This window comes from Callithrix jacchus, chromosome 20, assembly GCF_049354715.1.
Source record: "Callithrix jacchus isolate 240 chromosome 20, calJac240_pri, whole genome shotgun sequence".
NCBI classification, from domain to species: Eukaryota; Metazoa; Chordata; class Mammalia; order Primates; family Cebidae; genus Callithrix; species Callithrix jacchus.
This window is the reverse complement of record NC_133521.1, coordinates 53,635,894-53,707,982: the sequence shown is the minus strand read 5'-3', so window position 1 is coordinate 53,707,982 and position 72,089 is coordinate 53,635,894.

Genomic DNA, 72,089 nt, shown 5'->3' with positions numbered 1-72,089 from the left:
TGTAAAAGCAAAATTGCTCTGAATATAATCTATCAGAAAAAATATAAAATGCCCTTTTCTACTCTGTTTTGGAGTATATACATTAACACAATATGCTCTCTCATGTAAAATACCGAAATTCTATACACACGCGAATCGAAAAAAATCTAAGTATTATCTAGGCACCACAAAGGAGAAAGAAAATGGATCTGAATAAAATCTGTCAGAAAAAATATACAGTTCCCTTTTCTACTCTGTTTTGGAGTATATACACCAACTCAATATGCTCTCACATGTAAAATACCGAAATGCTAAATTTACGTTAATCAAATGAAATCTAAATATTATCTAGGCACACCAATGGTAATAGCAAAATTGCTCTGAATATATTCTGTCAGAAAAATATAGAATGCCCTTTTCTACTCTGTTTTGGAGTATATACAACAACTCAATATGCTCTCTCAAGTAAAATACAGAAATTCTAATTTTACAGAAATCGATAAAAATCTAAATATTATCTATGAACCCCAATGTTAAAAGCAAAATTGCTCTGAATATAATATTTCAGAAATAATATACAATGCCCTTTTCTATTCTGTTTTGGAGTATATACGCCAACGCAATATGCTCCCTCATGTAAAATACTGAAATTCTATATTTACGTGAATTGAAAAAAATCTAAATAATATCTAGGCACCCCAATGTTAAAAGCAAAATTGCTCTGAATATAGTCTGTCACAGAAAATAGACAATGCCATTTTCTACTCCTTTTTGGAGTATATATTCCAACTCAATATGCTCTCTCATGTAAAATACCGAAATTCTAATTATACCTGAATTGAAAAAAAATCTAAATATTATCTAGGCACCCCAATGTTAAAAGCAAAATGGCTCTGAATATAATCTTTCAGAAAAAATACACAATGCCCCTGTCTACTCTTTTATAGAGTATATAAACCAACTCAGTATGATCTCATGTAAAATATCAAAATTCTAAATAAATACGAATCGAAAAAAATCTAAATATTATCTAGGCTCCCCAATGTTAAAAGCAAAATTGCTCTGAATATAATCTGTTAGAAATCATATACAATGCCCTATTTTACTCTGTTTTGGAGTATATAGACCAACTCAATATGCTCTCCATGTAAAATACCGAAATTCAAATTTTACACAAACCCAAAAAAGTCTAAATATTATCTAGGCACCCCGTTGTTAAAAGTAAAACTGCTCTGAATATAATCTGTCAGAAAAAATATACAATGCCCTGTTCTACTCTGTTTTTTAAAGTATGTACACCAACCCAATAAGCTCTCTTATGTAAAATAACGAAATTCTATATACACGCGAAGTGAAAATAATCTAAATATTATCTAGGCACCCTAATGTAAAAAGCAGAATTGTTCTGAATATAATCTGTCAGAAAAAATATACAATGTCCTTTTCTACTCAGTTTTGGAGTATATAAACCAACTCAATATGCTCTCTAGTGTGAAATACCGAAATTCTAAATTTATGCGAATCGAAAAATTCTAAATATTATCTAGGCAATCCAATGTTAAAAGAAAAATTGCTCTGAATATAATAAGTCAGAAAAAATATACAATGCTTTTTTCTACTCTGTTTTGGCCTATATACATCAACTTAATATGCTCTCTCATGTAAAATACCAAAATTCTAATTTGACGTGAATCAAAAAATATCTAAATATTATCTAGGCACCCTAATGTTAAAAGCAAAATTGCTCTTAATATAGTGTGTCAGAAAAAAATATACAGTGCCCTTTCTACTCAGTGTTGGTGTATATACACCAACTCAATAGGCACTCTCATGTAAAATACCGAAATTCTAAATATACGCAAATCGAAAAAAGTCTAAATATTATCTAGGCACCCCAAGATTAAAAGCAAAATTGCTCTGAATATAATCTGTCAGAGAATATACACAATGCTATTTTCTACTCTGTTTTGGACTATGTACACCTACTCAGTATGCTCTCCCAAGTAAAATACAGAAATTCATATTTTACACGAATCGAAAGAAATCTAAATATTATCTAGGCACCCCATTGTTAAAAGCAAAATTGCTCTGTATATAGTCTATCAGAAAAAATATACAATGCCCTTTTCTACTCTGTTTTGGAGTATATACACCAACCCAATATGCTCTCTCATGTAAAATACCGAAATTTTACATACACGCGAATCTAAAAAAATATAAATATTATCTAGGCACTTCTAAGTGGAAAGAAAATGGATCTGAATAAAATCTGTCAGAAAAAATATGCAGTTCCATTTTCTACTCTGTTTTTGAGTATATACACCAACTCAATATGCTCTCTTCTGTAAAATACCGAAATTCTAAATTTACGCTAATCAAATGAAATCTAAATATTATCTAGGCACCCCAATGGTAATAGCAAAATTTCTCTGAATATAATCTGTCAGAAAAAATATCAATGCTCTTTTCTACTCTGTTTTGGAGTATATAAACCAACTCAATATGCTCTCTCATGTAAAATACAGAAATACTAATTTTACGGAAATCGAAAAAAATCTAAATATTATCTATGAACCCCAATGTTAAAAGCAAAATTGCTCTGAATACAATCTTTCAGAAATAATACACAGTGCCCTTTTCTACTCTGTTTTGGAGTATATACACCAACACAATATGCTCCCTCATGTAAAATACCGAAATTCTATATTTACACGAATCGAAAGAAATCTAAATATTATCTAGGCACCCCAATGTTGAAAGCATAATTGCTCTGAATATAGTCTTTCACAGAAAATACACAATGCCGTTTTCTCCTCTTTTTTGGAGTATATACACCAAATCAATATGCTCACTCATGTAAAATACCAAAATTCTAAATATACCTGAATTGAAAAAAAATCTAAATGTTATATAGGCACACCAATGTTAAAAGCAAAATTGCTCTGAATATAATCTTTCAGAAAAAATACACAATGCCCTCTTCTATTTTTTATAAAGTACATAAACCAACTCAATAAACTCTCATGTAAAATATCAAAATTCTAAATTGATGCGAATCGAAAAAATTCTAAATATAATCTAGGCACCCCAATGTTAAAAGCAAAACTGCTCTGAATATAATCTGTTAGAAGTAATATACAATGCCCTATTCTACTCTCTTTTCGAGTATATACACCAACTCAATAAGCTCTCTTATGTAAAATACCGAAATTCTATATACACGCGAATCGAAAAAAATCTAAATATTATCTAGGCACCGCAATGTGGAAAGAAAATGGATCTGAATATAATCTGTCAGGGAAAATATACAATGCCCTTTTCTACTCTGTTTTGGAGTATATACACCAACTCAATATGCTCTCACATGTAAAATACCGAAATGCTAAATTTACGCTAATAAAATGAAATCTAAATATTATCTAGGCACCCCAATGATAATAGAAAAAGAGCTCTGAATATAATCTGTCAGAAAAAATATACAATGCCCTTTTATACTCTGTTTCAAAGTATATACACCAACTCAATATGCTCTCTTAGGTAAAATACCGAAACTCTAAATTTACTCAAATCGAAAAAAAATCTAAATATTATCTAGGCACCCAATGTTAAAAGCAAAATTGCTCTGAATATATTCTGTCAGAAATAATATACAATGCCATATTCTACTCTGTTTTGGAGTATATACACCAACTCAATATGCTCTCTTATGTAAAATACCGAAATTCCAATTTTATGCAAATCGAAAAAAATCTAAATATTATCTAGGCACTTGAATGACAGAATAAAATGGCTATGAATATAATCTGTTAGAAAAAAATATACAATGCCCTTTTCTACTTTATTTTGGAATATATACACCAACTCAATATGCTCTCTTATATAAAATACCGAAATTGTAATTTTACGCAAATTGAAATAAATCTAAATATTATCTAGGCACCCCAATGTTAAAAGAAAAATTGCTCTGAATATAATCTGTCAGAAAAAATATACAATGCCCTTTTCTACTCTGTTTTGTAGTATAAACACCTAATCAATATGCTCTCTCATGTAAAATACCGAAATACTAATTTACAGGAATCAAAAAAATCTAAATATTATTTAGGGAACCCAATGTTAAAAGCAAAATTTCTCTGAATATAATCTGTAAAGAAAAATATAAAATGCCCTTTTCTATTCTTTTTTGTAGTATATACACGAAATCAATATGCTCTCCCATGTAAAAAAACGAAATTCTAATTTTACGAGAATCGAAGAAAATCTAAATATTATATAGGCAATCCAATGATAAAATTGCTCTGAAAATAATCTGTCAGAAAATATATGCAATGTTCGTTTATACTCTGTTTTTCAGTATGTACTTCAACTCAATATGCTCTTTCATGTAAAATACCGAATTTCGAATTTTACACGAATCGAAAAAGTCTAAATATCATCTAGGCACCCCAATGTTAAAAGCAAAATTGCTCTAAATATTATCTGTCATAAAAAATATACACTGCTATTTTCTACTTTGTTTTGGAGTATATACACCAACTCAATATGCTCTCTCATGAAAATGCCGAAATTCTAATTTTACAAGAATCGAAAAAAATCTAAATATTATCTAGGCACCCCAATGTTAAAAGGAAAGTTGTGAATATGATCTGTCAGTAAAAATATACAATGCCTTTTTCTACTATTTTTTGGAGTATATACACCAACTCAATATGCTCTCCCATGTAAAATATTGAAATTCTACATTTACACGAATCGAAAAAAATCTAAATATTATCTAGGAACCCCAATTTTAAAAGCAAAATTGTTCTGAATATAACCTATTAGAAAAAATATACAATGCCCGTTTATATTTTGTTTTGGAGTATATACACCAACCCAATATGCTATCTCAGGTAAAATACCGAATATCTAACATTATGCAAATCGAAGCAAATTTAATATTATCTAGGCAACCCAATGTTAAAAGCAAAATTGCACTGAATACAATTTGTCAGAAAATTTGTACAATGCCCTTTTCTACTGTGTTTTGGAGTATATACATCAACTCAACACGCTCTCTCATGTAAAATACCAAAATTCTAATTTTACGCGAATCCAAATAAATGTAAATAATATCTAGGCACCCCAATGTTAAAAGAAAAATTGCTATGAATACAATTTGTCAGAAAAAATATACAATGCCATTTTCTACTCTGTTATGGAGTATATACACCAACTCAATATGCTCTCTCAGGTAAAATACCGAAATTCTAAAATTATGCGAATCGAAACAAATTTAATATTATCTAGGCACCCCAATTTTAAAAGCAAAATTGCTCTGAATACAAATTGTCAGAAAAAATACACAATGCTCTTTCCTACTCTTTTTTGGAGTATATACACCAACTAAATATGCTTCCTCATTTAAAATACCGAAATTCTAATTTTACGTGAATCGAAAAAAATTTAATATTATTTAGAAATCCCAATGTTTAAAGCAAAATTGCTCTTAACATAATCCGTAAAATAAAATATATAATGCCCTTTTCTACTCTGTTTTGGATTATATACACCAACTCAATATGCTCTCCCATGTAAAATACCGAAATTCTAATTTTACGTGAATCGAAAAATATGTAAATATTATCTAGGCACCCCAATGTTTAAAGCAAAATTTCTCTGAATATAATGTGTCAGAGAAAAAAATACCATGCCCTTTTCTACTTTTTTTTGGAGTATATACACCAACTCAATATGCTCTCTCATGTAAAATACGGATATTCTTAATTAACGTGAAACGAAAAAAATCTAAATATTATCTAGGCACCCCAATGTTAAAAGAAAATGGCTCTGAATATAATCTGTCATAAAAAATATACACCGCTATTTTCTATTTTTTTTGGAGTATATAAACCAACTCAATATGCTCTCTCATGTAAAATGGCAAAATTCTAATTTTACAGGAATCGAAATAAATCTAAATATTATCTAGGCACCCCAATGTTAAAAGGAAAATTGCTGTGTATAAAATCTGTCAGTAAAAATATACAATGCCCTTTTCTACTATGTTTTGGGGTATATACACCAACTCAATATGCTCTCTCATGTAAAATACGGATATTCTTAATTAACGCGAAACGAAAAAAATCTAAATATTATCTACGCACCCCAATGTTAAAAGCAAAATTGCTCTGAATAAAATCTGTCAAGAAAAATATACAATGATCTTTTCTACTCTTTTTTGTAGTATATACACCAAATCAATATGCTCTCTCATGCAAAATAACAAAATTCTAATTTTACGAGAATCAAAAAAAAATCAAAATATTATCTAGGCACCAAAATGTTAAAAGCAAAATTGCTCTTAACATAATATGTCAGAAAAAATATACAATGCCCTTTTCTACTCTGTTTTCATGTATGTACACCAACTCAATATGCTCTCCCATGTAAAATACCGAAATTCTAATTTTACGTGAATTGAAAAAAGTCTAAATATTATCTAGGCATCCCAATGTTAAAAGCAAAATTGCTCTGAATATTATCTGTCAGATAAAATATATAATGTCTCTTTCTACTCTGTTTTGGAGTATATACACCAACTCAATATGACCTCTCATGTAAAATACCGAAATTCTAATATTACGCGAATCGAAAAATATCTAAATATTATCTAGGCACCCCAATGTTAAAAGAAAATGGCTCTGAATATAATCTGTCATAAAAAATATACACCGCTATTTTCTATTCTTTTTTGGAGTATATAAACCAACTCAATATGCTCTCTCATGTAAAATGCCAAAATTCTAATTTTACAGAAATCGAAAAAAATCTAAATATTATCTAGGCACCCCAATGTTAAAAGGAAAATTGCTGTGTATAAAATCTGTCAGTAAAAATATACAATGCCCTTTTCTACTATGTTTTGGGGTATATACACCAACTCAATATGCTCTCTCATGTAAAATACCGAAATTCTAATTCTACACGAATCGAAAATTATCTCTATGTCATCTAGGGATCCCAATATTAAAAGCAAAATTTCTCTGAATACCATGTGTCCGAGAAAATAAACAATGCTTTTCTCTACTTTGTTTTGGAGTATATACACCAACTCAATATGCTCTCTCATTTAAAATATCGAAAGTATAATTTTACGAGAATGGAAAGAAATGTAAATATTACCTAGTAACCCCAACGTTAAAAGCAACATTTTTCTGAATATAATCTGTCAGAACAAAGATACAATGCTTTTCCCTACTCACTTCTGGAGTATATACCCCAACTCAGTATGATTTCTCATGTAAAATACGGAAATTCTAAATTTACATGAATCGAAAGAAATCTAAATATTATCTAGTCACCCCAATGTTAAAAGCAAATTTGCTCTGAGTATAATCTGTCAGAAAAATTACACAATGCCCTTTTCTACTTTGTTTTGGACTATATACACCAACTCAGTATGCTGTCCCATGTAAAATACCGGAATTCTAATTTTAAAGGAAGCGAAAAAATTCTAAATATTACGTAGGCAGCCCAATGTTAAAAGCAAAATATCTCTGAATATAATCTGTCAGAAAACATATACAATGCATTTTTGTACGCTGTTTTGGTGTATATACACCAACTCAATATGCTCTCTCATTTAAAATACCGAAATTCAAAATTTACGTGAATCTAAAAATATCTAAATATTACCTAGGCACGCCAATGTTAAAAGCAAAATTTCTCTGAATATAATCCGTTAGAAAAAATATACAATGCCCTTTCCCTACTCTGTTTTGGAGTATATACACCAACTCAATATGCTCTCCCATGTAAAATAACGGAATTCTAATTTTACGCGAATCGAAAATAATCTAAATATTATCTAGGCACTCCAATGTTAAAAGCAAAATTGCTCTGAATATAATCTGTCAGAATAAATATACAATGTTTTTTTTTACTCTGTTTTGCAGTATATACACCAACTCAATATGCTCTCTGAATTAAAATAACGAAATACTAATATGTGAATCAAAAAAAATCTACATATTATCTAGGCACCCAAATGTTAAAAGAAAATGGCTCTGAATACAATATGTCAGAAAGAATATACAATGCCTTTTTCTACTCTGTTTTGGAGTATATACACCAACTCAGTATGGTCTCTCATGTAAAATACAGAAATTCTAACTTTTCTCGAATCGAAAAAATCTAAATATTATCTAGGAACACCAATGTAAAAAGCAAAATTTCTCTGAACATAATCTGTCAGAGAAAATATACAATGCCATTTTCTACACTGTTTTGAAGTATATACACGAACTCAATATGCTCTCTAATGTAAAATACAGAAATTCTAATTTTACCTGAATCAAAAACAATGTAAATATTATCTAGGCACCCCAATGTTAAGAGCAAAATTGCTCTGAATGTAATCTATCAGAAAAAATATACAATGCCCTTTTCTACTTTGTCTTGGTGTATATACACACACTCAAAATGCTCTCTCATGTAAAATACCGAAATTCAAATTTGAAATGATTCGATAAATATTTAATATTATCTAGGCACCCCAACGTTAAAAGCAAAATTGCTCTTAATATAATCTGTCAGAAAAAATATACAATGCCCTTTTCTACTTTGTTTTGGAGTATATACACCAACTCCATATGCTCTCTCATGAAAAATACAGAAATTCTAATTTTACGTGAATCGAAAAAAAACCAAATATTATCTAGGCACCCCAATGTTAAAAACAAAATTGCTCTGAATATAATATTTCAGAATAAATATACAATGCCCTATTCTACTCTTTTTTGGAGTATATACACCAACTCCATATACTATCTCATGTAAAATACAGAAATTCTATATTTAAGTGATTCGAAAAAAATCTAAATATTATCTATGAACAACAATGTTAAAAACAAAATTGCTCTGAATATCATCTGTCAGATAAAATATACAATGACCTATTCTACTCTGTTTTGGAGTATATACATTAACTCCATATGCTCTTTCATGTAAAATACAGAAATTCCATATTGAAGCGAATCAAAAAAATCTAAATATTATCTAGGCACCCCAAAGATAATAGCAAAATTGCTCTGAATATAGTCTGTCAGAAAAAATATACAATGCCCTTTTTAACTCTGGTTTGGAGTATATACACCAACTCAATATGCTATGTCATGTAAAATACCAAGAATAATTTTACGTGAATCAAAAAAAATATAAATAGTATTTAGGCGCTTCACAGTTGAAAGAAAATGGCTCTGAATATAGTCTGTTAGAAAAAATATACAATGCCTTATTCTACTTTGTTTTGAAGTATATACAAAAACTCAGTTTGGTCACTCATGTAAATACTGAAATTCTAATTTTACGTGAATCGAAAATATCTAAATATAATCTAGGCATCCCAATGTTAATAAAAAAATTGCTCTGAATATAATCTCTCAGAAAAAATATACAATGCCTGATTCTTCTCTGTTTCGGAGTATATACATCAACACCATATGCTCTCTCATGTAAAATACAGAAATTCTATATTTAAAGGAATCGAAAAACGTCTAAATATTATCTAGGCACCACAATGTTAAAAGCAAAATTGCACTACATATAATCTGCCAGAAAAAATATACAATGCACTTTTCTTCTCTATTTTGTAGTATATACACCAACTATATATGCTCTCTCATGTAAAATACAAAAATTCTAATTTTACGCGAATCGAAAGAAATCTAAATAATATCTAGGCACCCCAAAGTTAAAAGAAAATGGCTCTGAATATAGTCTGTTAGAAAAAATATACAATGCCTTATTCTACTCTGTTTTGGAGTGTAAACATCAATTCACTATGTTCTTAAAAGTAAAATATAGAAATTTTAATTTTACCCGAATTGAAAAAATCTAAATATTATCTACCACCCCAATGTTAAAATCAAAATTGCTCTGAATATAATCTGTCAGAAAAAATATACAATGCCCTATTCTACTCTGTTTTGGAGTATATACACCAACTCTATATGCTCTCCCATGTAAAATACAGAAATTCTATATTTAGGGGAATCGAAAATAATCTAAATATTTTCTAGGCACCCCAATGTTAAAAGAAAAACTGCTCTGAATATAATCTGTCAGGAAAAACATACAATGCCCTATTCTACTCTGTTTTGGAGTATATACACCAACTCCATATGCTCTCCCATGTAAAATACTGAAATTCTATATTTAAGCGAATCGAAAAAAATCTAAATATTTTCTAGGCGCCCCAATGTTAAAAACAAAATTTCTCTGAATATAATCTGTCAAAAAAATATACAATGCTTTTTTCTACTCTGTTTTGTAGTATATACACCAACTCAATATGCTCTCTCATGTAAAATACAGAAATTCTAATTTTGCTCGAATCGAAAATATCTAAATATTATCTAGGCACCCCAATGATAACAACAAAATTACTCTTAATATAATCTGTCAGAAAAAATATACAATGCCCTATTCTACTCTGTTTTGGAGCATATACACCAACTCCATATGCTCTCTCATGTAAAATACAGAAATTCTATATTTAAGCGAATCGAAAAAAATCTAAATATTATCTAGACACCCCAATGTTAAAAGCAATATTTCTCTGAATATAATCTGGCAGAATACAATGCCCTTTTCTACTCTGTTTTGTAGTATATACACCAACTCAATATGCTCACTCACATAAAATACCCAAATTCAAATTTTACACGAATCGAAGGAAATCCAAATAATATCAAGGCGCCCCAAATTTAAAAGAAAATGGCTCTGAATATAGTATGTTAGAGAAAATATATAATGCCTTATTTTACTCTGTTTTGGAGTATATACACCAACTCAGTATGCTCTCTCATGTAAAATAGAGAAATTCTAATTTTACCCGAATTGAAAACATCTAAATATTATCTAGGCACCCCAATAATAAATACAAAATTGCTCTGAATATAATCTGTAAGAAAAATTATACAATACCTTATTCTTCTTTGTTTTTGAGCTTATACACCAACTCCATATGCTCTCTCATGTAAAATATAGAATTTCTATATTTAAGCGAATCAAAAAAATCTAAATATTATCTAGGCACCCCAATATTAAAAGAAAAATTGATCTGAATACAATCTGTCAGAAAAAATATACAATGACCTTTTATACTCTGTTTTGTAGTATATACACCAACTCAATATGCTCTCAGGTAAAATACAGAAATTGTATATTTAAGCAAATCGAAAGAATCTAAATATTATGTAGACTCACCAATGTTAAAAACAGAATTGCTCTGAATATAATCTGTCAGAAAAAATATACAATGCTTTTTTCTACTCTTTTTTGGAGTATATACACCAACTCAATATGCTCTCTCATGTCAAATACAGAAATTCCAATTTTACGAGAATCGAAATAAATCTAAATATTATCTAGGCACCCCAACGTAAAAAGCAAAATTGGTCTGAATATAATCTGTCATAAAAAATATGCAAAGCCCTTTACTACATTGTTTTGGAGGATATACACCAACTCAATATGCTCTCTCATATAAAATACCGAAATTGGTATTATATGCAAATTGAAAATAATCTAAATATTATCCAGGCACCTTAATGTTAAAAGCAAAATTGCTCTGAATATAATCTGTCAGAAAAAATATACAATGCCCTTTTCTACTTTGTTTTGGAGTATATAGACCAACTCAATATGCTCTCCCATGTAAAATACAAAAATTCTAAATTGACGTGAATCGAAAAAAATCTTAATATTATCTAGGCTCCCCAATGTTAAAAGCAATATTGCTCTGAATATAATCTGTCATCAAAAATATACAATGCCATTTTCTACTGTGTTTTGGGGAATATACACCAACTCAATATGCTCTCTCATGTAAAATATAGAAATTATAAATTTACGCAAATCGAATAAAATCTAAATATTATCTAGGTACCCCAATGTTAAAAGCAAAATTGCTCTGAATATAATTTGTCATAAAAAATATACAATGCCCTTTTCTACTTTGTTTTGGAGTATATACACCAACTCAATATGCTCTCTCATGTAAAATATCGAAATTCTAAATTTATGCTAATTGAACAAAATCTAAATATTATCTAGAAACCACAATGGTAGAAGAAAATGGCTCTGAATGTAATCTGGCTGAAAAAATATACAATGCCCTTTTCTACTCTGTTATGGAGTATATACACCAACTCAATATGCTCTCTCATGTAAAATACCGAAATTATAATTTTACGTGAATTTAAATAAATAGAATTATCTAGGCACCGCAATGTTAAAAGAAAAATGGATCTGAATATAATCCGTCAGAAAAAATATACAATGCCCATTTCTACTTTGTTTTGGAGTATATACACCAACTCAATATGCTCTCTCATGTAAAATACCGAAATTCTAAATTTACGGTAATAGAAGATAATCTAAATAATATCTAGTTACCCCAATGTTAATAGAAATATTGCTCTGAAAATAATCTGTCAAAAAAATATACAATGCCCTTTTCTACTTTGTTTTAAAGTATATACACCAACTCAATATGCTCTCTAATGTAAAATACCGAAATTCTAATTTTACACGAATAGAAATAAATCAGATTTTATCTACGCACCCCAATGTTAAAAAAAATGGCTCTGAATATAATCTGTCAGAAAAAATATACAATGCACTTTCTTACTCTGTTTTGAAGTATATACACCAACTGAATATGCTCTCTCATGTAAAATACCGAAATTCTAATTTTACACGAATCGTAAAAAATGAAAATATTAACTAGGCACCTCAATGTTAAAAGCAAAATTTCTCTAAATAAAATCTGTCAGAAAAAATACACAATTCCTTTTTCTACTGTTTTTGAAAGTATATACACCGACTCAATATGCTCTCTCATGAAAACTACGGAAATTCTAATATTACACGAATCAAATAAAATCTAAATATTATCTAGGTACCCCAATATTAAAAGCAAAATTTCTCTGAATATAATTTGTCAGAGAAAATATACAATGCCCTTTTCTACTTTGTTTTGGTGTATATAAATCAACTCAATATGCTCTACCATGTAAAATACCAAAATTCTAATTTTAAACGAATCGAAAAATATCTAAATATTATCAAGGCACCCCAATGTTAAAAGAAAAATTGCTCTGAATATAGTCTGGCAGAAAAAATATACAATGCTTTTTTCTTCTCTGTTTTGGAGTATATAAACCAAGTCAGTATGCTCTCTCATGTAAAATACCGAAATTCTAATTTTACGAAAATCGAAAAAAATGTAAATATTATCTAGGCACCCCAATGTTAAAAAGAAATGCCTCTGAATATAAACTGTCTGAGGAAATGTACAATGCTCTTTTCTACTCTGCTTTGGTGTATATACACAAACTCAATATGCTCTCTCATGTAAAATACAGAAATTCTAATTTTACGTGAATCGAAAAAATCTAAATATTATCTACGCATTCCAATGTTAAAATGAAAATTGCTCTGAATATAGTATGTAAGAAAAAAAAACAATGCTTTTTTCTACTCTGTTTAGGAGTATATACACCAACTCAATATGCTCTCTCTTGTAAAATAACGAAATTCTAAATTTACGCAAATTGAAACAAATCTAAATATTATCTAGGCACCCCAATGTTAAAAACAAAATTGCTCTGAATATAATCTGTCAGAGAAAATATACAATGCCCTTTTCTACTCTGTTTCAGAGTATATAAACCAACTCAATATGCTCTCTGATGTAAAATACAGAAGTTCTAATTTTACCCGAATCGAAAAAATCTAAATATTGTCTAGGCACTCCAATGTTAAAACCAAAATAACTCTGAATATAATCTGTCATAAAAAATATACAATGCCCTATTCTACTGTGTTTTTGAGTATATACACCAACTCAGTATGCTCTCTCATATAAAATACAGAAATTCTAAATTTACGTGAATCGAAAAAAATCTAAATATTATCTAGGGACCCCAATGTTAAAAGCAAATTGCTATGAATACAAACTGTCAGAAAAAATATACAATGCCCTTCTCTACTCTTTTTTAGAAAATATACACCAACTCAGTATTCTCTCTCATGTAAAATACTAAAATTATAATTTTACGCAAATCGAAAAAAATTTAAATACTATCTAGGCACCCCAACGTTAAAAGAAAATGGCTCTGAATACAGTTTGTTAGAAAAAATATACAATGCCTTATTCTACTCTGTTTTGGTGTATATACACCAACACGATTTGCTCTCTCATGTAAAATACAGAAATCCTATATTTAAGCGAATCGAAAAATATCTAAATATTATCTAGGCACCCCAGTGGTAAAAGCAAAATTGCTCTAAATATAATCTGTCAGAAAAAATATACAATGCCCTTTACTACTCTGTTTTGTAGTATATACACCAACTCAATATGCTCTCTCATGTAAAATACCGAAATTCAAATTTTACCTGAATCAAAATAAATCTAAATAATATCGAGGCACCGAAAAGTTAAAAGGAAATGTCTCTAAATATAGTCTTAGAGAAAAAATATACAATGTCCTATTCTACTCTGTTTTGCAGTATATACACCAACTTCATATGCTCTCTCATGTAAAATACAAAAATTCTATATTAAAGCAAATCGAAAAAAATCTAAATATTATTTAGGCACCCGAATGATAAAAGAAAAATTGCTCTGAATATAATCTGTCAGAAAAATACACAATGCCCTATTGTACTTTGTTTTGGAGTATATACACCAACTCCATTTGCTCCCTCATGTAAAATACAGAAATTCTATATTTAAGCAAATCGATAAAAATCTAAATATTATCTATGTACCCCAATGTTAAAAGCAAAATTGCTCTGAATATAATATGTCAGAAAAAATATACAATGCCCTTTACTTCTCTGTTTTGTATTATCTACAAGAACTAAATATGTTCTCTCATGTAAAATACAGAAATTATAATTTTACCAGAATAGGAAAAATCTAAATATTATCTAGGCAGCCCAATGTTAAAAACGAAATTGCTCTGAATATAATCTGTCAGTAAAAATATACAATGCCTTATTTTACTCGGTTTTGGAGTATATACACCAACTCAGTATGCTCTCTCATCTTAAATACCAAAATTCTAATTTTACATGAATCAAAAAAAAATCTAAATATTGTCTAGCCATCCCAATGTTAAAAGCAAAATTGCTCTGAATATAATCTGTCAGAAAAAATATAAAATGCCCTTTTCTACTCTGTTTTGAAGTATATACACGAACTCATTACGCTCTCTCATGTAAAATACCGAAATTCTAAATTTACGTGAATCGAAAAAAATCTAAAAATTATCTAAGCACCCCAATGTTAAAAAAAAAATTGCTCTGAATATAACCAGTCAGAATAAATGGACAATTCCCTTTTCTACTCTATTTTGGAGTATATACACCAACTCACTACGCTCTCTCATGAATAATAACGAAATTCTAATTTTACGCGAATCGAAAGAAATCTAAATAATATCTAGGTGCCCCAAAGTTCAAAGAAAATGCCTCTGAATATAGTCTGTCTGAAAAATATACAATGCCTTATTCTACTCTGTTTTGGAGTGTATACACCAAATCAGTATGCTCTGTCATGTAAAATACAGAAATTCTAATTTTACCCGAATCGAAAACATCTAAATATTATCTAAGCACACCAACGTTCAAAACAAAACTTCTCTGAATATAATGTGTCAGAAAAAATATACAATGCCCTTTTCTACTTTTTATCGGAGTATATACACCAACTCAAAGTGCTCTGTCATGTAAAATACCGAAATTCAAATTTTACGTGAATCGAAAAAAGTCTAAATAATATCTAGGCGCCCTAACATTAAAAGAAAATGGCTCTGAATATAGTGTGTTAGAAAAAATATACAATGCATTATTCTACTCTCTCTTAAAGTATATAAACAAACTCCGTATGCTCTCTCATGTGAAATACCAAAATTCTAATTTTAACAAAATTGAAAAAATCTAAATATTATCTAGGCACCTAAATGTTAAAAACAAAATTGCTCTGAATATAATCTTTCAGAAAAGATATACAATGCCCTATTCTACTCTTTTTTGGAGTATATACACCAACTCCATATGCTCTCTCATGCAAAATACAGAAATTCGTATTTTACCCGAATCGAAAATATCTAAATATTATGTAGGCACCACAATGTTAAAAACAAAACTGGTCTGAATATAATCTCTCAGATAAAATATACAATGCCCTATTCTCCTCTGTTTTGGAGTATATACACAAACTCCATATGCTCTCTCATGTAAAATACAGAAATTCTATATTTAAGTGAATCAAAAAATTCTAAATATTATCTAGGCTCTGCAAAGGTAAAAGAAAATGTCTCAGAATATAGTCTGTTAGAAAAAATATACAATGCCTTATTCTACTCTGATTTCAAGTATATACACCAACTCGGTATGCTCTCTCATGTAAAATACCGAAATTCTAATTTTACGCAAATCAACAAAAATCTAAATAATATCTAGGTGCCCCAAAGTTAAAAGAAATTGGCTCTAAATACAGTCTGTTAGAAAAAATATACAGTGCCTTATTCTACTCTGTTTTGCAGTATATACACCAACTCAGTATGCTCTCTCATATAAAATAACGAAATTCTAATTTTACGTGAATCGAAAAAAATCTAAATGTTATCTAGGAAACCCAATGTTAAAAGCAAAATTGCTCTGAATATAATCAATCAGAATAAATATACAATGTCCTTTCCTACTCTGTTTTGGAGTATATACACCAACTCAAAATGCTGTCTCATGTAAAATATTGAAATTCAAATTTTACGCGAATCGAAAAAAAATCTAAAGAATATCTAGGCACCCCAAAGTTAAAAGAAAATGGCTCTTAATATAGCCTGTTAGAAAAAATATACAATGCCTTATTCTACTCTGTTTTAAAGTATATTCACCAACTCACTATGCTCTCTCATGTAAAATATCAAATTCTAATTATACCCGAATCAAAAAAATTTAAATATTATCTAGGCACCCCAATGTTAAAAACAAAATTGCTCTGAATATAATCTGTCAGATAAAATATAGAATGCCCTATTCTACTCTGTTTTCGAGTATATACATGAAATCCATATGGTCTCTAATAGAAAATACATAAATTCTATATTTAAGCATATCGAAAAAAATCTAAATATAATCTAGGCATTTTTATGTTAAAAGCAAAATTGCCTAGAATATAATCTGTTATAAAAAATAAACGATGCCCTTTTCTACTCTGTTTTGGAGTATATACACCAACTCAATATGAACTCTAATGTAAAATACCGCAATTCTAATTTTACGTGACTCGAAAAAAAATCTACATTATATCCAGGGGGCCCAAAGTTAAAAGAAATTGACTCTGAATATACTCTGTTAGAAAAATTATACAATGCCTTATTCTACTTTGTTTTAGAGTATATACACCAAGTCAGTATGCTCTCTTAAGTAAAATACCGAAATTCTAAATTTACGTGAATCGAAAAAATTCTAAATAATATCTAGGCACCCGAATGTTAAAAGCAAAATTTCTCTGAATATAATCTTTCTAAAAAATATACAATGACCTAATCTAGTCTGTTTTGGAGTATATACACCAACTCAATATGTTCTCTCATGTAAAATACTGAAATTCTAATTTTACGCGGATCGAAAAAAATCTAAAGGATATCTAGGCGCCCCAAAGTTAAAAGAAAATGGCTCTGAATATAGTCTGTTAGAAAAAATATACAATGCCTTATTCTACTCTGTTTTGGAGTATATACACCAACTCAGTATGCTCTCTCATGTGAAATACAGAAATTCTAATTTTACCAGAATCGTAAAAATCTAAAAATTATCTAGGCACTGTAATCTTAAAAACAAAATTGCTCTGAATATAATCTGTCAGAAAAAATATACAATGCCCTATTCTACTTTGTTTTGGTGTATATAAAACAACTCAATATGCTCTCTCATATAATATACCAAAATTCTAATTTTACGAGAATAAAAATATCTAAATAATATCTAGGCGTCCCTAAGTTAAAAGAAAATGGCTCTGAATAAAGTCTGTTAGAAAAAATATACAATGCCTTATTCTACTGTGTTTTGGAGTATATACACCAACTCAGTTTGCGCTATCATGTAAAATACAGAAATTCTAATTTTACCCGAATCGAAAAAATCTAAATAATATCTAGGCACTCCAAAGTTAAAAGCAAAATTGCTCTGAATATAATCTGTCAGAAAAAATATACAATGCCATTTTCTACTCTGTTTTGTAGTAGGTACCCCCACTTAGTATGCTCTCTCATGTAAAATGAAAAAATTTTAATTTTAACCGAATTGAAATAATCTAAATATTATCTAGGCACCCCAATGTTAAAAGAAAAATTGCTCTGAATATAATCTGTCAGAAAAAATAACACAATGCCCTATTCTACTCTGTTTTGTAGTATATACACCAAATCCATATGCTCTCACATGTAAAAAACGAAATTCTATGTTTAAGCAAATCGAAAAAAATCTAAATATTATCTTGGCACCCTAAGGTTAAAGACAAAATTGCTCCGAATATCATCTGTCAGAAAAAATATACAATGACTTTTTGTACTTTGTTTTGGAATACATACACCAACTCAGTATGCTCTCTCATGTAAAATACCGAAATTCAAATTTTACCTGAATCGAAAAAATCTAAATATTGTCTAGGCACCCCAATGTTAACAAAAAATGGCTCTGAATATAATCTGCCAGAAAAACTATACAATGAACTATTCTACTCTGTTTTCGAGTATATACACCAACTCAATATGCTGGCTCATGTAATATACAGAAATTAAAATTTTAGCCGAATCGAAATAATCTAAATATAATCTAGGCAACAAAATGTTAAAAACAAAATTGCTCTGAGTATAATCTGTAAAATAATATATAAAATGCCCTATTCTACTATGTTTTGGTGTATATACACCAACTCAGTGTTCTCTCTCATGTAAAAGATCGAAATTCTAATTTTACGTGAATCGAAAAAAATCTAAATGTTATCTAGGCACCACAATGTTAAAATCAAAATTGCTATGAATATAATCTGTCATAAAAAATATAGAGTGCCCTTTCCTACTCTGTATTGGAGTATATACACCAACTCAATATGCACTCTCATGTAAAATACTCAAATTCTAATTTTACGAGAATCAAAAAAAATCTAAAAAATATCAATTCGCCCCAAAGTTAAAAGACATGGCTCTGAATATATTCTGTTAGAAGAAATATACAATGCCTTACTCTACTATGTTTTGGAGGATATACACGATCTCATTATGCTCTCTCGTGTAAAATACAGAAATTCTAATTTTACCCGAATTCAAAAAAGCTAAATATTATCTAGGCACCCCAATGTTAAAAACAAAATTGCTCTGAACATAATCTGTCAGAAAAAATAAACAATTCAGTTTCCTACTTTCTTTTGGAGTATATACACCAACTCCATATGCTCTCTCATGTAAAATACCGAAATTCTAAATTTACGCTAATCAAATGAAATATAAATATTATCTAGGCACCCCAAGGTTAAAAGCAAAATTGCTGTGAATAAAATCCGTAAGAAAAAATAAACAATTCCCTTTTCTACTCTGTTTGGGAGTATATACACCAACTCAGTATGCTCTCTCATGTAAAATACAGAAATTCTAATTTTACCCGAATCAAAAAAATCTAAATATTATCTAGGCACACCAATGTTAAAAACAAAATTGCTCTGAATATAATCTGTCAGAGAAAATATACAATGCCCTATTCTACTCTGTTTTGGAGTATATACACCAACTCAATATGCTCTCTCATGTAAAATAGAGAAATTCTATATTTAAGCAAATTGAAAAAAATCTAAATAATATCTAGACGCCCCAAAGTTAAAAGAAAATGGCTCTGAAATAGTCTGTTAGAAAAAATATACAATGCCTTATTCTACTCTGTTTTGGAGTATATACACCAACTCAGTATGCTCCCTCATGTAAAATGCAGAAATTCTAATTTTTCCTGAATCAAAAAAATCTAAACATTATATAGGCACCCGAATGTTAAAAACAAAATTGCTCTGAATATAATCAGTCATAAAAAATATACAATGCCCTATTCTACTCTGTTTTGGAGTATATACACCAACTCAATTTGCTCTCTCATGTAAAATACAGAAATTCTATATTTTAGCGAATCGAAAAAAATCTAAATATTATCTAGGCACGCCAATGTTAAAAGCAAAATTGCTCTGAATATAATCTGTGAGAAAAAATATACAATGCCCTTTTCTACTCTGTTTTGGATTATATAAACCAACTCAATATGCTCTCTTAGGTAAAATACCGAAATTCTAATTTTACATGAATCGAAAAAAATCTAAATAATATCTAGGAACCCCAAAGATAAAAGAAAATGGCTCTGAATATAGTCTGTTAGGAAAAATATACTGTGCTTTATTCTACTATGTTTTCGAGTATATACACCAACTCAGTATGCTCTCTCATGTAAAATACAGAAATTCCAATTTTACCCGAATCATAAAAATCTAAATATTATCTAGGCAACCCAATGTTAAAAACAAAATTGCTCTGAATTTAGTCTGTCATAAAAAATACACAACGCCCTTTTCTACTCTGTTTTGGAGTACATACAATAACTCAGTTTGCGCTCTCATGTAAAATACAGAAATTCTAATATTACCCGAATCGAAAAAATCTAAATATTCTGTAGGCACCCCAATGTTAAAAACAAAACTGCTCTGAATATCATCTGTCAGATAAAATATACAATGCCCTATTCTAATTTTTATGGAGTATATAAACCAACTCCATATGCTCTCTCATATAAAATACAGAAATTCTAATTTTACTCGAATCTAAAAGATCTAAATATTATCTAGGAACCCCAATGTTAAAAATAAAATTGCTCTGAACATAATCAGTCAGAAAACATATACAATACCCTATTCTACTCTGTTTTGGAGTATGTAAACAAACTGCATATGCTCTCTCAGGTAAAATACCGAAATTCTAATTTTACGCGAATCGAAAAAAACCTAAATAATATCTACGAACCCCAAAGTTAAAAGAAAATGGCTCTGAATATAGTCTGTTAGAAAAAATATACAATAGCTTATTCTACTGTGTTTAGGAGTATATACACCAACTCAGTATGCTCTCTCATGTAAAATACAGAAATTCTAATTTTACCCGAATCAAAAAAATCTAAATATTATCTAGGCACACCAATGTTAAAAACAAAATTGCTCTGAATATAATCTGTCAGAGAAAATATACAATGCCCTATTCTACTCTGTTTTGGAGTATATACACCAACTCAATATGCTCTCTCATGTAAAATAGAGAAATTCTATATTTAAGCAAATTGAAAAAAATCTAAATAATATCTAGACGCCCCAAAGTTAAAAGAAAATGGCTCTGAAATAGTCTGTTAGAAAAAATATACAATGCCTTATTCTACTCTGTTTTGGAGTATATACACCAACTCAGTATGCTCCCTCATGTAAAATGCAGAAATTCTAATTTTTCCTGAATCAAAAAAATCTAAACATTATATAGGCACCCGAATGTTAAAAACAAAATTGCTCTGAATATAATCTGTCATTAAAAATATACAATGCCCTATTATACTCTGTTTTGGAGTACATACACCAACTCAATTTGCTCTCTCATGTAAAATACAGAAATTCCATATTTAAGCGAATCGAAAAAATCTAAATATTATATAGGCACCCCAATGTTAAAAACAAAATTTCTCTGAATATAATCTGTCAGAAAAAATATACAATGCCTTTTTCTACTCTGTTTTGGAGTATATACACCAACTCAGTTTGCGCTCTCAAGTAAAATAGAGAAATTCTAATTTTACCCTAATCAAAGAAATCTCAATATTCTTTAGGCACCCCAATGGTAAAAACAAAACTGCTCTGAATATAATATGTAAGAAAAAATATACAATGCCCTATTCTACTCTTTTTTGTAGTATATACACCAACTCCATATGCTCCCTCATGTAAAATACGGAAATTCTAAATATGCGTGAATCGAAAAAAATCTAAATATTATCTAGGCATCCCAATGTTAAAAGCAAAATTGCTCTGAATATAATCTGTCAGAAAAAATATACAATGCTCTTTTCTACTGTGTTTTGTAGTATTTTCACCCACTCAATATGCTCACTCATATAAAATACTGAAATTCTATATTTAAGTGAATCGAAAGAAATTTAAATATTATCTAGGCACCCCAATGTCAAAAACAAAATTACTCTGAATATAGTCTGTCAGAAAAAATATACAATGCCCTTTTCTACTCTGTTTTGTAATATATACACCAACTCAATATGCTCTCTCATGTAAAATACAGAAATTCTAATTTTACCCGAATAGAAAAAATCTAAATATTTTCTAGGAACCCCAAAGTTTAAAACAAAATTGGTCTGAATATAATCTGTCAGATAAAATATACAATGCCTTATTAAACTGTGTTTTGGAGTATATACATTAACTCAGTATGCTCTCTCATGTAAAATATAGAAATTCTAAATTTAAGTGAATCGAAAAAAATCTAAATATTATCTAGGCACCCAAATGTTAAAAGCAAAAATGCTCTGAATATAATTTGCCAGAAAAAATATACAATGCTCTTTTCTACTCTGTTTTGTAGTATATACACCAACTCAATATGCTCTCTCATGTAAAATACGATAATTCTAATTTTACACGAATCAAAAAAAATCTAAATAATATCTAGGCGCCCAAAAGGTAAAAGCAAATGGCTGTTAATATAGTCTGTTAGAGAAAATATACAATGCCTTACTCTACTCTATTTTGGAGTATATACACCAACTCAGTATGCTCTCTCATGTAAAATACAGAAATTCTAAATTTACGTGAATCGAAAAAAATCTAAATATTATGTAGGCACCCTAATGTTAAAAGCAAAATTGCTCTGAATATCATCTGTCAGAAAAAATATACAATGCCCTTTTCTACTCTGTTTTGTAGTATATACACCAACTCAAAATGCTCTCTCATGTAAAATACCGAAGTTCTAATTTACGTGAATCGAAAAAAATCTAAATAATATCTAGGCGCCTCAAAGTTCAAAGAAAATGGCTCTGAATATAGTCTGTTAGAAAAAATATACAATGCCTTACTCTAATTTGTTTTGGAGTATATACATCAACTCAGGATGCTCTCTCATGTAAAATAGAGAAATTCTAATTTTACCCGATTCGAATAAATAAAAATATTATCTAGGCAACCCAATGGTAAAAACAAAATTGCGCTGAATATAATCTGTCACAATAATTATACAATACCCTATTCTACTCGGTTTTGAAGTATATACACCGACTCCATATGCTCTCTCATCTAAAATAAAGATATTCTATATTTAAGCGAATCGAAAAATATCTAAATATTATCTAGGCACCACAATGTTAAAAGCAAATTTCCTCTGAATATAATCTGTCAGAAAAAATATACAATGCCCTTTTGTACTCTGTTTTGGAGTATATACACCAACTCAATATGCTCTCTCATATAAAATACCGAAATTCTAATCTTACCCGAATCGAAAAAATCTAAATATTATCTAGGCACCCCAATGTTAAAAACAAAATTTCTCTGAATATAATCTGTCAGAAAAAATATACAATGCCCTATTCTACTCTGTTTTAAAGTATGTTCACCAACCCAATTAGTTCTCTCATGTAAAATACCGAAATTCTCATTTTACGTGAATCGAAAAAATCTAAATAATATCTAGGCGCCTGAAAGTTAAAAGAAAATGGCTCTGAATATAGTCTGTTAGAAAAGATATACAATGCCTTATTGTACTATGTTTTGGAGTATATACACCAACTCTGTATGCTCTCTAATGTATAATACCGAAATACTACTTTTACGTGAATCGAAAAAAATCTAAATATTATATAGGCACCCCTATGTTAAAAACAAAATTGCTCTGAATATAGTCTGTCAGAAAATATATACAATGCTGCATTCTACGCTGTTTTGGAGTATATATTCCAACTCCATAAGCTCTCTCATGTAATATACAGAAATTCTATATTTAAGCGAATCGAAAAAAATCTAAATATTATTTAGGCACCTTAATGTTAAAAGCAAAATTGCTCTTAATATAATCTGTCAGAAAAAATAAACAATGCCATTTTCTACTTTGTTTTGTAGTATATACACCAACTCTATATGCTGTCTCATGTAAAATACAGAAATTCTAATTTAACGTGAATCGAAAAAAATCTAAATAATATCTAGGCGCCCCAAAGTTAAAAGAAAATGGCTCTGAATAGAGTCTGTTAGAAAAAATATACAATGCCTTATTCTACTCTCTTTTGGAGTATATACACCTACTCAGTATGCTCTCTCACGTAAAATACAGAAATTTTAATTTTACCCGAATCTGAAAAATCTAAATATTATCTAGGCACCCCAATTTTATTTTTATTTAATTTTTTTAAATTTTTTATTGGATTATAGGTTTTGGGGTAAATGAGCAGAGCATGCAAGACAGTTGCGTATGTACACACATGGTAGTGTGCTTTGCTTTTCTTCTCCCATTCACCCACATTTGGCATTTCTCCCCAGGCTATCCTTCCCCACCTCCCCCTCCCACTGGCCCTCCCCTTTTCCCCCCAATAGACCCCAGTGTTTAGTACTCCCCTTTCTGTGTCCATGTGTTCTCATTTTTCATCAGCCACCTATGAGGCACCCCAATTTTAAAAACAAAATTGCTATAATTATAATCTGTAAGAAAAAATAAACAATTCTCAATTCTACTCTGTTTTGGAGTATATACACCAACTCCATATGCTCTCTTATGTAAAATACAGAAATTCAAAATTTAAGGAAATCGAAAAAAATCTAAATATTATCTAGGCACTCCAATGTTAAAAGCAAAATTGCTCGTAATATAGTCTGTCAGAAAAAATATAAAATGCCCTTTTCTACTCCATTTTGTAGTATATACAACAACTCAATATGCTCTCATGTAAAATTCCGAAATTCAAGTTTTACTTGAATCGAAAAATATCTAAGTATTATCTTGGCACCCAAATACTAACAGTAAAATTGTTCTGAATATAATCTGTCATAAAAAATACACAATGCCCTTTTCTACTCTGTTTTGTAGTATATACAGCAACTCAATATGGTCTCTCATGTAAAATACAGAAATTATAATTTTACCCGAATAGAAAAAATCTAAATATTATCTAGGCACCCCAATGTTAGAAACAAAAATTCTCTGAATATAATCTGTCAGAAAAAATATACAATGCCTTATTCTACTCTGTTTTGGAGTATATACACCAACTCAGTATGCTCTCACATGTAAAATACAGAAATTCTAATTTTACCCGAATCAAAAAAATCTAAATATTATCTAGGCACACCAATGATAAAGAAAAATTTCTCTGAATGTACTCTGTCAGAAAAAATATACAATGCCCTATTGTACTCTGTTTTGGAGTACATACACCAACTCAGTATGCTCTCTCATGTAAAATACTGAAATTTTAAATTTACGTGAATAAAAAAAATCTAAATATTATCTAGGCACCCCAAAGTTAAAAGTAAAATTTCTCTGAATGTAATCTTTCAGAAAAAAACTACAATGCCCTATTTTATTTTTTTGGTGTATATACACCAACTCAATATTCTCTGACATGTAAAATCGTGAAATTCCAATTTTACGTGAATCGAAAAAAGTCTAAATAATATCTAGGCGCTTCAAAGTTAAAAGAAAATGGCTCTGAATACAGTCTGTTAGAAAAAATATACAATGCCTTATTCTAGTCTTTCTTAAAATATATACAAAACTCAGTATGCTCTCTCAGGTTAAATACCGAAATTCCAAATTTACATCAATCAAAAAAAAATCTAAATATTTTTTAGGCACCCCAATGTTAAAATTAAAATTGCTCTGAATATAATCTGTCAGAGAAAATATACAATGCCGTATTCTATGTTGTTTTGGAATATATACACCAACTCTGAATGCTCTCTCATTTAAAATACCGAAATTCTAATTGTACGTGAATCAAAAAAAACTCTAAATAATATCTAGAAGCTTAAAAGTTAAAAGAAAATGGCTGTGAATACAGTCTCTTAGAAACAATATAGAATGCCTTATTCTACTCTGTTTTGGAGTACATACACCAACTCCATATGCTCTCTTATGTAAAATACAGAAATTATGTATTTAAGCAAATCGAAAAAAATCTAAATAATATCTAGTCGCTTATAAGTTACAAAAAATGGCTCTGAATATAGTCTGTTAGACAAAATATACAATGCCTTATTCTACTCTGTTTTGGAGCATATACACCCACTCAGAATGCTCTCTCAGGTAAAATACCGAAATACTAATTTCACGTGAATTGAAAAAATTCTAAATAATATCTAGGCGCCACGAAGTTAAAAGAAAATGTCTTGGAATATAGTATATTATAGAAAATATACAATGCCTTATTCTACTCTGTTTTGGAGTATATACACCAACTCAGTATGCTCTCTCATGTAAAATACAGAAATTCTAATTTTACGAGAATCGAAAAAAATCTAAATATTATTTAGGCACCCCAATGTTAAAAACAAAATTGCTCTGAATAAAATCTGTCAGAAAAAAAATACAATGCCCTTTCTACTCTGTTTTGTAGTATATACACCAACTCAATATGCTCACTCACGTAAAATACAGAAATTCAAATTTACACAAATCGAAAAAAATCTAAACAAATTCTAGACGCCCCAAAGATGAAAAAAAATGGCTCTGAATATAGTCTGTCAGAAAAAAAATACATCGCCTTATTCTACTCTTTTTTGAAGTACATACACCAACTCAGTGTGCTCTCTCATGTAAAATACAGAAATTCTAATTTTACATGAATCAAAAATAATCTAAATATTATCTAGGCACCCCAATATTAAAAACAAAATTGCTCTGAATATAATCTGTCACATAAAATTTACAATGCCCTATTCTACTCTGTTTTAACGTATATACAGCAACTTCAAATGCACTCTCATGTAAAATACAGGAATTCGATATTTAAGCGAATCGAAAAAAATCTAAATATTATATAGGCACCCAAATGTTAAAGCAAAATTGCTCTGAATATAATCTGTCAGAAAAAATATACAATGCCCTTTTCTACTCTGTTTTGGAGTATATACACCAACTCAATATGCTGTCTCATGTAAAATACCGAAAGTCTATTTTTAGGCAAATCAAAAAAGATCTAAATAATATCTAGGCGCCCCAAAGTTAAAAGAAAATGGCTCTGAATATAGTCTGTTAGAAAAAACATACAATGCCTTATTCTACTCTGTTTTGGAGTATATACAGCAACTCAGGATGTTCTCTCATGTAAATTATAAAATTCTAATTTTACCCGAATCGAAAAAATCTAAATATTATCCAGGCATCTCAATGTTAAAAACAAAATTGCTCTAAATATAATCTGTCAGAAAAAAGATACACTGCCCTATTCTACTCTGTTTCTGAGTATATACAACAACTCCATATGCACTCTCATGTAAAATACAGAAAATCTATATTTAAGCGAATCGAAAAAAATCTAAATATTATCTAGGCACCCCAATGGTAAAAACAAAATTGCTCTGAATGAAATCTGTCATAAAAAATATACAATGCCCTTTTCTACTCTGTTTTATAGTACATACACCACCTCAATATGCTCTCTCATATAAATTACCGAAATTCTAAATTTAGGCGAAACGAACAAAATCTAAATAATATCTAGGCGCCCCAAAGTTAAAAGAAAATGGTTCTAAATATAGTCTGTAAGAAAAAAAATACAATGCCTTATTCTTCTCTGTTTTGAAGTATATACACCAACTCAATATGCTCTCTCAAGTAAAATACAGAAATTCTATATTTAAGTGAATCGAAAGAATTCTAGATATTATCTAGGCACCCCAATGTGAAAAATAAAATTGCTCTTAATATAATCTGTCAGATAAAATATACAATGACCTTTACTTCTCTGTCTTGTAGTATATACACCAACTCAAAATTCTCTCTCTGTAAAATACAGAAATTCTAATTCTACCCAAATGGATAAAATCTAAATATTATCTAGGCACCCCAGTGTTAAAAAAAATTGCTCTGAATACAATCCGTCAGAAAAAATATACAATGCCCTATTCTACTCTGTTTTGGAGTATGTACACCACCTCCATATGCTCTCTCATGTACAATAAAGAAATTCTATATTTAAGCGAATCGAAAAAAATCTAAATATTATGTAGACACCCCAATGTTAAAAGCAAACTTGCTCTGAATATAATCTGTCAGAGAAAATATACAATGCCCATTTCTACTCTGTTTTGGAGTATATACACCAAGTCCACAGGCTGTCTCATGTAAAACACAGAAATTCTAATTTTACACGAGTCAAAAAATATCTAAATAATGTCTACGTGCCCCAAATTTAATAGGAATTTGCTCTGAATATAGTCTGTTAAAAAAAATATACAATTCCATATTCTACTATGTTTTGGAGTCTGTTTTGAAGTATATACACCAACTCAATATGCTCTCTCATGTAAAATACCGAAATTCTAATTTTAGGTGAATCAAAAATGATCTAAATAATATCTAGGCGCCCCAAAGTTAAAAGAAAATGGCTCTGAATATAGTCTGTTAGAAAATATATACAATTGTTTTGGAGTATATACACCAACTCAGTATGCTCTCTCATGTATAATACAGAAATTCTAATTTTACGTGAATCGAAAAAGATCTAAATATAATATAGGCACCCCAATGTTTAAAGCAAAATTGCTCAGAATATTATCTGTCAAAAAAAATATACAATGCTCTTTTCTACTCTGTTTTGTAGTATATATACTAACTAAATATGCTCTCTCATGTAAAATACAGAAATTCTAAATTTACCTGAACCGAACAAATGCAAATATTATCTAGGCACTGCAATGTTAAAATAAAAATTGCTCTGAATATAATCTGTCAGAAAAAATATACAATGCCCTCCTCTATTCCGTTTTCTAGTATAAACACCAACTCAATATGCTCTGTCATGTAAAATACAGAAATTCTAATTCTACCCGAATCAAAAAAAATCTAAATATTATCTAGGCACCCCAATCTTAAAAGTAAAATTGCTCTGAATATAGTCTGGCAGAAAAAATATACAATGCCCTTTTCTACTCTGTTTTGGAGTATATACACCAACTCAATATACTCACTCATGTAAAATACAAAAATTCTAATTTTAGGTGAATCAAAATAATCTAAATAATATCTAGGCGCCCCAAAGTTAAAAGAAAATGACTCTGAATATAGTCTGTTAGAAAAAATATACAATGCCTTATTCTACTCTGTTTTGGAGTATATACACCAACTTAGTATGCTCTCTCATGTAAAATACAGAAATTCTAATTTTACGTGAATCGAAAAAAATCTAAATATTATCTAGGCAACCCAATGTTAAAAAAAAATTGCTCTGAATATAATCTGTCACAATAATTATAAAATGCCCTATTCTACTCGGTTTTGGAGTATATACACCAACTCAGTATGCTCTCTCATGTAAAACACCGAAATTCTAATTTTAAGTGAATCGATAAACTTCTAAATATTATCTAGGCACCGCAATGTTAAAAACAAAATTTCTCTGAATAAAATCTGTCAGAAAAAATGTACAATGCCCTTTTCTACTCTGTTTTGTAATATATACACCAACTCCATATGCTCTCTCATGTAAAATACAGAAATACTAATTTTCCACGAATCGAGAAAAATCTAAATATTATCTAGGCACCCCAATGTTAAAAGAAAAATTGCTCTAAATATAATATGTAAGAAAAAAAATACAATGCCCTTTTCTACTTTCTTTTGTAGTATATACGCCAACACAATATGCTCTGTCATGTAAAATACAGAAATTCTAATTCTACCCGAATCAGAAAAATCTAAATATTATTTAGTCAACCCAATGTTAAAAACAAAATTGCTCTGAATATAATCTGTCAGAAAAAATATACAATTCCCTATTCTACTCTGTTTTGGAGTATATAGACCAACTCAGTATGCTCTCTCATGTAAAATACCGAAATTCTAATTTTACGTGAATCGAAAAAAAATCTAAATATTATCTACGCACCCCAATGTTAAAAACAATATTGCTCTGAATATAATCTGTCAGAGAAACTATACAATGCCCTATTCTATTCTGTTTTTGAGTATATACACCAACTCCATATGCTTTCTCATGTAAAATACAGAAATTCTACATTTAAGCCAATCGAAAAAAATCTAAATATTATCTAGGCACCTCAATGTTAAAAGCAAAATTTCTCTGAATATAATTAGTCAGAAAAAAAAACAATGCCCATTTCTACTCGGTTTTGTAGTATATACACCAACTCAATATGCTCTCTCATGTAAAATACAGAAATTCTAATTTTACGCAAATCAAAAAACATCTAAAAAATATCTAGGTGCTCCAAAGTTAAAAGAAAATGTCTGTGAATATAGGTTGTTAGAAAAAATATACAATGCCTTATTCTACTTTGTTTCGGAGTATATAAACCATCACAGAGTGCACTGTCATGTAAACCACGGAAATTATAATTTTACGTGAATCGAAAAAATCTAAATATTATCTAGGCACCTCAGTATTAAAAAAAATTGCTCTGAATATAATCTTTCAGAAAAAAAATACAATGCCCTATTCTACTCTGTTTTGGAGTATATACACCAACTCAGTATGCCCTCTCATGTAAAATATAGAAATTCTAATTTTACGCAAATCGAGAAAAATCTAAATAAAATCTAGACGCCCCAAAGATATAAGAAAATGGCTCTGAATATAGTCTGTAAGAAAAATAAATACATCACCTTAATCTACTATTTTTTTGAAGTACATACACCACCTCAGTGTGCTCTCTCATGTAAAATACAGAAATTCTAATTTTACGTGAATCAAAAATAATCTAAATATTATCTAGGAACCCCCATGTTAAAAACAAAATTTTTCTGAATATAATCTGTAAAAATATATACAATGTTCTGTTCTTCTCTCTTTTGGAGTATATACACCAACTCATTATGCTCTCTCATGTAAAATACTGAAATTCTAATTTTAAATGAATCGAAAATAATGTAAATATTATCTAGGCACCCCAATGTTAAAGAAAAATGGCTCTGAATATAATCTGTCAGAAAAATTATACAATGCCCTTTTCTACTCTGTTTTGGAGTATATACACCAACTCAATATGCTGTCTGATGTAAAATACCAAAAGCCTAATTTTAGGTGAATCAAAAAGACCTAAATAATATCTGGGCGCTCCAAAGTTAAAAAAATGGCTCTTAATATAGTCTGTTAGAAAATATATACAATGTCTTATTCTACTCTGTTTTGGAGTATATACAGCAACTCAGGATGTTTCCTCATATAAAATACAGAAATTCTAATTTTACCCGAATCGAAAAAATCTAAATATTATCTAGGCACCTCAATGTTAAAAACAAAATCGCTCTGAATATAATCTGTCAGAAAAAATATACAATGCCCTATTCTACTTTGTTTTCGTGTATATACAAAAACTCCTTATGCTCTCTCATGTAAAATACAGAAATTCAATATTTATGCGAATCGAAAAAAATCTAAATATTATCTAGGCACCCCAATGTTAAAAGCAAACTTGCTCTGAATATAATCTGTCAGAAAAAACATACAATGCTCTTTTCTACTCTGTTTTGGAGTATATACACCAACTCCATATGCTCTCTCATGTAAAATACAGAAATTCTAAATTTACACGAATCGAAAAATATCTAAATAATATCTAGGCGCCCCAAATTTAAAAGAAATTGGCTCTGAATATAGTCTGTTAGCAAAAATATACAATGCCTTATTCTACTCTGTTTTGGAGTATATACACCAACTCAGTATGCTCTCTTAGGTAAAATACAGCAATTCTAATTTTACGTGAATCAAACAAAATCTAAATATTATCTAGGCACTCCAATGTTAAAAACAAAATTGCTCTGAATATAATCTGTCAGAAAAAATATACAATGCCCTATTCTAGTCTGTTTTAAAGTTTATACACCAACTCCATATGCTCTCTCATGTAAAATACAGAAATTCCATATTTAAGCGAATCGAAGAAAATATAAATATTATCTAGGCACCCCAATTTTAAAAGCGAAATTGCTCTGAATATAATCTGTCAGAAAAAATATACAATGCCCATTTCTACTCGGTTTTGTAGTATATACACCAACTCAATATGCTCTCTCATGTAAAATACAGAAATTCTAATTATACGCGAATCAAAAAAAATCTAAAAAATATCTACGTGCCCCAAAGTTAAAAGAAAATGGCTGTGAATAAAGTCTGCTAGAAAAAATATACAATGCCTTATTCTACTCTGTTTCGGAGTATATACACCATTTCATGGTGCACTGTCATGTAAAATACAGAAATTCTAATTTTACATGAATCGAAAAAATCTAAATATTATCTAGGCACCCCAATGTTAAAAGCAAAATTGCTCTGAATATAATCTGTCAGAAAATATATACACTGCCCGATTCTACTCTGTTTTGGAGAATATACAAAAACTCCTTATGCTCTATCATGTAAAATACCGAAATTCTAATTTTACCTGAATCGAAAAACTCTAAATGTTATGTAGGCACCCCAATGTTAAAAACAAAATTGCTATGAATATAATCTGTCAGAAAAAATATACAATGCCCTATTCTACTCTGTTTTGCAGTATATACACCAACTCCATATGCTCTCTAATGTAAAATACAGAAATTCCATATTTAAGCAAATCGAAAAAAAGCTATATATTATCTAGGCACCTGAAAGTTAAAATCAAAAATTTTCTGAATATAATTTGTCAGAAAAAATAAACAATGCCCTATTCTACTCTGTTTTGGAATATATACACCAACTCATTATGCTCTTTCATGTAAAATATCTAAATTCTAAATTTACTTGAATAGAAAGAAAATCTAAATATTATCTAGGCACCCCAATGTTAAAAGCAAAATTGCTCTGAATATAATCTGTCAGGATAAATATACAATTCCCATTTCTACTCTTTTTCGGAGTATATACACCAATTCAATATGCTCTCTCATGTAAAATACCGAAATTCTTATTTTATGCAAATCGAAGAATATCTAAACAATATGTAGGGACCTCAAAGTTAAAACAAAATGGTTCTGAATATAGTCTGTTAGAAAAATATACAATGACTTATTCTACTCTGTTTTGGAGTATATTCACCAACTCAGTATGCTCTTTCATGTAAAATACAGAAATTGTATGTTAACCGGAATCAAAAAAATCTAAATATTATCTAGGCATTCCAATGTTAAAAACCAAATTCCTCTGAATATAATCTGTCAGAAAAAATATACACTGCCCTTTTCTACTTGGTTTTGGAGTATATAAACCAACTCCATATGCTCTGTTATCAAATACAGAAATTCTATATTTAAGAAAATCAAAAAAAATCAGAATATAATCTGTCAGAAAAAATATACAATATTCTAGTCTGTTTGGAGCATATACACCAAATCCATATGCTCTCTCATGTAAAATACAGAAATTCTATATTTAACCGAATCGAAAATAATCTCAATATTATTTAGGCACCCCAATGCTAAAAATAAAATCGCTCTGAAAATAATCTGTCAGAAAAAATATACAATGCCCTCTTCTACTCTGTTTTGGAGTATATACACCACCTCCATATGCTCTCTAATGTAAAATACTGAAATTCTAATTTTATGCGAATCGATAAGAATCTAAATATTATCTAGGCACCCCAAAGTTAAAAGAAAATGGCTCTGACTATAGTCTGTTAGAAAAAATATACAATGCCTTATTCTACTCTATTTTGGAGTATATACACCATCTCAGGATGCTCTCTCATGTAAAATATAGAAATTCTAATTTTACCCGATTTGAAAAAATCTAAATATTATCTAGCCACCTCAGTGTTAAAAAGGAAATTGCTCTGAATATAATCTGTCAGAAAAAATATACAATGCCGTATTCTACTCTGTTTTGGAGTATATACACCAATTCCATATGCTCTCTCACGTAAAATAGAGAAATTCTATATTTAAGCGAATCGAGAAAAATTTAAATATAATCTAGGCACCCCAATGTTAAAAGAAATATTGCTCTGAATATAATCTGTCAGAAAAAATATACAGTGCCCTTTACTTCTGTTTATTGTAGTATATACCCCAACTCCATATGCTCTCTCATGTAAAATACAGAAATTCTATATTTAAGCGAATAAAAAAAATCTAAAAATTATCTAGGTACCCCAATGTTAAAAGAAAAATAGCTCTGAATATAATCTGTCAGAAAGAATATACAGTGCCCTTTTCTACTCTGTTTTGTAGTATATACACCAACTCAATATGCTCTCTCATGTAAAATACCGAAATTCTAATCTTACGCGAATTGAAAAAAATCTAAATAATATCTAGGCACCCCAAAGTTAAAAGAAAATTGCTCTGAATATAGTCTGTTAGAAAAAATATAAAATGCCTTGTTCTACTCTGTTTTGGAGTACATACACCAACATAGTATGCGATGTCATGTAAAATACAAAAATTCTAATTTTACGTGTATCGGAAATAATTTAAATATTATCAAGGCACCCCAATGTTAAAAGCAAAATTTCTCTGAATATAATGTGTCGGAAGAAATGTACAATGCACTTTTCTACTTTGTATTGTAGTATATACACCAACCCAATATGCTCTCTCATGTTAAATACAGAAATTCTAATTTTACCTGAATCGAAAAATTCTAAATATTATCTAGGCACCCCAATGTTAACTGCAAAATTGCTCTGAATACAATCTGTAAGTAACAATATACAATGTTCTTTTCTACTCTGTTTTGTAGTATAAACACCAACACAATATGCTCTGTCATGTAAAATACAGAAATTCGAATTCCACCAGATACAAAAAAATCTAAATATTATCTAGGCACCATAATGTTAAAAGCAATATTGCTCTGAATATAATCTGTCATAAAAAATATACAATGCCCTATTCTATTCTGTTTTAAAGTATATAAACCAACTCCATATGCTCTCTCATGTAAAATACAGAAATTCTAATTCTACCCGAATTGAAATAATGTAAATATTATCTAGGCACCCCAATGTTAAAAACAAAATTTCTCTGAATATAATCTGGCAGAAAAAATATACAATGCCCTATTCTACTCGGTTTTGGAGTATGTACACCAACTCAGTATGCTCTGTCATGTAAAATACAGAAATTCTAAATTTACGTGAATCGAAAAAAATTGAAATATTATCTAGGCACCCGAATGTTAAAAGCAAAATTGCTCTGGATTTAATCTGTCAGAAAAAATATACAATGCCCGATTCTACTCTGTTTTAGAGTATGTACACAAACTCCATATGCTCTCTCATGTAAAATACCAAAATTCTAATTTTACATGAATCGAAAAAAATCTAAATAATATCTAGGCGCCTCAAAGTTCAAAGAAAATGGCTCTGAATATAGTCTGTTAGAAAAAATATACAATGCCTTATTCTACTCTGTTTTGGAGTATATATACCAACTCAGGATGCTCTCTCATGTATAATAGAGAAATTCTAATTTTACCTGAATCGAAAAAATCTAAATATTATCTAGGCAACCCAATGTTAAAAGCAGCGTTTCTCTGAATATAATCAGTAAGAAAAAGTATACAATGCCCCATTGTACTTTGTTTTGGAGTATATACACCAATTCAATATGCTCTCTCATATAAAATACAGATATTCTATATTTAAGCTTATTGAAAAAAAATCTAAATATTATCTAGGCACCCCTTGTTAAAAACAAAATTGCTCTGAATATAATGTGTCAGAAAAAATATACAATACCCTATTCTACTCTGTTTTGAAGTATATACACCAACTGCATATGCTCTCTCATGTAAAATACAGAAATTTTAAATTTAAGCTAATCGTAAAATATCTAAATATTATCTAGGCACCCCAATGTTGAAAGCAAAATTGCTCTGAATATAATCTGTCAGAGAAAATACACAATGCCATTTTCTACTCTGTGTTGGACTATATACACAAACTCCATACGCTCTCTCATGTAAAATACAGAAATTCTATATTTAAGCAAATCGAATAAAATCTAAATATTATCTATGCACCCCAATGTTAAAAGCAAATTTGCTCTGAATACAATCTGTCAGAAAAAATATAAGATGCCCTTTTATACTCTGTTTTGTAGTACATACACAAACTCAGTATGCTCTGTCATGTAAAATACAGAAATTCAAATTTTACCCGAATCGAAAAAATCTAAATATTATCTAGGAACACTAATGTTAAAAACAAAATTGCTCTGAATATAATCTTTCTGAAATAATATACAATGCCCTATTCTACTCTGTTTTGGAATATATACAACAACTCAGTATGCTCTCTCATGTAAAATACAGAAATTCTAATTTTACACGAATCAAAAATATCTAAATATTATCTAGGTACCCCAATGTTAAAAAGAAAATTGCTCTGAATATAATCTGTCAGAACAAATACACAATGCCCTATTCTACTCTGTTTTGGAGTACATACACCAATTCCATATGCTCTCTCATGTAAAATGAAGAATTTCTATATTTAATCAAATCGAAAAAAATCTAAATATTATCTAGGCAACCAATGTTAAAAGCAAAATTGCTCTGAATATAATCTGTCAGAAAAAATATACAATGCCCTTTTCTACTCCCTTTTGGAGTATATACACCAACTCAATATGCTCTCTCATGTAAAATACCGAAAATCTAATTTTATGTGAATCGAAGAAAATCTAAATAATATCTAGGGGCCTCAAATATAAAGAAAACGGCTCTGAACATAGTCTGTTAGAAAAATATACAATGCCTTATTCTACTCTGTTTTGGATTATATACACCAACTCAGTATGCTCTTTCCTGTAAAAAAAAGAAATTGTAAATTAACCGGAATCAAAAAAATCTAAATATTATCTAGGCATTCCAATGTTAAAAACCAAATTCCTCTGAATATAATCTCTCAGAATAAATATACACTGCCCTTTTCTACTCTGTTTTGGAGTATATAAACCAACTCCATATGCTCTCTTATCAAACACAGAAATTCTATATTTAAGCGAATCAAAAAAAATCTAAATATTATCTAGGCACCCCAATGTTAAAAGCAAAATTGCTCTGAATATAATCTGTCATAAAAAATATACAACGCACTTTTCTACTTTGTTTTAGAGTACATACACCAACTCGATATGCTCTCTCATGTAAAATAAAGAAATTCTAATTTTACTCGAATTGCAAAAATCTAAATATTTTCTAGGCACCCCAATGTTAAAAACCAAAACGCTCTGAATATAATCTCTCACAAATAATATACAATGCCTTTTTCTACTCTGTTTTTTAGTATATACAGCAACTCAATATGCTCTCTCATGTAAAATACCGAAATTCTGATTTACGCCAATCAAAATAATCTAAGTAATATCTAGGCGCCCCAAAGTTATAAGAAAATGGCTCTGAATATAGTCTGTTAGAAAAAATATACAATGCCTTATTTTACTCTGAATTGGAGTATATACACCAATTCAGTATGCTCTCTCATGTAAAATACAGAAATTCTAATTTTCCGTGAATCGAAAAAAATCTAAATATTATCTAGGCACCCCAAAGTTAAAAACAAAATTGCTCTGAATATAATCTCTCAGAAATAATATAGAATGCCCTGTTCTTCTGTGTTTTGGAGTATATACAACAACTCAATATGCTCTCTCATGTGAAATACAGAAATTCTAATTTTATCCGAATCAAAAAAATCTAAATATTATCTAGGCTCCCCAATGTTAATAGAAAAATTGCTCTGAATATAATGTGTAATAAAAAATATACAATGCCCTTTTCTACTCTCTTTTGTAGTATATATACCAACTCAATATGCTCTCTCATGTAAAATAACGAAATTCTAATTTTAAACGAATAAAAAAAATCTAAATAATATCTAGGCGCCCCAAAGTTAAAAGAAAATGGCTCTGAATATAGTCTGTTAGAAAAAATATACAATGCCTTATTCTACTCTGTTTTGGAGTATATACACCAACTCAGTATGCTCTCTCATGTAAAATACAGAAATTTTAAATTTACGTGAATCGAAAAAAATCAAAATATTATCTAGGCACCCCACGGTTAAAAGCAAAATTGCTCCGAATATAATCTGTCAGAACAAATGTCCAATACCCTATTCGACTCAGTTTTGGAGTATATAAACCAACTCCATATGCTCTCTCATGTAAAATACAGAAATTCTATATTTAAGCGAATCGAAAGAAATCGAAATATTATCTAGGTACCCCAATGTTAAAAGCAAAATTGCTGTAAATATAGTTTGTCAGAAAAAATATACAATGCCCTTTTCTACTGTGTTTTGGTGTATATACACCAACTCAGTATGCTCTCTCTTATAAAATACCGAAATTCTAATTTTACGTGAATCGAAAAAAATCTAAATAATATCTAGGCGCCCCAAAGGTAAAAGAAAATGGCTATAAATATAGTCTGTTAGAAAAAATATACAATGCCTTATTCTGTTTTGTTTTGGAGTATATACACTAACTCAGTATCCTCTCCCATGTAAAATACAGAAATTCAAATTTTACCCGAATTGAATAATTCTAAATATTATCTAGGCACCCCAATGCTAAAAAAAAAATTGCTCTGAATATAATCTGTCAGAAAAAATATACAATGCCGTATTCTACTTTTTTTTTGGAGTATATACACCAACTCCATATGCTCTCTCATTTAAAATACAGAGATTCGAATTTTACCCGAATCTAAAAAATCTAAATATTATCTAGTCACCCCAATGTTAAAAACAAAATTTCTATAAATATAATCTGTCAGAAAAAATATACAATGTCCTATTCTACTATTGTTTGATATGTGTACACCAACTCCATATGCTCTCTCATGTAAAATAAAGAAATTTTAATTTTACTCGAATTGAAAAAATCTAAATATTGTCTAGGCACCCCAATGTTAAAAACCAAAATGCTCTGAATATAATCTGTCACAAAAAATATACAATGCCTTATTCTACTCTGTTTTGGAGTGTATACACCAACTCAGAATGCTCTCTCTTTTAAAATACCGAAATTCTAAATTTACGTGAATCGAAAAAATCTAAATACTATCTAGGCGCCACAAAGTTAAAAGAAAATAGCTCTGAATATAGTCTGTGAGCAAAAATATACAATGCCTTATTCTACTCTGTTTTGGAGTATATACACCAACTCAATATGCTCTCATGTAAAATACAGAAATTCTAATTTTACCTGAATCGAAAAAATCTAAATATAATCTAGGCACACCAATGATAAAAACAAAATTGCTCTGAATATAATCTGTCAAAAAAATATACAATGCCCTATTCTCCTCTGTTTTGGAATATATTATATACACCAACTCAGTATACTCTCTCATGTAAAATACCGAAATTCTAATTTTACATGAAATGAAAAATATCTAAATATTATCTAGGCACCCCAATGTTAAATGCAAAATTGCTCTGAATATAATCTGTCATAGAAATTATACAATGCCCTTATCTACACTGTACTGGAGTATATACACCAACTCCATATGCTCTCTCATGTAAAATAGAGAAATTCTAAATTTAAGTGAATCGAAAATAATCTAAATATTATCTAGGCACCCCAATGTTAAAAAACATGGCTCTGAATATAATCTGCCAGAAAAAAAATACAATGCCCTATTCTATTCTGTTTTCGAATATATACACCAACTCAATATGCTGGCTCATGTGAAATGCAGAAATTATAATTTTAGCGGAATTGAAATAATCTAAATATAAACTAGGCACCCCAATTTTAAAAACAATATTTCTCTGAATATAATCTGTCAGAATAAATACACAATGCCATTTTCTACTCTGTTTTGTAGTATATACACCAACTAAATATGCTCTGATATGTAAAATAGAGAAATTCTAATTTTATTTGAATCGAAATAATCTAAATATTATGTAGGCACGTCAATGTTAAAAACAAAATTTCTCTGAATATAATCTTTCAGAAAAAATATACAATGCCCTATTCTACCCTGTTTTGGAGTATGTACACCAACTCAGTGTGCTCTCTCATGTAAACTACCGAAATTCAAGTTTTACCCGCATCGAAAAAATCAAAATACTATGTAGGCAACCCAATGTTACAAACAAAATTGCTCTGAATAAAATCTGTCAGAAAAAATATTCAATTCCTTATTCTACTCTGTTTTAAAGTATATACACCAACTCAGTATGCTCTCTCATGTAAAATACCGAAATTCTAATTTTACGTGAATCGAAAAAATCTAAATATTATCTAGGCACTTCAATGTTAAAAACAAAATTGCTCTGAATATAATCTGTCAGAAAAAATATACAATGCCCTATTCTACTCTGTTTTGGAGTATATACATCAACTCCATATGCTCTTTCATGTAAAATACCGAAAGTCTAATTTTACGTGAATCGAAAAAAATCTAAATATTATCTAGGCACTTCAATGTTAAAAACAAAATTGCGCTGAATATAATCTGTTAGAAAAAATATACAATACCATATTCTACGTTGTTGTTCAGTATATACACCAACTCAGTATGGTCTCTCATGTAAAATACCGAAATTCTAATTTTACGTGAATCGAAAAAAATCTAAATAATATCTAGGCGCCCCAAAGTTAAAAGAAATTGGCTCTCAATATTGTCTGTTAGAAAAAATATACAATGCCTTATTGTACTCTCTTTTGCAGTATATACATCAACTCAGTATGCTCTCTCATGTAAAATACAAAAATTTTAATTTTACGTGAATTGAAAAAATCTAAATATTATCTAGGCACCCCAATGTTAAAAGCAAAATTGCTCGTAATATAATCTGTCAGAAAAAATATACAATGTTTTTTTCTACTCTGTTTTGGAGTATATACACCAATTCAATATGCTCTCTCATGTAAAATACAAAAATTCTAATTTTACGTGAATCGAAAAAATCTAAATAATATCTAGGCGCCGCAAAGTTAAAAGAAAATGGCTCTGAATATAGTCTGTTAGAGAAAATATGCAATGCCGTATTCTACTCTGTTTTGGAGTATATACACCAACTCAGTATGCTGTCTCATATAAAATACAGAAATTCTAATTTTACGTCAATTAACAAAAATATAAATATTATCTAGGAACCTTAATGTTAAAAACAAAATTGCTCTGAAAATAATCTGTCTGTAAAATATAAAGTGCCCTGTTCTACTCTGTTTTGGAGTATATACACCAAATCCATATGCTCTCTCATGTAAAATACAGAAATTTTATATTTAAGCGAATTGAAAACAATCTAAATAGTATCGAGGCACCCCAATGTTAAAAGCAAAATTGCTCAGAATATAATCTGTCAAAAAAATATACAATGCCCTTTTCAACTCACTTTTGTAGTATATACACCAACTAAATATGCTGTCTCATGTGAAATACAGAAATTCTAATTTCACCCGAATCGAAAAAATCTAAATATTATCTAGGCACCCCAATGTTAAAAACAAAATTGCTCTGAATATAATCTGTCAGAAAAAATATACAATGCCCTATTCTACTCTGTTGTTCAGTATATACACCAACTCATTATGTTCTCTAATGTAAAATAACCAAATTCAAATTTTACGCGAATCGAAAAAAATCTAAAAAATATCTAGGCACCCCAATGTTAAAAACAAAATTGCTCTGTATATAATCTGTCGTAAAACATATACAATGCCGTATTCTACTCTGGTTTGGAGTATATACAGCAACTCCATATGCTCTCTCATGTAAAATACAGAAATTCTATATATAAGCGAATCAAAAAAAATCTTAATATTATCTAGACACCAGAATGTTAAAAGCAAAAATACTCTGAATATAAGATGTCAGAAAAAATATACAATGCCCTAATATACTGTTTTCGAGTATATACAACAACTCCATAAGCTCTCCCATGTAAAATACAAAAATTCTATATTTAAGCGAATCGAAAAAAATCTAAATATTATCTAGGCACCCCAATGTTAAACACAAAATTGCTCTGAATAAAATCTGTCAGGAAAAAATATACAATGCCCTTTTCTACTCTTTTTTTTAGTATATACACCAACTCAATATGCTCTCTCATGTAAAATACAGAAATTCTACTTCTACCCAAATCGAAAAAATCTAAATATTGTCTAGGCTCCCCAATGTTAAAAAAAAAACTTGCTCTGAATATAATATGTCAGACGAAATATACAATGCCCTTTTCTACTTTGTTTTGGACTATATACACCAACTCAGTATGCTCTCTTATGTAAAATACAGCAATTCTAATATTACATGAACCAAATAAAATCTAAATATTATCTACGCACATCAATGTTAAATACCAAATTGCTCTGAATATAATCTGTCAGAAAAAATATACAATGCCCTATTCTAATCTATTTTAAAGTTTATACCCCAACACCATATGCTCTCTTTTGTAAAATACAGAAATTCTATATTTAAGCGAATTGAAAAAAATCTAAATATTATCTAGGCACCCCAATTTCCACAGCGAAATTGCTCTGAATATAATCTGTCAGAAAAAATACACAATGCCCATTTCTACACAGTTTTATAGTATATACGCCAACTCAATATGGTCTCGCATGTAAAATACAGAAATTCTAATTTTACGTGAATCGAAAAAAATCTACAAAATATCTAGGCGCCCCAAAGTTAAAAGAAAATGGCTCTGAATATAGTCTGTTAGAAAAAATATACAATGCCTTATTCTACTCTTTTTCGGAGTATAGACACCATCTCCTGTTGCACTCTCATGTAAAATACAGAAATTCTAATTTTACTGGAATCGAAAAAATCTGAATATTATCTAGGCACTTCAAAGTTATAAACAAAATCGCTCTGAATATAATCTGTCAGAAAAAATATACAATGCCCTATTCTACTCTGTTTTGGAGCATATACACCAACTCCATATGCTCTCATGTAAGATAAAGAAATTCTATATTAAAGCGAATCGAAAAAAATCTAAATATTATCTAGGCACCCCAATGTTAAAATAAAAATTGCTCTGATAGTATTCTGTCAGAAAAAATATACAATGCCCTTTTCTACTCTGTTTTGTAGTATATACACCAACTCAATACACTCTCTTATGTAAAAAACCAAAATTCTAATTTTACGCAAATCGAAACAAATCTAAATAATATCTAGATGCCCCAAAGATAAAAGATAATGGCTCTGAATGTAGTCTGTTAGATAAAATTTTCAATGCCTTATTCTACTCTTTCTTGGAGTATATACACCAACTCAGTATGCTCTCTCATGTTAAATACCGAAATTTTGTATTTCTACAAATCGAGAAATTTCTAGATATTATCTAGGCACCCCAATGTGAAAAGCAAAATTGCTCTTAATATAGTCTGTCAGATAATATATACAATGCCCTTTACTTTTCTGGTTTGTACTATATACACCAACTCAATATGCTCTCTCTTGTAAAATACAGAAATTCTAATTCTACCCAAATCGAAAAAATCTAAATATTATCTAGGTACCCCAATGTTAAAAACAAAATTGCTCTGAACATAATCTATCAGAAAAAATATACAATGCCCTCTTCTACTCTGTTTTGGAGTATATACACCAACTCCATATGTTCTCTCATGTAAAATACCGAAATTCTACTTTTACGCGAATCGAAAAAAATCTAAATAATATCTAAGCGCCCGAAAGTTATAAGAAAATGGCGCTGAATATAGTGTGTTAGAAAAAATATACAATGCATTATTCTACTCTGTTTTGGAGTATATACACCAACTCAGTATGCTCTCTTATATAAAATACAGAAATTCTAATTTTACGTGAATCAAAGAAAATCTAAATATTATCTAGGCACCCGAATATTAAAAGCAAAATTGGTCTGAATAAAATGTGTCAGAAAAAATACACAATGTTCTTTTGTACTCTGTTTTTGTGTATAGACACCAACTAAACATGCTCTCTCACGTAAAATACTGAAATTCTAATTTTACAAGAATCAAAAAAATCTAAATATTATCTAAGCACCCGAATGTTAAAAGAAAAATTTCTCTGAATATAATCTGTCAGAAAAGATATACAATGCGTTATTCTACACTGTTTTGGAGCATATACAGCAACTCAGTATGCTCTCTCATGTAAAATACCGAAATTCTAATTTTACGAGAATCGAAATAAATCTAAATATTATCTAGGCACCCCAGTGATAAAAACAAAATTGCTCTGAATATAATCTGTCAGAAAAAAAATACAATGCTCTTTTCTACTCTGTACTATAGTATATACACCAACTCAATATGCTCTCTCATGTATAAATGTGAAATTCTAATTTTACACTAATCGAGAAAAATCTAAATAATATCTAGGCACCCCAAAGTTAAAAAAAATGGATCTGAATGTAGTGTGTAAATAAAAATATACAATGCCTTATTCTACTTTGTTTTGGAGTATATACACCAACTAAGAATACTCTATCATGTAGAATACCGAAACTCAAATTTTACATGAATTGAAAAATTCTAAATATTATCTAGGCACCCGAATGAAAAAAGCAAAATTGCGCTGAATATAATCTGTCAGAAAAAATATACACTGCCCTTTTCAACTCTTTTTTGGAATATATACACCAACTCAATAAGCTCTCTCATGTATTATACCGAAATTCTAATTTTACCCAAATCGAATAGAATCTAAATAATATGTAGGCGCCCCAAAGTTAAAACAAAATAGCTCTGAATATAGTCTGTCAGAAAAAATATACAATGCCTTATTCTACCCTGTTTTGGAATATATACACCAACTCAGTATGCTCTCTCATGTAAAATACTGAAATTCTAATTTTACGTGAATCAAATATAATCCAAATATAATCTAGGGACCCCAATGTTAAAAACATAATTGCTATGAATGTAATCTGTCATAAAAAATATACAATGCCCTATTCTACTCTGTTTTAAAGTATATACACCAACTCCATATGCTTTCTCAGGTAAAATACAGATATTCTATATTTAAGTAAATCGAAAAAAATCTAAATATTATCTAGGTACCACAATGTTAAAAGCAAAATTACTCTAAATATAATCTGTCAGAAAAAATATACAATGCCATTTTCTACTCTGTTTTAAAGTATATACACCAACTCAATATGCTCTCTCATGTAAAATACAAAAATTCTAATTTTAGCCGAGTCGAAAAATCTAAATATTATCTAGGCGCCCGAATATTAAAAACAAAATTGCTTTGAATATTATCTTTGAGAAAAAATATACAATGCCCTATTCTACTTTGTTTTGGAGTATATACACCAACTCAGTATGCTCTCTCATGTAAAATACCGAAATTCTCATTTTACGTGAATCGAAGAAAATCTAAATATTATCTAGGCAACCCAATGTTAAAAAAAAATTGCTCTCTGTCAGACAAAATATACAATGTCCGATTCTACTCTGTTTTAAAGTATATACACGAATTCATTATGCTCTCTCATGTAAAATACAGAAATTATAATTTTACGCAAATCGAAAAAAACCTAAATAATATCAAGGCGCCCCAAAGTTAAAAGAAAATGGCGCTGAATATAGTCTGTTAAAAAAAATTATACAATGCCTTATTCTACTCTGTTTTGGAGTATATAAACCAAATCAGTATGCTCTCTCATGTAAAATACCGAAATTCTAATTTTACGTGAATCGAAAAAAATCTAAATATTATCAAGGCACCCGAATGTTGAAAGCAAAATTGCTCTGATTAGAATCTGTCAATAAAATATACAATGCCCTTTTCTACTCTGTTTTGGAGTATATATACCAACTCAATATGCTCTCCCATGTAAAATACCGAAATTCTAATCTTACGTGAATCAAAAAAAATCTAAATATTATCTATGTACCGGAATGTTAAAAGCAAAATTGATCTGAATATAATCTGTCGGAAAAAATATACAATGCCTTATTCTACTGTTTTCGAGGATATACACCAACTCAGTATGCTCTCTCACATAAAATACACAAATTCTAATTTTACGTGAATCGAAAAAAATCTAAATATAATCTAGGTACACGAATGTTAAAAAGAAAATTGCTCTAAATATAATCTGTCAGAAAAAATATACAAAGGCCTATTCTACTCGGTTTTGGAGCATATTCACCAACTCCATATACTCTCCTATGTAAAATACAAAAATTCTATATTTAAGTGAATCGAAAAGAATCTAAATATTATCTAGACACCCCAATGTTAAAAGAAAAATTGCTGTGAATATAATCTGTCAGAAAAAATATACAATGAAGTTTTCTACTCTGTTTTGGAGTATGTACACCAACTCAATATGCTCTCTCATGTAAAATACTGAAATTATAATCTTACGTACATCAAAAAAAAATCTAAATAATATCTAGGCGCCCAAAAGTTAAAAGAAAATGTCTCTGAATATAGTCTTTCAGAAAAAATATATAATGCCTATTTCTACTCTTTTTTGGAGTATATACACCATCTCACTATGCTCTCTCATGTTAAATACGGAAATTCTAATTTACGCAAATCGAAAAACATCTAAATAATATCTAGGCGCCCCAAAGTTTAAAGAAAATGGCTCTGAATATAGTCTGTTAGAGAAAATGTACATTGCCTTATTCTACTCTGTTTTGGAGTATATACACCAACTCAATATGCTCTCTCATGTAAAATACAGAAATTCTAATTTTACCCAAATCGAAAAAATCTAAATATTATCTAGGCGCTTCAGTGTTAAAAACAAAATTTCTCTGAATATAATGTGTCAGAAAAAATATACAATGCCCTATTCTACTTTGTTTTGAAGCATATAAACCAACTCCATATGCTCTCTCATGTAAAATACAGAAATTCTATATTAAGCAAATCGAATAAAATCCAAACATTACCTAGGCAACCCAATGTTAAAAACAAGATTGCTCTGAATATCATTTGTCAGAAAAAATATACAATGCCCTATTCTACTCTGTTTTGGAGTATATACAACAACTCCATATGCTCTCTCATGTAAAATACAGAAATTCCATATTTAAGTGAATCGAAAAAAATTTAAATATTATCTAGGGACCCCAATGTTAAAAGCAAAATTGCTCTGAATATCATCTCTCAGAAAAAATATACAATGCCCCTTTCTACTCTGTTTTGGAGTATATACACCAACTTCATATGCTCTCTCATGTAAAATAAAGAAATTCTAATTTTACGCAAATCGAAACAAATCTAAATAATATCTAGGCTTCCCACAGTTAAAAGAAAATGGCTGTGAATATAGTCTGTTATAAAAAATATACAATGCGTTATTCTACTTCGTTTTGGAGTATATACACCAACTCAGTATGCTCTATCATGTAAAATACCGAAATTCAAATTTTACGTGAATCGAAAAAATTTTAATATTATCTAGGCACCAAAATGTTAAAAACATAATTGCTCTGAATATAATATGTCATAAAATATATACAATGCCCTTTTCTACTGTGTTTTGTAGTATATACACGAACTGAATATGCTCTCTCATGTAAAATAACAAAATTCTAATTTTACGTGACTCGAAGAAAATCTAAATAATATCTAGTCGCGCCAAAGTTAAAAGACAATAGCTCTGAATGTAGTTTGTTATAATAAATATACAATGACTTCGTCAACTCTGTTCTGGAGTATATACACAAACTCTGTATGCTCTCCCATGTAAAATACCGAAATTCAAATTTTACGCGAATCAAAAAAAATCTAAATAATATCTAGGAGCCCCAAAGGTAAAAGAAAATGTCTCTGAATATAGTCTGTTAGAAACAATATACAATGCCTTATTCTACGCTTTTTTGTAGTATATACACCAACTCAGTATGCTCTCTCATATAAAATACAGAAATTATAATTTTACCCGAATAGACAATATCTAAATATTATCTAGGCACCCCAATGCTAAAAACAGAATTGCTTTGAATATAATCTGTCAGAAAAAATATACAATGCCGTATTCTACTTTTTTTTGGAGGATATACACCAACTCCATATGCTCTCTCATTTAAAATAAATAAATTCTAATTTTACCCGAATCGAAAAAATCTAAATATTATCTAGGCACCCCAATGTTAAAAACAAAATTGCTCTGAATATAATCTGTCAGAAAGAATATACAATGCCCTATTCTACTATTATTTGGAATGTATACACCAACTCCATATGCTCTCTCATGTAAAATAAAGAAATTCTAATTTTACTCGAATTGAAAAAATCTAAATATTGTCTAGGCACCCCAATGTTAAAAACCAAAATGCTCTGTATATAATCTGTCAGAAAAAATATACAATGCCTTATTCTACTGTGTTTTGGAGTACATAAACCAACTCAGTATGCTCTCTCTTGTAAAATACCGAAATTCTAAATTTACGTGAATTGAAAAAAATCTAAATACTATCTAGGCGCCCCAAAGTTAAAAGAAAATAGCTCTGAATATAGTCTGTCAGAAAAAATATACAATGCCCTATTCTACTCTGTTTTGGAGTATATACACCAACTCAGTATGCTCTCTCAGGTAAAATACAGAAATTCTATATTTAACAAATCGAAAAAAATCGAAATATCATCTAGGCACCCCAATGTTAAAACAAAAATTGCTCTGAATATAATCTGTCAGAAAAAATATACAATGCCCTTTTCTACTCTGTTGTAAAATATATACACCCACTCAATATGCTCTCTCATGTAAAATACCGAAATTCTAATTTTACGCGAATCGAAAAAATTCTAAATATTATCTAGGCGCCCGAAAGCAAAAAGAAAATGGCTCTGAATATAGTCTGTTAGAAAAAATATACAATGCCTTATTCTACTCTGTTTGGGAGTATATACACCAACTCAATATGCTCTCTCATGTAAAATACAGAAATTCTAATTTTACGTGAATCGAAAAAAATCTAAATATTATCTAGGCACCGCAATATTAAAAGCAAATTGGCCCTGAATATAGTCTGTCAGAAAAAATATACAAGGCCTTGTTCTTCTCTGTTTTGGAGTATATACACCAACTCAATATGCTCTCTCATGTAACATACAGAAATGCTAATATTACCCGAATCATACAAATATAAATATTATCTAAGCTCCCCAATGTTTAAAGCAAAATTGCTCTTAATATAATCTGTGAGAAAAAATATACAATGTTCTTTTCTACTCTCTTTTTTAGTATATACACGAACTGAATATGCTCTCTCATGTAAAATAACGAAAGTCTAATTTTACCCGAATTGAAATAAATCTAAATAATGTCAAGTCGCACCAAAGTTAAAAGAAAATGCCTCTGAATATAGTCTGTTAGACAACATATACAATGCCTTATTCTACTCTGTTTTGGACTATATATATCAACTCAGTATGCTCTCTCATGTAAAATACAGAAATTCTAAATTTACCCTAATCGAAAAATATAAATATTATCTAGGCTCTCCAACGTTACAAAAAATTACTCTGAATATAATCTGTGAGAAAAAATATACAATGACCTTTTCTACTCTCTTTTGTACTATATACACCAACTCAATTCGCTCTCTCATGTAAAATACAGAAATTCTAATTTTACCCAAATCGAAAAAATCTAAATATTATCTAGGCACCCCAATGTTAAAAACAAAATTTCTCTGAATATAATCTGTCAGAAAAAATATACAATGCCCTATTCTCTGTTTTGTATTATATACACCAACTCAACTCTATATGATTCCTCATGTAAAATAACGAAATTCTAATTTTACGTGAATCGAAGAAAATCTAAATAATATCTAGGCACCCAAAAAATAAAAGAGAATGGCGCTAAATATAGTCTGTTAGAAAAAATATACAATGCCTTATTCTACTCTGTTTTGCAGTATATACACCAACTCAGTATGCTCTCTCATATAAAATACAGAAATTCTAATTTTACCCAAATTGAAAATATCTAAATACTATCTAGGCACCCCAATGTTAAAAACAAAATTGTTCTGAATATAATGTGTCAGAGAAAATATACAATGCCCTTTTCTACTCTGTTTTGGAGTATATACACCAACACAGTTTGCTCTCTCATGTAAAATACAGAAATTCTATATTTAAGTGAATCGAAAAAAAACCTAAATATTATCTAGGCACTCCAATGTTAAAAACAAAATTGCTCTGAATATAAACGGTCAGAAAAAATATACAATGCCCTATTCTACTCTGTTTTCGAGTATATACACAAACTCAGTATGCTCTCTCATGTAAAATACCGAAATTCTAATTTTACGCGAATCGAAAAAATCTAAATAATATCTAGGTGCCCTAAAGTTAAAAGAAAATGGCTCTGAATATAGTCTGTTAGAAAAAATATACAATGCCTTATTCTACTCTCTTTTGGAGTATATACACCAACTCAGTATGCTCTCTCATGTAAAATACAGAAATTCTAATTTTACCCGAATCAGAAAAAATCTAAATATTATCTATGCACCCCAATGTTAAAAGAAAAATTGCTCTGAATATCATCTGTCAGAAAAAATATACAATGCCCTTTTTTACTCTGTTCTGTAGTATATACACAAACTCAATATGTTCTCTCGTGTAAAATACCTAAATTCTGATTTTACGCGAATCAAAACAAATCTAAATAATATCTAGGCACGCCAATGTTCAAAGAAAAATTTCTCTGAATATAATCTATCAGAAAAAATATACAATGCCCTATTCTCCTCTGTTTTGGAGTATATACACCAACTCAGTATGCTCTCTTATGTAAAATACAGAAATCCTAATTTTAAGTGAATCGAAAAAAATCTAAATATTATCTAGGCACCGCAATGATAATAGTAAAATTGCTCTAAATATACTCTGTAAGAAAAAATATATAATGCCTTTTTCTACTCCTTTTTGGAGTATATACAAACTCAATATTCTCTCTCATGTAAAATACCGAAATTCTAATTTTACGCGAATCGAAAAAAATCTAAATCATATCTAGGCGCGCCAAATTTAAAAGAAAATGGCTATGAATATAGTGTGTTAGAAAAAAATATACAATGCCTTATTCTACTCTGTTTTGGAGTATATACACCAACTCTGTGTGCTCTCTCATGTAAAATACGGAAATTCTACTTTTACTCGATTCGAAAAAATCTAAATATTATCGTGGCACTCAAATGTTAATTACAAAATTGCTCTGAATGTAATCTGTCAGAAAATATATACAATGCCCTATTCTACTCTGTTTTGGAGTATATGAACCAACTAAATATGCTCTGTCATGTAAAATACAGAAATTCTATATTTAAGCAAATCGAAAGAATTCTAAATATTATCTAGGCACCCCAATGTTAAAAGAAATTTCTCTGCATATATTGTGTCAGAAAACATATAAAATGCCCTTTTCTACTCTGTTTTGTAGTATATACACCAACTCAATATGCTCTCCCATGTAAAATACAGAGATTCTCTATTTAAGTGAATCGAAAAAAAATCTAAATATTATCTAGGCACCGCAATGTTAAGAACAAAATTGCTCTGAATATAATCTGTCAGAAAAAATATACAATGCCCTATTCTACTCTGTTTTGGAGTATATACACCAACTCCATATGCTCTCTCATGTAAAATACAGAAACTCCATATTTAAGGGAATTGAAAAAAATCTAAATATTATCTAGGGACGACAATGTTAAAAGCAACATTGCTCTGAATATAATCTGTCAGAGAAAATACAAAATGCCATTTTCTACTCTGTGTTGGACTATATACACCAACTCCATATGCTCTCTCATGTAAAATACAGAAATTCTATATTTAAGCGAATTGAATAAAATCTAAATATTATCTAGGTACCCCAATGTTAAAAGCAAATTTGCTCTGAATAGAATCTGTCAGAAAAAATATATGATGCCCTTTTGTACTCTGTTTTGTAGTACATACACCAACTCAATATGCTCTCTCATGTAAAATACCAAATTCTAATTTTATGCAAATCGAAATAAAATCTAAATAATATCGAGGTGCCCCAAAGTTAAAATAAAATGGCTCTGAATATAGTCTGTTTTTAAAAATACACAATGCCTTATTCTACTGTGTTTTGGAGTATATACACCAACTCAGTGTGCTCTCTCATGTAAAATAAAGAAATTCTAATTTTAAACGAATCTAAAAAATCTAAATATTACCTAGGCAACCCAGTGTTAAAAACAAAATTGCCCTGAATATCATCTGTCAGAAAAAATATACAATGCCGTATTCTACTCTATTTTGGAGTATATACACCAACTCCATATGCTCTGTCATGTAAAATACAGAAATTTTATATTTATGCAAATCGAAATAAATCTAAATATTATGTAGGCACTCCAATGTTAAAAACAAAATTGCTCCGAATATAATCTGTCAGAAAAAATATGCAATGCCCTATTCTACTTTGTTTTGGTGTATATAAACCAACTCCATCTGCTCTCTCACGTAAAATACCGTAATTCTAATTTTACGTGATTTGAAAAAAATCTAAACATTATCTAGGCACGAGAATGTTAAAAGCAAAATTGCTCTGAATATAATCTGTCAGAATGAATATACAATGCCCTTTTTTACTTTTTTTTGTAGTATATACACCAACTCAATATGCTCTCTCATGTACAATACAGTAATTCTAATTTTACCAAAATCGAAAAAATCTAAATATTATCGAGGCACACCAATGTTAAAAACAAAATTGCTCTGAATATAATCTGTCAACAAAATATATAATGACCTGTTGTACTCGGTTTTGGAGGATATACACCAACTCAGTATGCTCTCTCATGTAAATTGAAATTCAAAATTTACTTGAAAAAAACCTGAATATTATCTAGGTACCCCAATGTTGAAAGCATAATTGCTCTGAATATAATCTGCCAGAAAAAACATAGAATGCCCTTTTCTACTCTGTTTTGTAGTATATACACCAACTCAATATGCTCTCACATGTAAAATTACGAAATTCTAATTTTAGGCGGATCGAAAAAAATCTAAATAATATCTAGGCGCCTCAAAGTTAAAAAAAATTGGCTCTGAATATAGTCTGTTAGAAAAAATATACAATGCCTTATTCTACTCTGTTTTGGAGTATATACACCAAATCAGTATGCTCTCTCATGTAAAATACAGAAATTCTAATTTTACACGAATTGAAAAAATCCAAGAATTACCTAGGCACCCCAATGTTAAAAACAAAATTGCTCTTAATATAATCAGTCATAAAAAATATACCATGCCCTATTCTACTCTGTTTTGGAGTATATACACAAACTCCCTATGTTCTCTCAAGAAAAATACAGAAATTCTATATTTAAGTGAATCGAAATAAATCTAAATATTATCAAGGCACCCAAATGTTTAAAACAATATTGATCTGAACATAATCTGTCAGAAAAAATATACAGTGCCCTTTTCTACTCTGTTTTGTAGCATATACACCAACTCAATATGCTCTCTCATGTAAAATACTGAAATTCTAATTTTACGCGAATCGAAAAAAATATAAATAATATCTAGGCATCCCAAAGTCAAAAGAAAATGGCTGTGAATATAGTCTGTTAGAAAAAATATATAATGACTTATTCTACTGTGTTTTGAAGTATATACACCAACTCAGGATGCTCTCTCATTTAAAATACAGTTATTCAAATTTTGCCCAAATCGAAAAAATCTAAATATTATCTAGGCACCCCAGTGTTACAATAAAAATTGGTCTGAATATAATCTGTCAGAAAAAATATACAATGCCCTATTCTACTTCTTTTGAAGTATATACACCAACTCCATATGCTCTCTCATGTGAAATACAGAAATTCTATATTTAAGCAAATCGAAAAAAATCTAAATATTATCTAGGCACCCCAATGTTAAAAGCAAAATTGCTCTGAATAAAATCTGTCAGAAAAAATATACAGTGCCCTTTTCTATGCTGTTTTGTAGCATAAACACCAACTCAATATGCTCTCTCATGTAAAATACTGAAATTCTAATTTTACGCGAATCAAAAAAAATTTAAATAATATTTAGGTGCCCCAAAGTTAAAATAAAATAACTCTGAATATAGTGTGTTAGAAAAAATATAAAATGCCTTATTCTACTCTGTTTTGGAAAATATACACCAACTCAGTATGCTCTCTCATGTAAAATACAGAAATTCTAATTTTATGTGTATCGAAAAAAGCTAAATATTATCTAGGCACCCCAATGTTAAAAACAAAATTGCTCTGAATATAATCTGTCAGAAAAATTATACAATGCCCTATTCTACTCTGCTTGGAGTATATACAACAACTCAGTATGCTCTCTCATGTAAAATACAGAAATTCTATATTTAAGCGAATCGAAAAACATCTAAATATTATCTAGGCACCCCAATGTTAAAAGCAAAATTGCTCTGAATATAATCTGTCAGAAGAAATATACAATGCACTTTTCTACTCTGTATTGTAGTATATACACCAACTCAATACGCTCTCTCATGTAAAATACAGAAATTCTAATTTTACCCGAATCGAAATAATCTAAATATTATCTATGCACCCCAATGTTAAACGCAAAATTGCTCTGAATATAATCTGTCAGAAAAAATATACAAGGCTTTTTTCGACTCTGTTTTGTAGTATAAACACCAACTCAATATGCTCTGTCATGTAAAATACAGAAATTCGAATTCGACCGGAATCGAAAAAACCTAAATATTATATAGGCACCCCAATGTTAAAAGCAAAATTGCTCTGAATATAATCTGTCCGAGAAAATATTCAATGTTCTTTTCTACTCTGTTTTGTAGTATAAACACCAACTCAATATGCTCTGTCATGTAAAATACAGAAATTGTAATTCTACCAGAATCGAAAAAATCTAAATATTATCTAGGCACCCCAATGTTAAAAGCAAAATTGCTCTGAATATAATCTGTCATAATAAATATACAATGCCCTTTTTTACTCTGCTTTGGAGTATATAAACCACCTCAATATGCTCTCTCATGTAAAATACCGACATTCTAATTTTAGGTGAATCAAAAAAAATCTAAATAATATCTATGCGCCCCAAAGTTAAAAGAAAATGGCTCTGAATATAGTCTGTAAGAAAAAATATACAATGACTTATTCTACTGTGTTTTGAAGTATATACACCAACTCAGGATGCTCTCTCATGTAAAATACAGTAATTCTAATTTTAACCAAATCGAAAAAATCTAAATATTATCTAGGCACATTAATGTTAAAAACAAAATTACTCTGAATATAATCTGTCAGAAAAAATATACAATGCCCTATTCTACTCTGTTTTGGAGTATATACACCAACTCCATATGCTCTCTCATGTAAAATACAGAAATTCTATATTTAAGCGAATCAAAAAAAATTTAAATATTATCTAGGCACCCCAATGTTTAAAGAAAAATTGCTCTGAATAGAATCTGTCAGAAAAAATACACAATGCACTTTACTTCCGTTTTTGGTAGTATATACACCAACTCCATATGCTCTCTCATGTAAAATACAGAAATTCTATATTTAAGTGAATCGAAAAAAAATCTAAAAAGTATGTAGGCACCCCAATGTTAAAAGAAAAATTGCTCTGAATATAGTCTGTCAGAAAAAATATACAGTGAACTTTTCTACTCTGTTTTGTAGTATATACATCAACTCAATATGCTCTCTCATGTAAAATACCGAAATTCTAATTTTACGCGAATCAAAAAAAGTCTAAATTATATCTAGGCGCCCCAAAGTTAAAACAAAATGTCTCTGAATATAGTCTGTTAGAAAAAATATAAAATGCCTTATTCTACTCTGTTTTGTACTATATACACGAACTCAATATGCTCTCTCATGTAAAATACAGAAATTCTAATTTTACCCGACTCGAAAAATTCTAAATATTATCTAGGCAACCCAATGTTAAACGAAAAATTTCTCTGAATACAATCTGTCAGTAAAAATATACAATTTTCTTTTCTACTCTGTTTTGTAGTATAAACACCAACACAATATGCTCTGTCATGTAAAATACTGAAATTCGAATTTCACCATAAATGAAAAAATCTAAATATTATCTAGGCACCTTAATCTTAAAAGCAAAATGGCTCTGAATATAACCTGTTAGAAAAAATATACAATGCCTTATTCTACTCTGTTTTGGAGTATATACACCAACTCAGTATGCTCTCTCACGTAAAATACAGAAATTCTAATTTTACCCGAATCGAAAAAATCTACATATTATCTAGGCACCTCAATGTTAAAAACAAATTGCTCTAAATATAATCTGTCAGGAAAAATATACAATGCCTTATTCTACATTGTTTTGGAGTATATACACCAACTCCATATGCTCTCTCATGTAAAATACAGAAATTCTAATTCTACCGTAATCGAAAAAATATAAATATTGTCTAGGCACCTGAAAGTTAAAAACAAAATTGCTCTGAATATAATCAGTCCGAAAAAATATACAATTCCCTATTCTACTCTGTTGTGGAGTATATACACCAACTCCATACGATCTCTCCTGTAAAATACAGAAATTCTATATTTAAAAGAATCGAAAAAAATCTAAATATTATAAAGGCACCCCAATGTTAAAATTAAAATTGCTCTGAATATAGTTTGTCAGAAAAAATATAAATGCCCTTTTCTACTTTGTTTAGTAGTACATACACCAACTCAATATTCTCTCTCATGTAAAATACAGAAATTTTAATTTTACCCAAATCAAAAAAATCTAAACACTATGTAGGCACCCCAATGTTAAAAACAAAATTGCTCTGAATATAATCTGTTAGAAAAAATATACAATGCCCTATTCTACCCTGTTTTGGAGTATATACACCAATTCAGTATGCTCTCTCATGTTAAATACAGAAATTCTAATTTTACGTGAATCGAAAAAAATCTAAATATTATCTAGGCACTTCAATGATAAAGAAAAAAATTGCTCTGAATATAATCTGTCAGAAAAAATATAGAATGCCCTATTCTACTCTGTTTTGGAGTATATACAGCAACTCTATATGCTCTCTCATGTAAAATACAGAAATTCTAATTTTATGTGAATCGAAAAAAATCTAAATAATATCTAGGCGCCCCGAAGTTCAAAGAAAATGGCTCTGAATATAGTCTGTTAGAGAAAATATACATTGCCTTATTCTACTCTGTTTTAGAGGACATACACAAACTCAGTATGCTCTCTCATGTAAAATACAGAAATTCTATATTTAGGCGAATCGAAAAAAATCTAAATATTATCTAGGCACCCGAGTATTAAAAGCAAATTTGCTCTGAATATAATCTGTCAAAAAAAATATACAATGTCCTTTTCTACTCTGTTATCTAGTACATACACCATCTCAATATGCTCTCTCATGTAAAATACAGAAATTTTAATTTTACCGGATTCGGCAAAATCTAAATAATATGTAGGCATTCCAATGTAAAAAACAAAATTGTTCTGAATATTATCTGTCAGAAAAAATATGCAATGCCTTATTGTACTCTGATTTGGAGTATATAAACCAACTCAGTATGCTCTCTCATGTAAAATACCGAAATTCTAATTTTATGCGAATCAAATAAAATCTATATAATATCTAGGTGCCCCAAAAATAAAATAAAATGGCTCTGAATATAGTCTGTAAGACAAAATATACAATGCCTTATTCTACTTTGTTTTGGAGTATATACACCAACTCAGTATGCTCTCTCATGTAAAATACAGAAATTCTATATTTAAGAGAATCGAAAAAATATCTAAATATTATCTAGGCACCTCTATGTTAAAAGCAAAATTTCTCTAATATATAATCTGTCAGAAAAAATATACAATGCCCTATTCTACTATGTTTTGGAGTATATACACCAAGTCAGTATGCTCTCTCAAGTAAAATACAGAAATTCCCTATTTAAGCGAATCGAAAAATTTTAAACATTATCTAGGCACCCGAATGTTAAAAGCAAATTTGCTCTGAATATAATCTGTCAGAAAAAATATACAATGCCCTTTTCTACGCTGTTTTTATTATATACACCAATTCAATATGCTCTCTCATTTAAAATACAGAAATTCTAATTTCACCCGAATCGAAAAAATAAAAATATTATGTAGGCTCCTTAATGTTAAAAACAAAATTGCTCTGAATATAATCTGTCAGAAAAAATATAAAATGCCGTATTATACTCTGTTTTGGAGAATATAAACCAACTTCATATGCTCTCTCATGTAAATACAGAAATTTCATATTTAAGCGAATCGAAAAAAATCTAAATATTATCTAGGCACCACAATGTTAAGAGAAAAATTGCTCTGAATATAATCTGTCAGAAAAAGTATACAATTCCTTTCTCTACTCTCTTTTTAGTATATGCACCAACTCAATATGCTCTCTCTTGTAAAATACAGAGATTCTAATTTTGCCCAAATCGAAAAAATCTAAATAATATGTAGGCACGCCAATGTGAAAAGCAAAACTGCTCTTAATATAGTCTGTCAGAAAAAATATACAATGCCCTATTCTACTCGGTTTTAAAGTATATACACGAACGCAGTATGCTTTATCATGTAAAATACTGAAATTCAAATTTTACGCAAATCGAAATAAATCTAAATAATATCTAGGTGCCCCAAAGTTAAAAGAAAATGGCGCTTAATATAGTCTGTTAGAAAAAATATACAATGCCTTATTCTACTCTGTTTTAAAGTATATACACCAAATCAGTATGCTCTCTCATGTAAAATACCGAAATTTTAATTTTACGTGAATCGAAAAAATTCTAAGTATTATGAAGGCACCCGAATGTTAAAAGCAAAATTGCTCTGATTAGAATCTGTCAAAAAATATACAATGCCATATCTACTCTGTTTTGGAGTATATAAACCAACTCAATATGCTCTCTCATGTAAAATACCGAAATTCTAATCTTACGTGAATCAAAAAAAACCTAAATATTATCTATGCACCCGAATGTTAAAAGCAAAATTGCTCTGAATATAATCTGTCAGTAAAAATATACAATGCCTTATTCTATTGTTTTGGAGTATATACACCAACTCAGTATGCTCCCTCATGTAAAATACACAAATTCTAAATTTACGTGAATCTAAAAAAATCTAAATATTATCTAGGCACCCCAATGTTAAACAGAAAATTGCTCTAAATATAATCTGTCAGAAAAAATATACAAAGGCCTATTCTACTCAGTTTTGGAGCATATACACCAACTCCTTATACTCTCTCATGTAAAATACAGAAATTCTATGTTTAAGCGAATTGAAAAAAATCTGAGTATTATCTATGCAACCCAATGTCAAAAGCAAAATAGCTCTGAATATAATCTGTCAGAAAAATATACAATGCCCTATTCTACTTAGTTTTAGAGTGTATACACCAACTCAATATGCTCTCTTATGTAAAATACTGAAATTCTAATTTTACTCAAATCGAAAAAAATCTAAACAATATGTAGGCGAACCAAAGTTAAAAGAAAATGGCTCTGTATACAGTCTGTTTGAAGAAATGTACAATGCCTTATTCTACTCTTTTTTGGAGTATATACACCAACTCAGTATGCTCTCTCATGTAAAATACAGAAATTCTAATTGTACCCGAATCGAAAAAATCTAAATATTATCTAGGCAACCCAATGCTAAAAACAAAATTGCTCTGAATATACTCTGTCAGAAAAAATATACAATGCCCTATTCTACTCTTTTTTGGAGTATATACACCAACTCCATATGTTCTCTCATGTAAAATACAGAAATTCTACATTTAAGCGTATCGAAAAGATCTAAGTATTATCTAGGCACGCCAATGTTAAAAAGAAAATTGCTATTAATATAATCTGTCAGAAAAAATATACATTACCCTTTTCTACTCTGTTTTCGAGTATATACACCAACTCCATATGCTCTCTAATGTAAAATACCGAAATTCTAATTTCACGTGAATAGAAAAAAATCTAAATAATATCTAGGTGCCCCAAAGTTAAAAGAAAATTGCTCTGAATATAGTCTGTTAGAAAAAATGTTCAATGCCTTATTGTACTCTGTTGTGGAGTATATACACCAACTCAGTATGCTCTATCATGTAAAATAGCGAAATTCTAATTTTCCATGAATTGAAAAAATCTTAATAATATCTAGTCACCCCAATGTTAAAAACAAAATTTCTTTGAATATACTCTGTCAGAAAAAATATTCAATGCTCTATTCTACTTAGTTTTGGAGCATATACACCAACTACATATGCTCTCTCATGGAAAATTTAAAAATTCTATATTTAGGGGAATCAAAAAAAAAATCTAAATATTATCTAGGCACCCAAATGTTAAAAGCAAAATTGCTCTGAATATAATCTGTCAGAAAAAATATGCAATGCCTTTTTCTACTCTGTTTCGGAGTATATACACCAACTCTATAGGATCTCTCATGTAAAATATTTAATTCTAATTTTACCCGATTCGAATAAAATATAAATAACATCTAGGTGCCCCAATGTTAAAAGAAAATGGCTCTGAATATAGTCTGTTAAAAAAAACATACAATGCCCTATTCTACTCTGTTTTGGAGTATATACACCAACTAAGTGTGCTCTCTCATGTAAAATACCGAAATTCTAATTTTACAAGAATCGAAAGAAATCAAAATATTATCAAGGCACCCCGTGTTAAAAACAAAATTTCTCTGAATATAATCTGTCAGAGAAAATATACAATGCCCTATTCTACTCTTTTTTGGAGTATATACACCAACTCCATATGTTCTCTCATGTAAAATACAGAAATTCTATATTTAAGAGAATCAAAAAAATTGAAATATTATCCTGGCACACCAATGATAAAAGCAAAATTGCTCTGAATATAATCTGTCAGAAAAAATATAAAATGCCCTATTCTACTCTGTTTTGGAGTATATACTCAAACTCCATATGCTCTCTCAGGTAAAATACAGAAATTCTATATTTAAGCAAATCAAATAAAACCTAAATATTATTTAGGCACCCCAATGTTAAATGCAAAATTGCTCTGAATATATTCTGTCAGAAAAAATATACAATGCCCTTTTCTACTCTGTTTTGGAGTATATACATTAACTCAATATGCTCTCTCATGTAAAATACAGAAATTGTAATTTTACACGAGTCGAAAATATCTAAATATTATCTAGGCACCCGAATGTTAAAAACAAAATTGCTCTGAATATAATGTGTCAGAAAAAATATACAATGCCCTATTCTACTTACTTTTGGAGTATACACACCATCTAAATATGCGCTCTCATGTAAAATACAGTAATTCTATATTTAAGCGAATAAAAAAAAATCTAAGTATTATCTAGGCACACCACTGTTGCAAGCGAAATTGCTCTGAAAATAATCTGTCAAAAAACTATACAATGCCGTTATCGACTCTGTTTTGTTGAATATACACCAAGTCCATATGCTCTCTCATGTAAAATACCGAAATTGTAATTTTACGCAAATCAAAAAAAATCTAAATAATATCTAGGTGCCGCAAAATTAAAGGAAAATGGCTCTGAATATAGTCTGTTAGAAAATATATACAATGCCTTATTCTACCCTGTTTTGGAGTATATACACCAACTCCGTATGCTCTCTCATGTAAAGTACAGAAATTCTAATTTTACGTGAATCGAAAAAAATCTAAACATTATCTAGGCACCCCTATGTTAAAACCAAAATTGATCTCCCTATAATCTGTCAGAAAAAAACACAATGCCCTGTTCTACTCTGTTTTGTAGTGTATACAGCAACTCAATATGTTCTCTCATTTAAAACACCGAAATTCTAATTTTATGCCAATCACAAAAAATCTAAATAATATCTAGGAGCCCCAAAGTTAAAAGGTAATAGCTCTGAATATAGTCTGTCAGAAAAAATATACAATGCATTATTCTACTCTGTTTTGGAGTATATACACCAACTCCATATGCTCTCTCATGTAAAATACAGAAATAATATATTTAAGTGAATCGAAAAAAATCTAAATATTATCTAGGCACCCCAATGTTAAAAGCAAAGTGGCCCTCAATATATTTTGTTAGAAAAAACATACAATGCCTTCTTCTACTCTGTTTTGGAGTATATACACCAACTCACTATGCTCTCTCATGTAAAATACCGTAATTTTAATTTTACATGAATTGAAAAAAATCTAAATATAATCGCAGCACCCCAATGATAAAAACAAAATTGCTCTGAATATAATCTGTCAGACAAAATATACAATGCCCTATGCTACAATTTTTTGGAATGTATACTCCAACTCCATATGCTCTCTCATGTAAAATAAAGAAATTCTAATTTTACTCATATTGAAAAAATCTAAATATTGACTAGGCACCCCAATGTTAAAACCAAAATGCTCTGAATATAATCTGTCAGAAAAAATATACAATGCCTTATTCTACTCTGTTTTGGAGTATATACACCAACTCAGTATGCTCTCTCTTGTAAAATACCGAAATTCTATATTTACGTGAATCGAAAAAAATCTAAATACTCTCTAGGCGCCCCAAAGTTAAAAGAAAATAGCTCTGAATATAGTCTGTCAGAGAAAATATACAATGCCTTATTCTACTCTGTTTTGGGGTATATACACCACCTCAGTATGCTCTCTCATGTAAAATACAGAAATTCTATATTTAAGCGAATCGAAAAAAATCTAAATAATATCTAGGGGCCCCAAAGTTAAGAGAAAATGGCTCTGAATATAGTCTGTTAGAAAAAATATACAATGCCCTATTCTCTGTTTTGTAGTATATACACCAACTCAACTCAATATGCACTCTCATGTAAAATACAGAAATTCTAATTTTACCCAAATCGAAAAAATCTAAATATTATCTAGGCTTCCCAATGTTAAAAACAAGATTGCTCTTAATATATTCTGTCAGAGAAAATATACAATGCCCTTTTCTACTCTCTTTTTTAGTACATACACGAACTGAATATGCTCCCTCATGTAAAATAACGAAACTCTAATTTTACATGAATCGAAATAAATCTACATAATATCAAGGTGCACCAAAGTTAAAAGAAAATGCCTCTGAATATAGTCTGTTAAAAAACATATACAATGCTTTATTCTACTCTGTTTTGGAGTATATATATCAACTCAGTATGCTCTCTCATGTAAAATACGGAATTTTAATTTTACCCGAATCAAAAAAATCTAAATATTATCTAGGCTCTCCAACGTAAAAAAAAATGGCTCTGAATATAATCTGTGAGAAAAAATATACAATGCCCTTTTCTACTCTCTTTTGTACTATATACACCAACTCAATTCGCTCTCTCATGTAAAATACAGAAATTCTAATTTTACACGAATCAAAAAAAATCTAAAAAATATCTAGGCCACACAAAGTTAAAAAAAAGTCTCTCAATATAGTCTCTTAGAAAAATTATACAATGCCTTATTCTACTCTGTTTTGGAGTATATACACCAACTAAGCATGCTCTCTCATGTTAAATACCGAAATTCTAATTTTACGTGAATTGAAAAAAATGTAAATAATATCTTGGTGCCCCAAATTTAAAAGAAAATGGCTCTGAATATAGTCTCTTAGAAAACATATACAATGCCTTATTCTACTTTGTTTTGGAGTATATACACTAACTCAGTATCCTCTCTCATGTAAAATACAGAAACTCTAATTTTACCCAAATCAAAAAAACTTAAATATTATCTAGGCACCCCAATGTTTAAAACAAAATTGTTCTGAGTATATTCTGTCAGAAAAAATTTGCAATGCCCTACTCTCTGTTTTGTAGTATATACACAATTTCAACTCAATATGCTCTCTTAGGTAAAATACAAAAATTCTAATTTTACCAGAATCCAAAATATCTAAATATGATCTAGGCCCCCCAGTGTTAAAAACAAAATTGCTCTGAATATATTCTGTTAGAAAATATACAAGGCACTATTCAACTTTGTTTTGGAGTATATAAACCAACTCAGTATGCTCTCTCATGTAAAATACCGAAATTCTAATTTTACGTGAATCGAAAAATATTTAAATATTATCTAGGCACTCCAATGTAAAAAGCAAAATTGCTCTGAATATATTCTCTCAGAAAAAATATACAATGCACTTTTCTACTCTGTTTTGGAGTTTATACCCCAACTCAATATGCTCTCTCATGTAAAATACCGAAATTCTAATTTACGAGAATGAAAAAATATCTAAATATCTAATCGCCAGAAAGTTAAAAGAAAATGGCTCTAAATATAGTCTGTTAGGAAAACATACAATGCCTAATTCTACTCCGTTTTGGAGTATATACACCAACTCAGTATGCTCTCTCATGTAAAATACAGAAATCCGAAATTTACCCGAATCGAAAAAATCTAAATATTATCTAGGCACCCCAATGTTAAAAAAAAAATTTCTCTGAATATAATCTGTGAAAAAAATATACAATGCCTTTTTCTACTCTGTTTTGAAGTATATAAAACAACTATATATGCTCTCTCATGTAAAATACCGAAATTCTAATTTTACACGAATAGAAAAAAATCTAAATAATAACTAGGCGCCCAAAAGTTAAAAGAAAATGGCTCTGAATATAGTCTGTTAGAAAAAGTATACAATGCTTTATTCTACTCTGTTTTGGAGTTTAAACACCAACTGAGTTTGCTCTCAGATGTAAAATACCGAAATTCTAATTTTACGCGAATCAAAAAAAATCTAAATAATATCTAGGTTCCCCACAGTTAAAAGAAAATGGCTGTGAATATAGTCTGTTAGAAAAAATATAAAATGCCTTATTCTACTCTGTTTTGGAGTATATTCACCGACTCAGTATGCTCTATCATGTAAAATACCGAAATTCTAATTTTACGTGAATCGAAAAAATCTTAATATTATCTAGGAACCCCAATGTTAAAAACATAATTGCTCTCAATATAATCTGTCAGAAAAAATATACAATGCCCTTTTCTACTGTGTTTTGTAGTAAATACACCAACTCAATATGCTCTCTCATGTAAAATAACGAAATTTTAATTTTACGCGAATCGAAGAAAATCTAAATATTATCTAGTCGCCCCAATGTTAAAAGACAATAGCTCGGAATGTAGTTTGTTATAATAAATATACGATGACTTATTCTACTTTGTTTTGGAGTATATACACAAACTCAGTATGCTCTCTCATGTAAAATACCGGAATTCTAATTTTACGCGAATCAAAAGAAATCTAAATAATATCTAGGAGCCCCAAAGGTAAAAGAAAATGGCTCTGAATATAGTCTGTTAGAAAAAATATACAATGCCTTATTCTACGCTGTTTAGGAGTATATACACCAACTCACTATGCTCTCTCATATAAAATACAGAAATTCTAATTTTACCCGAATCGACAATATCTAAATATTATCTAGGCACCCCAATGCTAAAAACAAAATTGCTCTGAATATAATCTGTCAGAAATAATATACAATGCCGTATTCTACTTTTTTTGAGTATAGACACCAACTCCATATGCTCTCTCATTTAAAATACAGAAATTCTAATTTTACCCGAATCGAAAAAATTTAAATAATATCTAGGCACCCCAATGTTAAAATCAAAATTGCTCTGAATATAGTCTGTCAGAAAAAATATACAATGCCCTATTCTACTCTGTTTTGGAATATATGCACCAACTCCATATGCTCTCTCATGTAAAATACAGAAATTCTATATTTAAGCGAATCGAAAAAAATCTAAATATTATTTATGCACCCCAATATTATAAGCAAAATTGCTCTGTATATAATCTGTCAGAGAAAATATACAATGCCCTTTTCTACTCTGTTTTGGAGTATATACACCGACTCAATATGCTCTCTCATGTAAAATACGGAAATTCTAATCTAGGCGCCCCAAAGTTAAAAGGAAATGGCTCTGAATATAGTCTGTTAGAAAACATATACAATACCTTATTCTACTCTGTTTTTGAGTATATACACCAACTCAGTTTGCTCTCTCATGTAAAATAGAGAAATTCTAATTTTACCCAAATGGAAAGGATCTAAATATAATCTAGGCACCCCAATGTTATAAACAAAATTGCTCTGAATATAATCTGTCAGACAAAGTATACAATGCCCAATTCTACTCTTTTTTGGAGTATATACACACACTCCATATCCTCTCTGTTGTAAAATACAGACATTCTATATTTAAACGAATCGAAAAAAATCTAAATATTATCTAGGCACCCCAATGTTAAAAGCAAAATTACTCTGAATATAATATGTCATAAAAAATATACAATGCCTTATTCTACTCTGTTTTGAAGTATACACACCAACTCAATATGCTCTCTTATGTAAAATACCGAAATTCTAATTTTACGAGAATCCAAAAAAATCTAAATAATATTTAGGAGGCCCAAAGCTGAAAGAAAATGGCTCTGAATGGAGTCTGTTAAAGAATATATACAATGCCCTATTTTACAATCTTTTGGAGTTTATACACAAACTCAGTATGCTCTCTCGTGTAAAATACCGAAATTCTAATTTTACGTGAATCGAAAAAAAACTAAATATTATCTAGGCAACCCAATGTTAAAAGGAAAATTGCTCTGAATATAAACTCTCAGAAAAAATATACAATGTTTTATTCTACTCTGTTTTGGAGTATATACACCAAGTCAATATGCTCTTTCATGTAAAATAAAAAAATTCTAATTATACGAGAATCGAAAAAAATCTAAATAATATCTAGGCGCCCCAAAGTTAAAAGAAAATGGCTCTGAATATAGTCTGTTAAAAAAATATACAATGCCTTATTCTACTCTGTTTTGGAGTATATACACCAACACAGTATGCTCTCTCAAGTAAAATACCGAAATTCTATATTTAAGAAAATCGGAAAAAATCTAAATATTATCTAAGCGTCATAATATTACAAGCAAATTTGCTCTGAATATAATCTGTCACAAAAAATATATAATGCCCTTTTCTACTCTGTTTTGTAGGATATACACCAACTCAATATGCTCTTTCATGCAAAATACAAAAACTCTGTTTTACCCGAATCGAAAATATCTAAATATTATCAAAGCACTCCAATGTTGAAAACAAAACTACTCTCAATATAATCTTTCAGAAAAAATATACAATGACCTATTCTACTCTGTTTTGGAGTATATACACCAACTCAGTATGCTCTCTCATGTAAAATACAGAAATTCTAATTTTACCCGAATTGAAAAAATATAAATATTATCTAGGTACCCCAATATTAAAAACAAAATTGCTCTGAATATAATCTGTCAGAATAAATATACAATGCCCTATTCTACTCTTTTTTGGAGTATATACACCAACTCCATATCCTCTCTCTTGTAAAATACAGAAATACTAATTTTACCCAAATCGAAAAAATCTAAATATTATCTAGGCAACCCAATGTTAAAAACAAAATTGCTCTGAATAGAATCTGTCAGAAAAAATATACAATGCCCTATTCTACTCTGTTTAGGAGTATATACACCAACTTAGTATGCTTTCTCCTGTAAAATACAGAAATTCTAATTTTACGTGAATCGAAAAAAATCTAAATATTATCTAGGCACCGGAATGTGAAAAGCAAAATTGTTCTTAATACAATGTGTCAGAAAAAATATGCAATTTCCTTCTCCACTTTCTTTTGGAGTATATACAGCAACTCAATATGCTCTGTCATGTCAAATACCGAAATTATAATTTTACGCGAATTGACAAAAATCTAAATAATATCTATGCACCCGAAAGATAAAAGAAAATGGCTCTGAATATAGTCTGTTATAAAAAATATACAAAGCCTTATTGTACTCTGTTTTGAAGTATATACACCAACTCAGTATTCTCTCTCATATAAAATACCGAAATTCTAATTTTACGTGAATCGAAAAAAATCTAAATGTTATCTAGGCACCCCAATGTTAAAAGCAAAATGGCTCTGAATATTATCTGTCAGAGAAAATATACAATGCCTTTTCCTACTCTTTTTAGGAGTATCTACATCAACTCAATATGCTCTCTCACGTAAAATACCTAAATTCTAATTTTAGGTGAATTGAAAATTATCTAAAGAATATCTAGGCACCCCAAAGTTAAAAGAAAATGGCTCTGAATATAGCCTTTTAGAAAAAATATACAATGACTTATTCTACTCTGTTTTGGATTATATACACCAAATCAGTATGCTCTCTCATGTAAAATAACGAAATTCAAATTTTACCCAAATCAAAAAACTCTAAATAATATATAGGGGCCCCAAAGTTTAAAGAAAACGGCTGTGAATATAGTCTGTTAGAAAAAATATACAATGCCTTATTCTACTTTGTTTTGGAGTATGTACACCAACTCAATATGCTCTCTAATAGAAAATACATAAATTCTATATTTAATCGAATCGAAAAAAATCTAAATACTGTCTAGGCATCCCTATATTAAAAGCAAAATTTCTCTGAATATAATCTGTCAGAAAAAATATACAATGCACTTTTCTACTCTGTTTTGGAGTATACACACCAACTCAATATGCTCTCTCATGTAAAATACCGAAATTCTAATTTTACGTGAATCGAAAAAAATCTAAATCATATCTACGCGCCCCAAAGTTAAAATAAAATGGCTCTGAATATAGTTTGTAAGGAAAAATATACAATACCTTATTCTACTCTGTTTTATTGTATATACACCAAATCAGTATGCTCCCTCATGTAAAATACTGAAATTTTAAATTTACATGAATCAAAATAAATGTAAATAACATATAAGTGCCCCAAAGTTAAAAGAAAATGGCTCTGAATATAGTCTGTCAGAATAAATATACAATGCCTTATTCTGCTCTGTTTTGGAGTATATACACCAACTCAGTATGCTCTCTCATGTAAAATGTAGAAATTCTAATTTTACACGAATCGAAAAAATCTAAAAATTATCTAGGCACCCCAAAGTTAAAAACAAAATTGCTCTGAATACAATCTGTTAGAACAAATATACAATGCCCTATTCTTCTCTGTTTTGTAGTATATACACCAACTCCATATGCTCTCTCAGGTAAAATACAGAAATTCTATATTTGAGCGAATCGAAAAAAACTCAATACTATCTAGGCACCCCAATGTTAAAAGCAAAATTGCGCTGAATATCATCTGTCAGGAAAAATATAAAATGCCCTTTTCTACTCTGTTTTGTAGTATATACACCAACACTATATGCTCTCTCATGTAAATTACCAAAATTGTAAATTTACGAGTATCGAAAAATATCTAAATAATATCTAGGCGCCCAAAAGTTAAAAGAAAATAGCTCTGAAAATAGCCTGTTATAAAAAATATACAATTCCTTATTCTACTCTTTTTTGGAGTATATACACCAACCCACTATGCTCTCTGATGTAAAATACCGAAATTCTAATTTTACGTGAATCGAAAAAATTCTAAATACAATCTCGGCACCACAATGTTAAAAGCAAAATTGCTCTGAATATAATCTCTCAGAAAAAATATACAATGCCCTTTTCTAATCTGTTTTGGCTTATATACACCAACTCAATATTCACTCTCATGTAAAATACCGAAATTATAATTTTACGTGAATTGAAAACAATCTAAATAATATATAGGTGCCACAAAGTTAAAATAAAATGGCTCTGAATATACTCTGTTAGGAAAAATATAGAATGCCTTATTCTACTCTGTATTGGATTATATAGACAAACTCAGTATGCTCTCTAATGTAAAATAACGAAATACTAATTTTACGTGAATCGAAAAAAATTTAAATAATATCTAGGCGCCCCAAAGTTAAAAGAAAATAGCTCTTAATATATTCTGTTAGAGAAAATATACAATGCCCTATTCTACTCTGTTTTGGAGTATATACACCAACTCAGTATGCTCCCTCTTGTAAAATACCAAAATAATAACTACGTGAATCAAAAAAAATCTAAATATTTTCCAGGCACTACAATGTTAAAAGCAAAATTCTTCTGAATATAATCTGTCAGAAAAAATATACAATGCCCTTTTCTACTCTGTTTTGGAGTATATACACCAACTCAGTTTACGCTCTCATGTAAAATACAGAAATTCTAATATTAACCGAATCGAAAAAATCTAAATATTCGGTAGGCACCGCAATGTTAAAAACAAAACTGCTCTGAATATAATCTGTCAGTTAAAATATACAATGCCCTATTCTACTCTTTTTTGCAGTATATACATTAACTTCATATGCTCTCTCATTTAAAATACAGAAATTCTAATTTTACTCGAATCAAAAAAATCTAAATATTATCTAGGCACCACAATGTTAAAAGCAAAATTGCTCTGAATATAATCTCTCAGAAAAAATATACAATGCCCTTTTCTAATCTGTTTTGGCGTATATACACCAACTCAATATGCACTCTCATGTAAAATACCAATATTCTAATTTTAGGTGAATCGAGAAAAATCTAAATAATATTTAGGCACCACAGAGTTAAAATAAAATGGCTCTGAATATAGTCTGTTAGAAAAAATATACAATGCCCTATTCTACTCTGTTTTGGAGTATATACACCAACTCAGTATGCTCTCTCATGTAAAATACCGAAATTCAAATTTTACGTGAATAAAAAAATCTAAATACTATCTAGGCACCGCAATGTTTAAACAAATTTGCTCTGAATATACTCTGTTATAAAAAATATACAATGCCCTTTTCTACTCTTTTTTGGAGTATATACACCAACTCCATATGCTCTCTTATGTAAAATACCGAAATTCTAATTTTACGTGAATCGAAAAAAATCTAAATAATATCTAGGCGCCCCAAAGTTAAAAGAAAATGGCTCTGAATATATTCTGTTAGAAGAAATATACATTACCATATTCTACTCTGTATTGGATTATATACAAAAACTCTGTAGGCTCTCTCATGTAAAACACAGAAATTCTAATTTTACGTGAATCGAATAAAATCTAAATATTATCTAGGCAACCCAATGTTAAAAACAAAATTACTCTGAATATAATCTGTCAGAAAAAATATACAATGCCCTATTCTACTCTGTTTTGGAGTATATACATTAACTCCATATTCTCAATCATGTAAAATACAGAAATTCTATATTAAAGCGAATAGAAAAATATCTAAATATTATCTAGGCACCCCAATGTTAACAACAAAATTACTCTGAATATAATTTGTCAGAGAAAATATACAATGCCCTTTTCTACTCTGTTTTGTAATATATACCCAAACTCAATATGCTCTATCATGAAAAATACAGAAATTCTAATTTTACCAGAATCGATAAACCAAAATTTATCTAGGCACCACAATGTTGAAAACAAAATTGCTCTGAATATAATCTGTTGGAAAAAATATACCCTGCCCTTTTCTACTCTGTTGAGGAGTATATATACCAACTCAGTATGCTCTCTCATGCCAAATACCGAAATACTCATTTTAGGTGAATCGAAAAAAATCTAAATATTATTTAGGCACCCCAATGGGAAAAACAAAATTGCTCTGAATATAATCTGTTAGAATAAATGTACAATGCCCTATTCTACTCTGTTTTGGAGTATATACACTGACTCGGTATGCTCTCTCATGTAAAATACCAAAATTCTAATTTTACGTGAATCGAAAAAATTCTAAATATTAGCTAGGCACCCCAATGTTAACAGCAAAATTTCTCCGAATATAATCTGTCAGAAAAAATATACTATGCCCTTTTCTCCTCTTTTTTGGAGTATATACATGAGCTCATAATGCTCTCTCATGTAAAATATTG